This window comes from Oculina patagonica, chromosome 1, assembly GCF_052425735.1.
Source record: "Oculina patagonica isolate OP01 chromosome 1, crgOcupat, whole genome shotgun sequence".
In the NCBI taxonomy this organism is placed as follows: Eukaryota; Metazoa; Cnidaria; class Anthozoa; order Scleractinia; family Oculinidae; genus Oculina; species Oculina patagonica.
Window position 1 is genome coordinate 13,535,468 of NC_135758.1, and position 71,623 is coordinate 13,607,090.

General features: G+C 36.3%; 3 protein-coding genes and 1 pseudogene across 4 annotated transcripts; 3 read left to right on the top strand and 1 right to left on the bottom strand.

Moving 5' to 3' along the window:
• Window positions 1-1,559: 1,559 nt before the first annotated feature.
• Window positions 1,560-21,221, bottom strand: LOC144657597 (sorting nexin-27-like). Its single transcript, XM_078517953.1, has 15 exons — window positions 20,970-21,221; window positions 18,758-18,986; window positions 18,199-18,273; window positions 17,706-17,823; window positions 16,738-16,811; window positions 16,533-16,652; window positions 15,738-15,816; window positions 12,989-13,098; window positions 12,382-12,432; window positions 11,566-11,655; window positions 9,892-10,041; window positions 9,185-9,313; window positions 8,611-8,670; window positions 3,571-3,654; window positions 1,560-3,025 (listed from the first exon to the last, which is right to left on the bottom strand). The coding sequence occupies exons 1-15, from the start codon at window positions 21,206-21,208 to the stop codon at window positions 2,903-2,905; spliced, it is 1,731 nt and encodes a 576-aa protein (XP_078374079.1). The 5' UTR covers window positions 21,209-21,221; the 3' UTR covers window positions 1,560-2,902.
• A 2,836-nt stretch (window positions 21,222-24,057) lies between these two features.
• LOC144657607 (CREB-regulated transcription coactivator 1-like) lies at window positions 24,058-34,609 on the top strand. The gene is made up of 9 exons (XM_078517965.1): window positions 24,058-24,633; window positions 24,741-24,848; window positions 24,968-25,101; window positions 25,429-25,500; window positions 28,208-28,266; window positions 29,769-29,800; window positions 31,084-31,130; window positions 31,459-32,403; window positions 33,434-34,609. The coding sequence occupies exons 1-9, from the start codon at window positions 24,478-24,480 to the stop codon at window positions 33,450-33,452; spliced, it is 1,572 nt and encodes a 523-aa protein (XP_078374091.1). The 5' UTR covers window positions 24,058-24,477; the 3' UTR covers window positions 33,453-34,609.
• A 6,115-nt stretch (window positions 34,610-40,724) lies between these two features.
• On the top strand, window positions 40,725-44,465 carry LOC144648761 (uncharacterized). Its single transcript, XM_078508228.1, has 4 exons — window positions 40,725-41,206; window positions 42,742-43,106; window positions 43,471-43,668; window positions 44,049-44,465. Exons 1-4 carry the CDS (start codon window positions 41,077-41,079, stop codon window positions 44,376-44,378), a joined length of 1,023 nt encoding a protein of 340 aa, XP_078364354.1. The 5' UTR covers window positions 40,725-41,076; the 3' UTR covers window positions 44,379-44,465.
• Window positions 44,466-45,984: 1,519 nt separating this feature from the next.
• Window positions 45,985-52,135, top strand: LOC144657750 (uncharacterized; annotated as a pseudogene). Its single transcript, XR_013571613.1, has 4 exons — window positions 45,985-46,251; window positions 48,969-49,322; window positions 50,745-50,942; window positions 51,584-52,135. The product of XR_013571613.1 is annotated as an uncharacterized LOC144657750 (transcript).
• The last annotated feature ends 19,488 nt before the right edge of the window (window positions 52,136-71,623 follow it).

Below are 71,623 nucleotides of genomic sequence, written 5' to 3' on the forward strand. Positions count from 1 at the left end.
TCAAGATAAGAAAAATAGAGTTTGAGTTCCAAAGCTCCATTACATGGAAAGAAAGATAACCGGTATTTTTCCCAGTGTTATATGAAGTAAAATTAACTCTTGGGCTCTAAGCCCTAAATTAGTAAAAAATCGTCGGGGCTCGGCCGCTCCTGACCTATAACGAGTAATTTATCCGAGCCTGGACGTTTTCTCGCCAAAGTACATATTTCACAACTTACCGTTTCCTAGTCTGTTAAAAGGATAACGTTTTCGGGAAATCTTCGTTGAAGTGCCAATTCTTATCACGAAAATCACAAGCACTTAACTTGGAACTGTTGTGACGTCACACTTTTGTCGTTTTTATGTGCGTATTATGTTACTTAGCAACTGTTGACATTTAGGCTGGTTTTCACGAGGTTTCAGACCCAATGTAAATATGGTCGCCGTTATTTTTTTGCCCTCAGAACTGGAACATTTGTCAAGAGAACTGCGTTATTTTCTTTTAAAAACTGCGTCAAAGTTACTCAGTGTATGAAGTTTTTAAGGCTTTACTCCTTTCTAACGGGATGTTACAGGCACATTTATGATACCAAAAACACAAAAAGGAGGCTACATTTACCTGTCTTACAAACACCTACCTGTCTTACCTCATAAAATGAAATCAGTCACTTTAACCATTTAACTAAACCTTGTCAGAGTAGCATATTATGCATGAATTCTCAAGTGTTGCTATCAGCCAATAGCAGCCATGTTTGTATAAGGTCCGTCTACAAGCACAGAGACAAGCCTACGCATAAGCGCATAAGAAGAACGATACGTCTCGCGGTGTCTTTTAATATCGTCATATTTTCAGTCTACAGGTAGTTAAGCGGCAGTTTGGACAAGCCTCCTTTGTGGACGACGAGTGAGAAACCTTGTTGATTAGCAACACAGTACAAAGAAATCTTTCTTATGCTCAACGAAAAGGTCAAAAGAAATCTCACTGATATAGACTGAAAATGCAAGTGTCAGTCACCCACAAACAAAGTGTGCACCACACATTCTGTTAATGTTTTCTCTGTTTTTAGATATATTATGTGCCAGATTTTAATGCTTTTAGCTGTAAATTTCTATTTTCTTATTTTATATGTTCACACACTAACAATATTGCTAAACTTGAATTAAAAATAAAGTTTTTGACGTGACTTGAACAAGGCATGTCCAAACCAAACCAAATCTCGTTCTCAGAGCGTTCCTTCCTAAATGGCTCTAGGAACAAGCACAGCTTTGCAGCGGAAACTCGATCTCTCGAAATCTCTTTTTTTTTTTATCTCCTGATAACTCAAACTATGAGCCATTTACCAAAAGGAACTGAGACTGTGACTTGAAATGATCAACTCTTTTCTGCGGAGCACTTAGGAAGGATTTTTTCATTATTAATCGCTTGCTGAATGTAAAACGAGAAAACAATATGACGCACTTAATGACTTACATGAAAATAAATTTACACAAACAACAGGATCTTTCAAACGCAGGTAAGAAACCGTTTATAGGTATCACCTCCAACTAATAAATGTACAATCAACGACCGTGATCCAGGGTCCAAGCCAAAGAGTTTTATTGGTCTTTTATATGGTATATGTACAAAAATTATTTCCGCCCAATTCGAATGTGAAACCAGTAAACAGTCCCGTGGAAGTATTCTGACAGTCGCATGACTGCCTCGTCCCCAGATGTCGTCCTCCTTGGTCGAAGTCGTGCACGGTTCGCTTGGCGTTGTGGGCCTGACCATAAACCCCCACGCTCCCTGTTTTCCCGCCTTAACGCCTTTACCGTCCGGCCGATCGGCGCCTGGAGACGAGGCAGGTCACATGACAGTAGCAGCCCGCGTACCGCTATCCTACAACAGTCGTATAACAGTCGTACGGCAGTCGTATGATATTCGTAAAGTAGTCGTACCACAGTCGTACGGCAGTCGTATGTAAATCGTACGGCAGTCGTACCCTGCATGAGGAAGTACCGCAGAGGTTGTACCCTCACCGCACCGCCAGAGTGGAACCTGGTTGTTAAAAACTCTTTCGAAATGAATGTCGAACAGGGTGTTTCTACGTATTTTTACTGTACAGATCTATTATAATCTAATTCCAAGTTTCAACGATTAGAGGCCAAATTAAGGATTTTCACCATTCAGCCTCTTACTAAAATATAACTTAAGATACTCAAAAAATTCCCGCATCTGGCAAATACGCCTAAACTCTCGCTTCCCTCAGCGCAATTCCTTTTCTACTGGCTTCTGTGGGGCGCCATCGGCATTACTATATATGTAAGTCAAATATAATATACACATATACCTTGCAGCTTAATTCCTTGTGCTGCATTTTTAACTGGTAGCATTAAGAGTATTCCTTTTTTGTACCTATTCAAATTATTTTTTTGTTTTTCTAAATACTGAACACTATCGGGATTGCTCGACGCATCAATTTGTCTCTTGAAAAGTTACACATGCAGCGGGGACGTATCAGGTTTACTACACATCCCATATCATTTATTTTTTACTTAAACGATTAAATTAATAATATAGCTATTTTTATTTACACACATCGCAAGATGGCCATTGCATGTGCACGATATCTTTCCAATCAGAAACGTGTACAGCATTTAAATCGTATACTATTAGACAGTGAAAAAGAAACTAACCAATCAGAAAAAGCAATCGGTTCTGCAGGATTTGTCTGAGGATAAATGGTTACCGTTTCTTTGAGAGAATCAAAATCTTACGCGCTAAAGGAATATCTACCTCCAGTTGTTACAGATGACCTAAAAACAGGTTTTAATATAACGTCCAATGCAAACTACAGTTGAAACGCTGTGATGGTTCCAAGGAGAGAATAGCAATCTGCACAGGACACGAACTTGACACGAATCCAGTGCAGTAGCTCACATTTCACAGATCCTCGTCATCAATGGCCGGATGAGGCTTCCTGGAAGATGTCTTAGGCAATGAAAATTTATTATTCTTGGCAGACGACTTTGTGTGACTCTTCTGGGAGGTGGATGAGTTGACGGTCTGTAAAAAGACAACACATACACGAAAATTACTCGAACGAGCAAAATTTCAATGTCTGACAAAAAAGCAAGCTAGATAACGTAGCAAAGCCCGAGCAAATAAAAATGACAGTTCAAAGCACATAGCAAATTCGAAAATAAATGCCTAAAAATTGTCACTTTTTAGGGCGACTACAAAAACGATGCCTTCCTTGAAATATCCCGAGAAATTTGAACTCGTAAAGGATAAAAGTTAACCCGGATAACGAAAACTTCATGGTAATATTCACCAGAATAAGTTTTAAGCGAAGGTAATATATATTTTGGCTGGCCCTGGATTTTGAAATTTCAACTCACTTGGTGCATATTCTACTGCCTGGAAACATGTATTTTAAACTTAACAACGCTGAATTTTTTCTGTAAACTGATAATCATTTGTACTTTTTCTAAATTCTTTTTAACAACTGCACCGTTAAACAACTGAGCTTCAAGGAGCAGGAGGGCAGAGGGAGGGGCGTTAATATTACAACAATACTTTGAATATTGAAAGTTATATCATTTCTATACCGTCTCCTGTGACTCCGTGTCCTCATTCGATTCTTCTGCTCTGTTTCCTTCCATTCCACCAGGATATAATGGTAAAACACCGTCCTGTAACAAAGCAACTGAGAATTAGCCCTTGCATTCACAGCAGTAAATAACAACTGCTTTTTAGCTCTCTTTTTAATTGTCTTGGGCGTTGCAATTTCGGATATAATGACGTTGTTCTTACTTAAACGGTACACATCCTCAAGACGTTAAGAGCGAATTTTTCCCGTGACCGAGTGAGAGGTGGTACAAAATTTTAAACAAGCCTACCCTCAATTTTTTCTCAGAGATACCTTATGGTGAGTCGATCAACGTGCTATGATTTTTTCTTTAAGAGCTATCTTTGTTTGGCAGAAAAAAAATAAAAAGTGTCACGCCTGCCGACTGCCATGAAATGGTCGAATTTCATACCACGATTAAGAGCATAAGAATGATGCTGCTCACAAGCGCAAAATAAAGCAGACTTCTCTCGATTTTGTGTATTTGTTAAGGAGGCATTTACAAATGATTTGAGTCTAAGAACAGTATTGCAAAGATCGATTTGAATATTTAGAGCCTGTTTAAAAATTACAAAAATTTGATAGCTTAAAAATCTCATTTTGGAGCATTTTTTCAAAGAACTCTTTTCCTATGCTGTATAACTCAGAATCACTTAAGACTTGGGTTTTAATAAGCGGAAATGATGTTCTTTTTAATGGTATAAAAATCAGCCTTGGGCTTTTAATTGCTACGAAGAACTTCCCCTTTTAATTTGGACGAAATCACAACACCGACTTGTCAACAACCGCAAATAATCGAATAAGGCTCGAATTACGCTTTCCCTTCTCAAAGCCAAAATTCCGACAAAATCTTATTAGTAAACACCCTATTTGATCCAAAACTCAATATTTAGCTTACCTGGCGTAACAATTCGTTGAAGATTGCTTTGTATCCTACTTTTGTTTCAAATACGTTACCAGCACTCGAACGGTGTTTACCAAATCACAGTATTCAGAGAATTTCAAATCAGCAATAATTATAACTTTGCCAGAAGGTCCTTGAAAAAAAACCACCGCATTCCGGTCTTCACAGTTCCAACCACATTTAGTGAAAACGGCCAATTCATAGAAGAAACTTGCTTCACAGTTTAAAAACCGCGTTTTGGCCGTTGTTTTTGCAGAAGATCAACTAGAGCGAAAATGGCGGCTTGACATCTGTCACGCAATGATATGTCACTTGAGGGGAGGTTACCCATTGAATTAAATTTGATGGGCTATGTACTTTGAGAAATACCGTAAACTTTCGGTTATAATCCTTGGATTTATACAACTTCGTAAGTGGTTTTGGTGGGGCTTAATATAAACGTAATGGCACATAAACGGGGTAATAAAAAGTCTAAAAACCCTTTCAAAAAAGTCACGGCATATGTAGATGAAAGTACGTTTTCACGTTAAAAAAAAACACACTAAAGATACTATAGAAAAAAATTTATTAAACCTGAAACGGGGAAGGTCACTGAGTAACTGTTGCCGTTGTTGTTGCATTTTTAACGGAGTACTGCAGCTGTATTTTTGGTTGTTTTGTTTTTTCGAAGTAACTTTTATTTTTTTATTTTTTGGTTTTATTTTGGGGAGGGGTTTTAACGTCAAGGTCTGGCACGGATTAAAGAAAGGGGTCACATATTTTTTGTTTTAACAAAGTGGAAATAGCATTTTTAAATATCAGAGATTCTATTTAAAAATCAGAAAGGAAAAATAAACTAGATTAGGTGCAGCTCTAACAATATAATGAGCGTCGCGCCATAGTTTCCAAAGCAAACAAGAACTGATAATTTATTTTGTTGATTCGTGCTTTTAATAAGTAGAGAATTTTACAGAGTATAGAATGGAGAAAGATTGGTTGGGGGATACTGCCTCCAAGATATGCGAAGTCGAGCTGCGGAAAGAAGTTCTGTTATACTCCCTCTGCGTTCATATCATTTTAGCGCGGCATCAATCTTCAATGTACCTTTGAATATTTCGGACATTACTATCTGCCCAGCTCATCGGTTTTCTCTGGGCAATGGATGGAGAAGAGGTTCGCAACGGTGCCGCGTTCCCGCAGAATTATTGAGGCATGCCAAAAAAGGGAAATCACGCAAGTCTGACCGCGGAATCAACACCCGGGGGGACTGTATGAAACGGACGGGGATGATCGTCAGAAATTTTGAAAAGAACCCCTAAAAGAGAACAATCTGAGTGTGGCTCTAGCTTTTCTTGACCCCTAGACGCCTCCAAAAAACTAAAAATAGAATTGCTATTTGTATATTTCTGCGTGTATAACCCTGAACGAGACCATTTTGGCTGAAAATATTGCTATTTTTTCGCGGAAGACCCTAAGTGAGACCAAATATCAAAAATTTATACCCCCGTCACTTTCATAGGCGAGTCCCCCCCGGAAATCAACAAAGCGCTTTTGAGAACGATCTTTCGACGTACGGGCATATTTGTCCCTGCTGGGTCTGGTAAGTCTGCGATTTTTGTTAATTTTCTATAGAAAGTACAGTCGAACCTCGATTATCCAGATTTCCGATTGTCCGGAATTCCAGTTTTTCATGAATATTATATTTAAGACCAAACTCTTTCAAAATTTAAATGCCACTTTCTTCCTCCACAAACTATGTAATTATAATCGGAATCGTAAATTACCCAATAAGTGAAGCTTCGAAGGATAGAAACTGTGACGCCTCGAGTGCGCTATGTTCATGAATGAGCGTTATCGTCATCGAATTCGAGCTAGAAGGGGTTTATTGTAAGTCAGTTCTCAGTCCGTTTAATATTGTGGTTATATAAAATGCGATATTATTAAGTTTAAAAAGGAGAAACCTAACACAGTGTGATTTGTTCTTTTTCTCTGTTTTAGTCTGATAAATTCTGGTAACGGTGGTGACGGATATATATAAAATCGAGCTTAGCGCCGTCTGATAACAAATGTCGATTATGTAACGTTTTCCTGACGTAATAATATGCTGAAACAGCACCGCATTCGAGTGAATGCTAGCCTGCGCGGCAGGCGTAAAAAGGGGAGGGAAAAAGACGGGGAAGAGGGAACGCCTGCCTTAAGAACCCCCTACGTTTTTTTCCCTCTTTCTCTCCCTCTTCCCAGCTCCCCCTCCCCCCCACCCCCCTTTCCGACGCCTGCTATGCAGGCCTATGTGAATGCAGTCGAACATTATTGCGATCCCGTTAAAAGTGTGCGGGACGTTCCTAGTTATCTCGTACTGATAAGTTGATCAGCCCCCCAAAGTAAAATGAATAAAAGTAAAAACGTTTATGACAGACTCCTCTGTGTATTGGAAGCAGGAAGGGTGAACTCCCATATTATGGTTAAGTTACGGATTTTGGTCACACATATAGGGTGTTCAGGACGTGGCAGGCTGCCTGTCAGTTTAACCAAAAAGGTTCCGTTTTGAGCTGCACTCAAAAAAAAACATACTCTCGTGATTTGTTGGCAGTCTTCAGATCATTGATAAGACATAGAAATGGTATCCGGCTCCGGGGTCAAATTAAAAAGCTTTTACCACGCCCAGATGGGGTTCCGTATAATAGTATAATAATTTTAACAGGAATAAAAAGCCTGTACAAATTACCGTACCGTTGGTGCTAGATGCAGTGCTTTTTTAAGTCTGTACATCTTGATTATTTTGTATTGAATAAATAAAAGGGAAAATGGAGTTCAAAAAGCGGCTTTTTTATGACCGAGTGAGAGGTTGCACATGTGGACGAACAAGAGAGCATGAGAAAACTTTTAAAACGTGAATTCGAGTTATCGGGAGTCGACTGTATCTAAATGGCAGTTGAAAAATGCAGACTTTGAAGGGATCCCCCTGTAAAGTACCCACCCACCCCCCGGGAGTTCGTGACTCATTGCGTGACAAATACGAGGGTTCACGAGCAATGACATGTAACCGTTCTTTGAATTTCACAACATCTCATTTGAGGCTTAAAACGTCGTTAAGTGAATCTGTTCATCGTGTTATCAAGTCCCTTGCACGAATGGCTGTATGGAACCTGAAATGTGGTTAAAATTGTCAAGAAATACCATGTTTACGAGGGCCTTTGCTAATATCGACTGATTGTATCATAAGCAACATAGCCGCTTGCCCGTGCAATTTGCCGGTAAAAGAATGTCAAGAATGAAGAAAAACAATGTTTTACCACTGCTTTTGCAAGGTAAGAGTAAAATATTAATAAATAAACTCGTGTGTAGCTAAATGATAAGATTGTGTTCGAATTTTGGCTATATTAAGAGAAAGTGTACTGCGTAATTCGATTATTTGCTTTGTTTACATAAGTCACTGTCGAGCGATTTCTTCGAAGTAGGACGGTCTATTTCTTGGATAAAATCAAAAGCCCAGAGCAAATTTTTATATAATTAAAAAGTACATCATTTCTACTTATCTAAGCCAAAGTTTCAGGCGAATCCGAGTTATACCGCATAGCAAAAGTACTTCGTGAAAAACGTCTCCAAAATGAAATCTGTAAACAATGAGAAAATGGCGATTTTTAAACGCCTGCCTGGATTTCACAGTTCAGTTGATTATCCTTATTTTAGACTCATAACATTCGTCAATGCCTCCTGTACAAATATACAAACTTGAGAAAGGTCATCTTCAATTTACGCTTTTGATGAGCTAAGTTCTTGTGACCATGTTCGTCGCTCTTGTTTCGGCCATTTTATGTCGCCGGGCACTCCTTACAGTGTCTGAATATTTTCTCGAAAATTAAAATAGATTTAAACGAAAAAAATACACCACGTTTATCGACTTACCATAAGGTATCTCTGAGCCAAAAATGAAGGTAGATGACTTTGGAAGTTTGTACCGCATATTTTTGTTTTCACGCGGTCTACAAAAAAATTCGCTCTTAACAAGTCGATCGATTATAAAAGGAACTGCGGTCAGTTGTAGCTAAAGGTTCTTTGAAATTAATGAGTAATGGGGCAAAACATGGATAACTTGAGGGTGGGGTGGGGTGTAAAGCTAATTCATGCTAATGTTACCTTTTTATTCCACTCGATCTCGGTCATGACTCTGTCCACACACGCGTTCATGAACACAAACTATAAAGAAAGACTGATTAGAGAGAGTGTCTTATCCAATGCACTCAGGCCAAACTGGCCTGTACTCCTGGAGCTTATCTCGGTTTCTGAAGCATAAAGCGACTAAGGTGCTAATCTCCCACCCTCCCCTCCGCTGGCAGATTGGGATAGTTCATCACAAGTTATCCTCCCAGCATATTTCGTGTTTCCCTAACAATTGGCCAGTACCCATTTATACAACTGGATGGAGAGAAACACTGCAAGAGTGAAGTGTCTTGCCCAGAAACACAACACAGTGACTGTTTCCAGGCTTCAAACCCGGAAGACGCCAAATACCCTAACAAGAAATAGTAGAATAAAACTTAAAGAAAGTAAGGACAATCGATACAGAGAATTACTATTCTGAGTTGGTGCCAAAATCGTCATAAACTGTAACAAAGAACTGCTGTCGCTTAGAATGTAATATCTACCAAAAGAGCCCCCCTCCTCCACTTTGGAAAGACAAATACACACAAGTTATAAAGTATGCACTTACATATTCTGAATATACTTTGACCCATCTAGGTTTCTTGTCTCCTCTGCGGTACTCAAAACAAAACGCCATTGCCTCGCTATCAGCCTCCCACTGGGTGACTTCCTCCCAGTTGAACGTGTGTTCCTGCTCCTGTTAAACAAAGACAGACAATGACTAACTCACGGACTATAAACAAGTAGACCCAGCAGCTAAAGGTGCTGTAAGTTACACTAGGCAATGTTTCAGGCAACTTGTCTCGCAATTTTGTTGCGCCGCACTAGAAATTCGCTGAAGCGTTTGTAAAATGTTGCGAAAAGTAAAACTTGATTCTCTTTGTGTTACGCTTGCTGCAACGAAAATGTTGCAATTGGTTCGTGCATTAACGAACTTAGAAAATCTGATTTATGATGTACAACTGACATTGATTGACTGATTGATTGATTGATTGTTTGATTGATTGATTGATTGATTGATTGAGTGAGTGAGTAAGTAAATGAATGAGTGAGTGAATGATTGATTGATTGATTGATTGATTGATTGATTGATTGACTTCGATTCATTCATTCATTCATCTTAATGGAACACTTTTGAACAATGAAACCAGTTGTTGCGTTTCCAAAACAAATAAGAAACAATAGATCAAACAACATTTTTGACATGAGAGCTAGTTCATTGAACCGCCGCTCTTGCTGCTTAATGATGTCACATATGTGAGAGAGTACACTAACCTCTTTATCGCCCTGAGTAGAACATGCTTGTAATCGGAAATTACTTAAACTGACTGAAGCAATAACATGACCAGTTTTTCTTGCATCACACCCACAATGAGGAAAGACAACAGTTCCGTATCCTTCCAGTGTTCTAGCAACATCAAGGTACTGTAAAGAATAAAGCAGGGTTAACTTTTGTTGTGCGATTTCAATTTTCTTTCATCAGAGCAATTTATGGTTATTTCAGTTTCACTGTGTTCCTCTTCTTCTTTTTCGTTCGTAGATAGATAAACTTTATTAATGTGTCAAGGCCACATAGCCTGGGAAAATCCCATACTAATTTGGGGACACAATTAATAGGTATTAAAAAATATGTAAAAAGGGAATTTAAAAATACTTAGAGCTATATAAAATATTTATGATAATCAGATATTAAAAATTATTTATAAAAAGAATTTAAAATACTTAAAGCTATATAAAGATAATTATGATGAGCAGATATAAAAAAATATGTAAAAAGAGAACTAAAAATACTTAAAACTGTATAAAATAATTATGAGGAGCAGAGGGAACAGCCCTTGCAGCCATCATCTATGAGCAGACTAATATCGTATTTGCGTATCTGTTTCCTAAAAATATTTAAAGTTTCAGCTGATCTTATGTCTGGGGATAATTTTCCCCACAATTTTGGTCCAAGACATTGCAAAGAATGTTTACCATATGTAACCGTATTGAAACTTGGTGTGGAAAAGTCTGACTGTCTTAAAAAGTATGAAGAATTATGATTATTAAAAATATTACAAATATTAAGTAGGACATAGTCTGTGCCTCACTCTGTACATTAGGATGCAAATATCCTGCAAACGCCTGTTCATAAGTGTTGGTAACTCAGCTCTTTTGATACAATTGATACAAATGGACGATGTATGTGTGCCTAGTTTTGTCCAGGCGCCATAATTTAGGCGGAAACAGGCTGTACTTTTAACAAGAATAATTCTCTAGCAGCATGTGGAAACTTTTCTTCTTTGAATGACTTAGGTATGTGTAGCTCTTTTAAGTGTCTTGTACCTCTGGCCCCAGTCGTTCAAAGGGTGGATAGCGCTATCCACTGCATAGTGTAGTATGTTTTGTACCTCTGGCCCCAGTCGTTCAAAGGGTGGATAGCGCTATCCACTGCATAGTGTAGTATGTTTTGTACCTCTGGCCCCAGTCGTTCAAAGGGTGGATAGCGCTATCCACCGCATAGTGTAGTATGTTTTGTTAAGACCTATCCATGTCCTGGATAGCGATTTATCGGGTGGATAGCGTTATCCAGCCTTTGGATAACTGGGCCCGGTAGTCTATCATCTATTTGAGAGACTGATATACACCGAGAGTCATAGGTCCAACTCAGACATATTCTTCCAAATAAAAAATGTTTTCCTCATCATTAAACTTCTTTCGAAACGTCATGCACAACCAAGCAGAAAACACACGAGGTATGCAGTGAGAATACCTGTCCAATTGTATCAAGAACTAATTTTTCATTACATTATACCAATACATTCTGAAGCAGACCTGAGTGTTGGGAAAAAAGAAAATCATAAACTTGGAGACATTTTGATGTATTATCAACTTCTCACAAATGACAATAAGCAAAGTGTGTGGTTAACAGTAAGGAGAATTAAGATATTGAGTTTGGGGTTCACTTACCTCTTTCTTTTTATTTCCTGCTTGGAGATCTTTAAGTTTTTGCAAGTTTTTTCCTGGTAACAGCTTCCGTGTTCTTAAGTCAGTTATGGCCTGTGTTTTAAAATATCAACACAACTGTTTAGCAATGTTGTTTGGGAAACTACAGAGCTGTGTTTACACAGTAGACCAAGGTAAATACGAATAAAAGATAGACCAAGATAGATAGGAAGGAACAAAGCTTTGCCTCTGCAACAAGTGAACACACAGCAGACTGGCAGTAGTGCAGAAGCCTTGGGGCACCATATTGGGTACTTTGGTTTCAGAGTGTGTGTTTACTGATGTATACGAAATATGCACTTAACAAATAAGCCATGGTCTAAACCGGATTTAAAGAAAAATGTGTTGTATCACTCGAATGTTATCCGTATTAAAGTGGTTTTCAATAACCCTTTCCATGGTTAACTTTTGTCGTTTGCATTACAATAAAACTGAAATTGCATGGACGCAAGCCAATTTCTGGCAGTAACTGCAAAATTGCCCCAAATTGCCTCACATCTATGATGTTGGATTATACTGTAATGCAAATAAGAAAAGTTAACAATGAAAAGGACTATTGAGTGTTGTAAAGCCAAACCAAAGTAATCACTCTGGTCAATCACAAAGGACACAGACAATACAGGGAACCAGAACTCGAAACAAATACATGTAGGTGGCATGAAGCACAGAAAAACATGTGAATTTGTGTGAGTGAGTCACTGTGGTTTTGGTTTTACTTCAGAAAATTAGAGATTGAATAAACTCCCACATAACACAAGATCACTGTTAATGTAGAAATACCTGGCTATAAAGGAGGTTTACTGCATTATCATCATTGATCATCTGCGCTTCCTGTCAAACCACACAAAAACTCAATTTAGAACCCCCACTTCTAATGAAGATACATCACAGAAATGTTTCTAGTTCATTGTTTGTAATCTGCCTCAGTTTCTACCAGTTTTTTACAACCATTCTTTTTTGCTTTGCTTTCTTTTGTGCTTCTACACAAATCGTCGTAAATAGAAAGTTATTTGCACAATTTGCACACAGATTTACTAAATGTACCAGTAGCTGGCTGAAAATAAAAATACCAGATAATAGCTGAAGATCAACAATAGAGCATAGCATGTATACATCTAGGTATCTACAAAGCATGGCCGAGGTGTTGAAATCGGAAATACCACAAACAAATCCAGCTAGTGGCAGGGTGTTGGATTTGAACCAGGGGGTTTCAGTGTTTAAATCCAGCATCCTAAACCACTTGCATTGGTTGAGCCAATTGTCTTCTGAGACAATTGTCACCTACATGTTCAAATGTATGCCCTAGCTACCAGGATACACCATTTGGCTGTCCTGGCTACAAATTAAATAAACATAAATCTGCAGAATAACAGCATCAAGTACAAACCCTTGCTAGAGTAAAAATCCATTTTCTTAATGCAAGTGAAGTTGTTGACAGTGCAGAATAAGTTCTAATGTACACATTGTGAGGGAACTCATTATCTTCCAGTTTTCGTTCTGTAATGGAAAACAAAAATATGACTCACTTATGACAAGCCACATACCGCTGTATAGCTTTAGTTAAGAAAACAATGAGAAACAGTACAAGCTCTGGAGTAAATAATAAAGATGGTAAATTTTAAGCTCGGTAATAAATAATAAAGATAAGATGTTCTACATGACACGAGCATGGGACAAAGAAAAATTCTGAGTCCCCGACGGGAATCGAACCCATGGCCTCCCAGAATACCGGTTGGGCGCTCTAACCAACTGAGCTACGAGAGACTCGTTGTGAGCTGGGCCACAAGCTCTGTAAAATGAGCAAAGTGTTATGCACAGTATGGGATTTGTAAAGTTGATGATGTAACCGCAAAATCTTAAGTTCCAAAGCACAGATCAACATCTTACATCTTCTTACAGTGTGGATACAATGTCAAGTAGACAAGTGAGGAGAATACAGAACATTATCAGCCAAGGATGATGCCTTGATGTATCGGCAAATTCTCAAAGCTGAAATAAGTCTGGTTGACACCCATGAAAAGAACAGTCAATTTCCCTGACTTGTGTACACTGATCAAATGAAAAGTAGCCAATGTACACTGTATATAACTTTTAGTATGTTTTACTGTACACCTTAAAAGAACAAAAAAAATTCTGCTGAAAATACAAATTTTCCTCGATGAACTTTCATGTGAAGAAAATTCTTTGGAGATCCAGTATATAATGGTGGAGAAATTCAGTGCAGGAGATTTTAATCAATGTGAGGTTGAGTGAGGTAAAGACCACTCATGTCATAACTCAAATGAAATTTGTCTGCTCTTCATCAGTCTTGGAGGGAAGTAGATTAGCATCAGTTATTGCCATATTGCTGGTGAATTCCATAATCTCAAGATTGTCTCAATTGGTTTTTGATCACTCCAGTTTTTCTTACTCTCAATTTACAAAATTATCATGATATCTTTTCACTGGAATAGAAAAGAGAATGCTGAGCGCCTTTGATATTGACTTTCTGGAAAATATCAGTCCACAGAGCTAACACCAAATTTGGCAGGATAGATTAGTGCAGATATTCACATCTATTGTATGATTACATTACTAATAGTAAATAATAAAGATGGTAAATTTTAAGCTCGGTAATAAATAATAAAGATAAGATGTTCTACATGACACAAGCATGGGACAAAGAAAAATTCTGAGTCCCCGACGGGAATCGAACCCATGGCCTCCCAGATACCGGTTGGGCGCTCTAACCAACTGAGCTACGAGAGACTCGTTGTGAGCTGGGCCATTTTACTAGGTTGATATGTGACACGCGTCCTGCATACTGCTAGGATCAGCAATGTCGAATCCATCAAGTTTTGTAGTAAATAATAAAGATGGTAAATTTTAAGCTCGGTAATAAATAATAAAGATAAGATGTTCTACATGACACGAGCATGGGACAAAGAAAAATTCTGAGTCCCCGACGGAAATTGAACCCATGGCCTCCCAGATACCGGTTGGGCGCTCTAACCAACTGAGCTACGAGAGACTCGTTGTGAGCTGGGCCATTTTACTAGGTTGATATGTGACACGCGTCCTGCATACTGCTAGGATCAGCAATGTCGAATTCATCAAGTTTTGTAGTAAATAATAAAGATGGTAAATTTTAAGCTTGGTAATAAATAATAAAGATAAGATGTTCTACATGACACGAGCATGGGACAAAGAAAAATTCTGAGTCCCCGACGGGAATCAAACCCATGGCCTCCCAGATACCAGTTGGGCGCTCTAACCAACTGAGCTACGAGAGACTCGTTGTGAGCTGGGCCATTTTACTAGGTTGATATGTGACACGCGTCCTGCATACTGCTAGGATACTGCATACTGCCAGCTCACAACGAGTCTCTCGTAGCTCAGTTGGTTAGAGCGCCCAACCGGTATCTGGGAGGCCATGGGTTCGATTCCCGTCAGGGACTCAGAATTTTTCTTTGTCCCATGCTCGTGTCATGTAGAACATCTTATCTTTATTATTTATTACCGAGCTTAAAATTTACCATCTTAGTTTATTATTTACTACAAAACTTGATGTCATGTAGAACATCTTATCTTTATTATTTATTACCGAGCTTAAAATTTACCATCTTTATTATTTACTACAAAACTTGATGAATTCGACATTGCTGATCCTAGCAGTATGCAGGACGCGTGTCACATATCAACCTAGTAAAATGGCCCAGCTCACAACGAGTCTCTCGTAGCTCAGTTGGTTAGAGCGCCCAACCGGTATCTGGGAGGCCATGGGTTCGATTCCCGTCGGGGACTCAGAATTTTTCTTTGTCCCATGCTCGTGTCATGTAGAACATCTTATCTTTATTATTTATTACCGAGCTTAAAATTTACCATCTTTATTATTTACTACAAAACTTGATGAATTCGACATTGCTGATCCTAGCAGTATGCAGGACGCGTGTCACATATCAACCTAGTAAAATGGCCCAGCTCACAACGAGTCTCTCGTAGCTCAGTTGGTTAGAGCGCCCAACCGGTATCTGGGAGGCCATGGGTTCGATTCCCGTCGGGGACTCAGAATTTTTCTTTGTCCCATGCTCGTGTCATGTAGAACATCTTATCTTTACATTACTTATAGTTGTTAGTTTTAACTACATTTGACTTACCAAAACCATTATCCATAATCTCAAAAAGGGCAAAATTTGGAACACTTCCTTTGTCCAGGTTGAGCTTTTCTGCTAAAGCCTTGAAGTGATATACACACCAAATGAGATCAACAAGAATTGTGCCAGAAATACGAAAATAAAAAGAAGCCATAATGGAACACAGTCAGTGATGGAGACATGTGAATGCAGGCAGGTAATTTGACATGCAAACAAAGCAACAATATTTTCATAACCCAAAACAAAAAGTATGAAAGAGACACACATGTATGCATGCAAAGCTAATTAGGTCTGGCATTAAACACCTGACTCTCCAATATATATCACGACTGCAAAACAGGGTGACCTTTTATGGCTTTTGAAGCACACCCTTATCCTGTTATTCAACTGTTTATAACCATTTTGAGGTTTCATTTAACTTTAAAACTAGGTTCTATGTTTCATTGGAACAGAATCACCAACCCTCCAAGTTAAGACCATTTTAGTGGCCATGGTGACTAAAATTTTGGAGTTTGCGACTACACCGGAACTGAAGTCGCCAGCCTGGCGACTAAAATTGAGAAGAAGGATTGAAAGCGAGAGCTTAATTTAGCGAGTTAAATTTTTTACTGGCAACCAGACTTGACCAGTTGGTGGCCAAATGGCCACTAAAGAAAAATATAAACTTGGAGAGTTGATCACATGACTTCGTGCAACCAAGCCCCTTTCAAAGCTTGCTACCTTATATACCCGCCAGTAAATTCAATTAATTTTATTGCACATTCAAACAACTTGTGTGTCAATTTCTGCTATGTTTACCTGATACACGTTTTCTGTTTTGTTACATTTCAAAACAGTCACGGTTGTGATGGAATTATCTGGTAAAAATATTCTTAACTCGACTTTCATTGAACCATCATCTTCATCTTCTTTCTCTGGCTAAAAACGAAAGTTGGAAGGTAAAAAAAATTGTCAGTTGGGAATGAACAAATTCAAAGTTGTTTAGGTCAAACAAATGAAGTACCGTGACATGGTTTTCTGAGGATTTCAGGAACTCTTCCATGACTTCTGACTCTCCTATTACTCTGATTGAATTTACTGCAATAAATTATATTATAGACATGTTAGTTTGCAACCTACATTGGTCATCAATGGCTTTTTCCATTAGGCTTAGCTTGCAAGAAAGAAAAATCATCATTTTCTCATTAACCAGTAAGGTGACCTATCGGTTTTTTTCTCGTATTTTGAGTGTAGTGATCAAATTCTTTTTATAAAATGAATACAGATCAATTTCCATGTTTGAAAACAAATTATCAACTTGAAGTTGGAAGTACTTTAAAGGAATCATTAAGGAATTATGCAGTATATGCAAGGTCTTCCTGCTCCTAAACAAATATGGTGACCCCCTTTTTAATTTCAAAATTCAAGTTCCCTTAAGGAAATCAACCAGTAGGCAAACATTGGCTGAATATCTATGTTCAGTTCTATTTCAGGGGAATGACCTTAAATTTTAAACCTGCTTAGGCCATCCCAATAAAATGTTTCGTTTCCCATCGCCCGACCGACCCACTTTTTTTCGAAAAGTAAAAAAAAAAAATCAAGATACACTAGTCAAGGAAGCAAGTACTTTAATTTACAAGCACACGATCTGGTTTTATTAACAACAATTTGTATGATGTGATGTTTTTGTCTTTGATAAACATCGATACTACGCTAATTAAAGACTGTTTAGACATTTGATAAGGAATAACGAACAAAAAGACCACGTTTTTGAATTGACTTTGTAATCAGAAGTCTTTTCATTCTTTTTCTTTGACTTTTTTGCCCGACCGACCGACCCAACATCACAAGAGACGGGGCGTTGGGAAACGAAACATTTTATTGGGATGGCCTTATTTTACAACAAACTGTGAAATAAAGTACAGGCAAAGTGTTTGTGAGAGATACACGCTGCATGATTACCAAAGCATAACAAAATCAAATCTGACATGCCTTGTTCGAGGTAAGACTCTAGACCTTTTCTCCTAGCCTCTAGTTGTTGATCAGACAAATGGAAAGGCCATTTTCCAGGAAACTTTGGGAACTGGAAGTCTCTAAACTCCTTTTTAAGCTGAAACCAAAGATGATAAATCTCAACATTTTTTTACATGTCAAATAAGAAAATTTAATGCAATGCGATGTAGTGTTCAGTACATGTATGTAAGGATGTAAAAAAAACACAGGAATGTGAACTCAAGATTCTTTTGGATCCTTAAAATAGAGATCCTGCCCAGGAACCTATTGGATCCTGTAGGATCTTATATTAATGGAACCCTCAGAACCCCCCCCCCTATTCTAGGTCTGGATGACCCCCCCCCCCTCTTTTCTGAAGGTCTGGATCTACCACTGCCCTACAAGATCTAATAGGATATTGAACAGGATCTTACAGGCTCTATACTTAGGAACATATCAGGATCCCATGTAGAATTTTTACCAGAGGACTCACCTGGTTATGCAGATTGGAAAATTCTCTGTATCTCCTGGAACAAATATGCTTGTCTCCAAAATATATATTATACACCTACAAAGGAATGTTTCCCCAATATATCAAATGTATTTATTTTAATGGTTTACGATATAATTGAAGCTATGGGTACACTATGAGATAAAATGACCACATAGATAATGCAGGGTCAGTTTGCTGCAGTAGACAGTTCATCGGTTCTACATGTAGATGATCCTGCAGTCAAAAACTCAGGAGACACAAAAATCCCAATTCAAACTCCATATTCCAACTGGTCAGACTTTTGTGACAATGATATTTGAAGTGTATGTTAACAAATAAACTTGCCAGTCTGAATATTACACTCTTTCCTCCTGAAAAGAAATCTATTGTTTAACCTGTTTGACAGAGAAAAGAGACTCACTCGAACACATCACAGAGGTACAGCATTCATGTGCTGATAGTTACCAGACTGTTTCTACTGAGGACAACTTTCAGATGTGAATCTTACACATGAAGACAAAGGCAAAATTTTATAATAACAACAATGCACATTTCTTACCACATATTGTTCGCTGCCAGTACCGACTTGTCTTGTCTCAGGTATGGATATTGGGACAGCTCGCTTGTCAGAGTAATCATAATACTCCCCTCCTGATGAACTCTCACTGTCTAGTTTTTCGGCCTCTTGTTGACTGACGGATATGACAACTAATGTTAATTTCTCTCCACCTTTCTTTATCAGGCTCACTACGTGTTTATGAGTGGCACCTTCCACGTTTTCACCATTCCTGGAAAGAAAAAACAGAATTTTGCTTTAAATAAAAGCTTTGGAATAAGACCTATGAGATACATGTATAATAAATGAAAACAAAAATAAAATGGGGACAACTCTATACAGTATACCACTAAAAAAATGCAAATGTAATTCATCTTCCCATGAAAGATATATAGACATGTACTTTATTCATATAACTTTGCAACCGGAAAGTTGAATTATGCCATATTTACAAAAATAGGTCAATAAAAGCGACAAATACTCAAAATATCAAATTCGCAAAATGCAAAAATTCTAAAAAGGGTACAATACCCATTAAAATTCAAACTTGAGTGTATTAGATACAATTAAATACAGTAACACAGAAGAGCTCCAGGGAACTCACCAGGATGTGTACATGCAATGAAAATTGAATTGGAATTTGGTTTTGTGGAGGAAGGAAAACTGGAGAACCCACAGAAAAACCCTCGGAGCAAGGATGAGAAGCAACAACAAACTCAACCCACATACGATGCTGGGCCCGGGAATCGATCCCGGGCCACAATGATAGGAGGCGAGCACTCTCACCACTGGGCCACCCCTGACTCGTCCCCAGTCATCTCTTATGCGTGTTCAGTAGTTGACTCAAGACGGCTCAAAAGACGACTGGGGACAAGTCAGGGGCCACCCCTGCTTCCCTTATTGCATAATTAATTTTTTTTTCAGTAGAGTTTGTTTGTTTCTGGAATTTTGTCATAGTTTTGATTATTAGTAACAGGACTTTGTGTTGTCCAATTCTGTCTGTAATAGACCCTTCCATAGTTTCTGCCGCCATCTTGGTTGAGGGGCAAACACAGGAAACTTTACAGTAAATGTATTGGAAAAATGAAGAATCTAATGTCGAATAATTAACGAAAATTCTAATTCCGAAATATTTTTGAATTACAAACTCAAGATACCAGGTTAACGAGTTTATTGATCAAATTTGGGGAATGTAGTCTTGCAAGGAAAGCCGCAAATGTTTTTTTTCATTTTTACATACATTTGTCTGAAATCTGAGGCGCCATTTGCATCGAAAAATGTAAGCATATGTATGAAAAACAATGCGATTTCTCACCTCCCAGCATAGCTGTGTCCTTCAAATTTCATCAATAAAAGCATTTGCTAGGTATCTTTACCTTGTAATTCATAGGAATTGCAGAATGTTCATTTTCTTTATGTTATTGGGCATCAAACTCCTTGCTTTTCCCATACATTTACTGTAAATTTTGCCGTGTTTGCCCCCCAACCAAGATGGCGGCAGAAACCATAGAATGGTCTATCATACTCGTAATTAAACAAAATGGACTCCCGCCTCGTGGTCGTCTGATTTTGTTTATCACTTGTATGATCACAGACCGAATTGGACTCCACTCAGTCCTATAACCATAATTGACCATGTACTAAACATGCAGCATTTTCATGCATGGTTAGAATTATCTTGGTAATGTTATAATATTATAATCAATCCTGGTATTTGTAATTGGAGCCATCATATTCTGCATGAAGGTGTGAATTCACTTTTGAGTGGTTTATCACTCTACTTTGATATCGATTTATTTATACAATTAGTTCCAGTTGACCTCGATTACGACTAACAATTCGGTTTATTCCGCACTGGATCAAACTTGTAATTGTCGCAATTATAAACTTGCAAATGCAAGATACAAAGGAAAATATTTAAAATAAAGGAAAACTGGATCTAGAAAAGGAAGCCACAACATACACAAGCTGGATTTTTGTCATCAGTATTGTAAGAGATAAATTTAAACCACAACTGGTAACATCTGGTAACATTTGCAGCAGACGGGTATTAAATGACAATCAATTCTTATAAATACGGTAAGCTTAAGCAATAAAGTTTACATTAACACCGTGCAGTATCGAGCAAATTGCAGCATCGCTGATTCAAATGACCTTTGTTACCTCAAAACAGAAACTCCTACGACAAAATTATAAACAAAGAACGCTTCCTTACACTTCAAGGATTCGGTCACCGATCCGAACGCCTCCTCTATGAGCTGGACCGCTCTCCAACACAGCGCTCACATGCTGTAACGGTGCATACAATTCTCCGTTTATAGACCTCAGTTGTCCCCCTTCGGATACCTGCCCGCGTACGTTAAATCCAAATCCATTTTCACCCCGGTGTAACTCAATTAGCCGGGGTCCATAAGGATCCGCTCGTCGAGGCTCGGCTTCTTCTTCGTCCGCCATGTTTGATTTGGTGATCACGTGACAGTAATAGAAAGGAAACCAACATCAACAACTTCCGGCATGAAAGTTTGCTTCCGCCTAAGTCCAAACGATCATCTTGTGTGGTATCATGTTAGGAGAAAAATTGTCAGGAGACAGGAGCCATGATCGAATACAGCATCCTGGTGGTATGTTTTAGTTATCTATTGCAACAGTGTGTACTAGATTATTTGGTGGATTCTTTTCAAAGGCGTATACACGCTGTAGTGCGCTGTGCTAAGATGGGATCTCTGAAACACATCCCTGCTGGCGATGGGTGCGAGAAGTCGCTCCGTCAGTATGCCTGGCAGCATAGCCAAATGCAGCCTGTTCCAGGCTCTCGGTAGTTGGGGAGAGCGAAAACCGCGGGCGAGCGAGGAAAAAACGAGGGGGAGGCTAAGCAACCTCTGCTGTCGGGAACCAGTGTCAAAGCAAGGTGCCTGAGTCACCGAGACAAGGGATTTTGTTCTTAAGGATAGTTGAAAGGGCTAAGGCAGAAGTATGCCAGGAAGCCTATAGACCTGTGGTGTTCAAGTCGTTATGTCTGGGAGATGTTAGCAGAGCTACACAGCCCCTGGTTTTTCCACCAAAGATTGCTAGACCCCTCTTTGCTCCTCCAGCTCCGGCCCTGTAGGAGACTTGTTGACTATTCGAAATATCGGCCAAATCCAATTAAATTGTCCAATACAAAGTGTCGTCGTACTAGCCGTGCATTTTAAATAACTGTTGCCGTGGGCCGAAAGTCTCAAAACCCGGGTCTCAAAACCGTTTTGTTGGTTAAGCTAACCGTGCCATTTTAGAATTGCCAATTTTATTACCGTTTATCAGAGACTAATGAACAATGAGTTCAACAAACTGTTTAGCACGCGACTGAGAACTCCTCGTTACTTCTAGCAAACCAAACTTAAGGTGGCTCGATCGGATTTTTGAGTGACGATACCTTTCAACTTTGAGCAACTTGTACGCCACCGTAAACAATCTGACTGAAAATCAATCAATATAGCTGTACTAAAGAAAGATGAAAGTTTCGAATGAGACAAGTTTCGTCGAAATCGGAGTAACCATAGCAACAAAATAACGTCATCACCCATTTTACACGAGACCGATTTTCTTGTAATAGAGGGATAATTTTGAAAAAAGGCTTCTAGATCTTGGACTTGACATAGTTTTCTCAAGGTCTGCGAAATTTGAAGAATTTCTATGAGAGCGTTTTCGAGAAAATTTTGGATGAAGTTTTCAGGTGCTAAAATACAACAAAAACAAAGCAGTCTTAAAACATTATTGAGAAAACGTTCACAAGGCCCGATCAAGTAACATTTTGGCCTTAAGTGAATCTTGTACTATCCAATTACCTTGGGAGAAAATCTCAGAGAAATCGTTTCATTTGATTTCTTGAAACATCGGCTTGAATATGAACTGGTATGAAGTGTTATTTCGCTCTTTTATCGAAAAAGGGCCTTCGCTTACTAAAATGATCGCAAAATAAAAAGCGCTCGATAGAAATGTTTTAAACTTGGCAGTCAAAAAGAAGAATAAGTTTGTAATGAAATGTCTGATTTTCAAAATAATTGACGAGAAGCTGTGGCAAGGAACGAGATATCTCAAGGACCGTGTGATCCGTCGGTATTCATTGCTTTCGGGCCTAGTGGCCCATCAGCCTGGAGCTTATCTCGGTTTCCGCAGCATTAAGCGACTAGAAGTATTAACATTTCTACTCCTCCCTGGATGGGATGCTAGTCCACCGCATGGTTACCCCCAGCAGTAAATTTGCCGGTACCCATTTATACACATGGATGGAGAGAGACACTTCAAGAATTAAGTATCTTGCCCAATAACACAACACAGTGACCCTAGTCATGGCTCAAAACCGGACTGCTCGATCCTGAGTCCAGAGCGGCTAACCCTAAAGCCACTGCGCCTTCCTGCAGCATCTGTTGGGGTCGCAAATGTTCCTATAAAAAGAACGTGTCTCGTAGAATTTTAGTCAAATTTCACGTGGAAAGCAATGTCGCACCAGTCACAGCTCTCCGATCCCCACTTGCACACAAGGCTGAATGCAGCACCGTGAACTGCGTGGGTATATAGCACGCACTGCATTTCAAGGTACGGATTTCTATATGACAGCAAAAATAAGATATAAAATGTTTTAGTACTACCGTGCATCGACGTGCAAGTGCGACTTAGATCAAATTGCGAGTATACTCCCCCCTCCCAAAAAGGTCGTTCACACCCTAACAAAAGTCCAACGGCTCAGAACATTGCCCAAGATAAGTTTCTTTTATCTCTGCCAAAGAAAAAACATTAAGAGAGTTCCAGACAGCTTTTCTGTGTATTCTTTTTATGTCCACCTTTCGGTCTCCCACGATCCCGTCTCTTTGTCAAAAAAATGCTTAAAAAAATGAGAAAATGAAAAAATGGGAACCTTAGGTTACGCTTTTTGTCAACCGCGAAGGAAGTCCTTGCCAAAATCTTTCACCCCAAAACAGTCTCCACAAATTTCTTACGCTATAAAAGTCCTCAAACCCCAACAATGCCTTCGCTTCTCCCCGTCATCACTATAAATATCAATCCGAAGTGTTCTTTTGTTGGGTAGTCTATTTTGGGTGCAACGTTTTTCCCTTTTGTAAAAAAAAATACCTCTGTTACATTCAATCGAAACTCGATATTTCTTTTATTTTAAACTCATATATCCAAGGGCAAGCAGGCTAAGGGCTGTAACTGAGAAACAAAACTGTTTCAGTTATTAGGTGTTTTTTTTTGGGGTTTTTTTTTTTTTTTTTTGTTTTTTTTTTTTTTTTTTTTTTTTTTTTTTTACCTTAATTCACCGGCGTGTGACTTCATGCACAAAATGAGTCTATCGTTTAGGCCGCACTGCGCGATGGGATTAATTTCCGACGACAATCCGAGTGAGCCACGAAGTGCCCCGAAATGTGTAATCTAATGAGAGGCATCATTGAAAGGCTCTTCTTGAATGGTTCGCCAAACGGCACGAAATGAGATGCAAACGGAACTCGTTACTAAGAAAAATGCGTACTAAATTCATTGCTTTTTTATACGTTGTCGGCCATATCCTCAGAATTATTCCCGCCGTGTAAAAATTTAGCAGATACTTATGAACATAAACAAGCGTTTGGTAGTATATTCGCACTAATTTTTCGTGCTAACAATTTGCATTTTCCGCAATAAGAAACGTCGCAGCGCTCTTCTTTTCTGTTCGCTGATTGGTCGATACACAGACCCCCTGTGACCAAATGGAACGCTCAATTCTGACAACACACGCTCCGTCTTACTCTTCCAATATGGCGAACCCAAGAAAATTTGCCGAGAAAATAGCGCTGCATAATCAGAAACAGGAGGAAGAAACGCGTGCTTTCGAACAAATAATGAAAGAGGTGTCCATGCTGGAGGTATATTTTATTTTCTTGACTAGGAAATATTTTTTTTGCTCTGGTTTGCGAGTCGCTGTTGACATGTCAGTCCACAGCTGAATGTAGATTTCTCCTCTGTTTGCAAGACTACCAGAAAGCCCCAACATCAGCAATTACAGTCACATTACCGAGGTGGATCGCTGCCGAATGTCAACTTCAGCCTAGCACACGCACAGAACCGCCTAGATTTACAGGTCATTTATTGTTTTGCACTTTCTGATTGTGTTTTTCTGGTGTGGGATTATCTGTACATTTCTTTGCATTTGTTTTGAAGGTTCGAGTCTAATAGAGTGATACTGCTTTCGATCTACAGAATGCTTTAAATAATCTGGATGATCTCAAAATGGTGCACAGTGTTGGTGATCGTATGCCTATGAGAGACAGACGGTTTCCTGGGAGCAGAACGGTTCCATTTAACACGAACAATCGTTTTCGGGGAATATCCTTCTGACAAGAGTTTACCATAAGCTTAGTAAAAGGACTTTGGGTACAGCAGATGTCACGATATGATTTATAAATATTGCAAATTATAACTTTGCCAGTACTTACCTATTTTAGTTGTAGCTTGTTTGATTATCTTTGAACCCTGATTTGTTTGAAATTAAATAAGTGTTTCGTGTAACTATTAAATAAATGTCTAGTTCTTGGCGATGCAGAAAGGGAAACGTTGTATAGTGTTCGATGTCATGAAGAGGGCTATTTAAAGAACACGACACAATTTATAAATTGATTTCTTAGAGTTTTATCCAGCCTTAATCTTGATCACATAGACACATCACCTTACCATGTTTCTGGCTGCCATTTATCACCACCACAACACATGGATCAAGGATGGCGTGAACGAAGGTATTAATTTTTTTTTCTTGCGTATGATGATAGCTAAAGATAGTGCGAGCAGTCTCGTGTTTTAATTCAATTACTTACGATTTCGCGTTCTGTACTCGTCTTTTGGAAACAGTGATATTATATTTACCCTGTTCGTTGCGACAGATGTATTTTCATTTAGAACATAACGATTCATTCGGTTCAAACTTTGTTTGTGTAGCGAAAGGCTCGTTGGTTGAAAGGTAAAGGTGACCCTTGGTTAATTTCCCGCGCAAATTTATCTTCGGCAAAAACATGAAAATTTATAAGCAGTTTTCCTTTGCAATGACAAGTGTTTTCATGTCTTTATTACAGTAAACACCATTGCGATTTTCGATCCTCGATAAGATCTCATCGATCTGGGTTTTGATGTTCACCTGTTGGTTTTGTTTGTGTTACTGAAAGTGTGTACAACCTTATCACAATCGAGAACTACTGTCACTTTCGCAATGATCACAGGTTCCATGAAATTACAAAATCGTGTTGACTCTAGCAGCTCATATACTAGTTTTCCGACTTGTGGATAATGTTAATTAAGTGATTGTTAGGGAACTACCGTATATGTTCAAATAGAAATTAATTTTATTGTTTGCATGTAGGGGGAACACATTCTAACTAATACATTTAACGTAAGAATAACGAACAAAAAGTTGACTCTGTCCATGATAAAGTTTTCCCTTGATGTGGAGGAACAGAGTATTCAAATTTTTTGAGGTTACGGCAGTACTTGTGAAGTACGTTATGACTGACTGCAATATGGGATCTTAACACCTGGCCTGGCTTAGTGATCAAACATTTTTATCCAATGTTGTTATCAGAACGTTTTGGATGAATATGTTTGAATCAGGGACAGCTGAACGATCAGAAATTTTCATCCAAGACAAAATTGCAAAAAAAATAATTCATCGTTTAAGCCTAGTTCAGATTAGTGATATAACAACAAAATGGCAAGGTCACACAAATGCAAAAAATCAATTTATTTCGACCTTCCATGTCACCAGTGTGAACAACACAATTTGTTATACCCCCAACTGAAATGAAGTTTTCTATTGGACAGCAACATATTACATGATGCATGTAAAAACTGTATAACATCCTAGGGCGAACAAAACTCACTAACTCCCTAGGGCGACAGCAGCTTGAACCTTGGACTTCAGGATATTCTGTTCGAAAGCCACTGTGTGAACGTAAAGCACTTTAAGGTTGTGGACAAAACCTTAGCTTTCATTCATTGTTTTGTTCATACTTGGAAACCAACAGTTAAAATGCAAAAAATAGATGTACACTTAAAAGTTAACTAGACTTGAAGAAGCATTTTTCTCAGGTCAAATTATAAAACTCAATGCATCGCACAGTATTAACAATTTCAGTGAATAATTAAAATTCTGTTGTCTTGAGCCGGAGGAAGATTAAGTGGCAAATAATAAAGACAACATCGGGTTTATTTTCAGTTGGGGGTATAACGAAACACTAGATGACTGTCTCCATGAGCAAATTCTGTCTCCCCTTGACCCTCAGTGTTCCTCTCAGAGAACACTGGAGGGTCTTTGGGAAAAACTCACTGTTTCCCTTGATGCCAGTCATTAAGTGCTTAGTAACAACATAGCAGGAACAGATTGATGTAAGCATAATCACATATTTTTGTGCGCGTGTTGTTGTCCTATTACTGTGTGAACCAGGCTTTAGATGGAAGTTGACTACAAGAACAAGTAAAGTTTGACTTTTCAAAAATATCTTTAAGTTCCAAAAGCAGCAATACAATTAAACAGTTGTTAGCAGGAACCCTCCCAAAATAACAATTTTCGGAAAATAGCAGCCTTAAATGCAAAATTGCTGTCTTGATCTTTGTTTCTCGTGACCTTCTCCTAAAGGCAGTATGTCACTAATGAATGTAAATTTTTTTCAACGAGTTTTGTCTGTTCTATTGCTATATAGAACAAATATTAATTCCTTCCACAAATCTTTATTAAACACATATTTATTTGGTACACGGTATTGGCCCACACATGGTATGTGTTCTAGTTACCAAAAAGTAGCACCCCCCCCCCACCCACCCACCCCACACACACACACACACACACACACACACACACACACACACACACACACACACACACACACACACACACACACACAAAGGAGCCACCCTCCACAAGTATTAAAAGGAAATGGCAGCTTCACAGCTAAATCTGAAAGTAATAAGTGTCAATACTTTTGAATTTTATTGCAGCATGTACTCAACATCATTGCATGTCGCATTATTACATACCCCTCCTAGGAACCTTTTTTTTCTAGAGTCAATTTTGACATATGTGCTATATAATTTTGTACCACCATCATCATCATCATCATCATTATCTTTGTCTTCGTTGTCATCCTTAACCCAACCAACCAAAAACATTTAATCTTGCTAAAAACAGTACTACCAGTGGTTATCAATCACTTCAACTAAACATGGTGGCTTAGCAAGCCCATAGGTGTTACCATCGACATAGGAACCTAAACTACAAAGAGACAACAAAGCATTCTTACTAAAAATTGTGTTTACGGTTTTTGTTGTGCATTGCGATCTGTTGTTGTCATCTTGGTTGCCATGGTTACAATATACACCGAGGAGCCACAGACTGAGCACCATGTAGTGGTTTGACCTTACAACCTTGACCTTATTTTAACTTTTTTCTCAATGTAGAATTGCATCTGATTCTGAACTTCATGCAAGTGTGATGCGTGCAGATGTGAAACCAAAAGGTAAGACACATACAATCTTTCTGGTTAACAATGCCTCACTGATAAATATGAACAAGGAAACTTACAAGATGAACGTGATGACCGATAAATGTTGACAGTATCGTTTTAGGCTAATAAAAAAACTGCCCCTGGCTATTATACATACCAGTAATATGTATAATAGCCAGCATTTCCTTGAATAAATAATATATTATATTATTTATTCAAGGAAATGCTGTAGTTTCGCATCATGTGTACTGTCATCAATGTAAAAAAGCACTTAACCACCCATTGCATATGGTCAGTCACCTCTGTCTGGGACAATTAGATTTTCCTGACTTGTAGGTATGGAGAGGAAAATTAGGGAAGAAATAAGATTGCAAACGAAGTAATTCTTTGTGTTTGTTTTTTGATCAGGTTTTTTCGGGTTTGAGCATTGTTAAATTTATGTTTGTCACAAATTTTAGAATAGTCCGTTTAAGGTAGTCCATTGGTAGTCCATTTAATTAGTCCATGGACTGGAGGTCAGGGAATTGTACATATCCTTATTTAGTATAAATCTACTAGCGTTCTATCACGAATGCTGTTCTCTGATTGGCTACGCTACTCACCTTCTATTCTGTTGTAGAAGGTGAGTAGCGAAACAGCGTGCGGTTGTCAACAGAATGGTCGCCGCTTTTTCGCTTTTAAATTGACCGTAAAGAAGGACTTGGATTATTTACTATTCCGGGCGATGTTGGAGAAGATAAAGACTGTACCGAAATATGTAATGAAGATTTTACACGGTAAGAAAAGCAATTAATATTCATTTACGCTCTTAAAAGCGGGCGAATCGTTCAACTTTTCATAAATTTCTTATCGTTCAAGTTTCCTACATATAAAACAACTTGACTTCCAAAGGGCCTTTGTAAGTCAGTCTATCTTTAAATTGTCATTTCACAATGAAAATCCGGCTTTTAGTTCAATTTCGAGCAAACGACGGTTTAAATAAATCGTGAATGAAATGCAAAGGCGCACACAGAAGCTAAACAGTGCAATGTGGTTTCTTCCTAGCGAACAACTCGCTTAACTTTTTTTTGATCTTTTACGTTTTCGAATTTTAAAAAAAACTTGACTTCCAATTAAGGGCCCTTGTACGCCAGTACATTTTTCAATCGTCATTTTACAATAAAAAACTTGGCTTTTCCTTCAGTTTCGGGCATATAACGGTTTCAATAAATCGTGAATGAAATGCAAACGCGCACACAGAAGCCAATGCAATGTGGTGAAGTTGTCAATTATCCGCGTGTTGTGTGACTTATTAACATCATTATTTAATAAAAACGAGAACCTGTCTTGTTGTTAAGTTTTGAACGTCTAGTAGATTTATACTAAAACAATTAGATTATTCGCTCTCGATTTCTATGTGTGATAGTTGATTCGGGCTTCGCCCTCATCAACTATCACACGATAGAAATCTCGAGCTCATAATCTAATTGTTAAATATTACACTGCTGTTTTTTTTCTCTTTTTTTTTCTTGTAGAAAAAACATTGCCATCGTATGAAGTGAGGAAGGTGAGGCAAATGATTGTATGTAAAAATAATGTGATAGCATGTTCATGGAATTGCTGACAATGTTATAGTAATGGTTGTCATGGTTATAAGTAACAATATCAGTTTATAGCTAAAAGTTAAGAAAAATGCTAGCTTCATATACTGTAGCCTAATCTTATAAAGAACAAAAATCCAAAATCTTGTTTCCTACTCCTTCGGAGAGTTTTTATCTGTGAAAAATACAGTATTTACCATTGAAAGGTGTTGAACAGCTATCAATTCTACTGGATCCAATAGCTTATTCAGATAACAAAAGCAATGGTCAAAACAATTTACATTTTAGTTTAAGTAATTAACTTTTTGCCATTATACACAGTTGAAATACAGCTAAGTTTGTGTTTGGAATTGCAATGTTTCTACATTACAAAAATCAGTTCATGAAGTATTATGTTTTGTCCCGTCTAATTTGTGAGGAAAACTAAATATGTGTGTTAAAAGAAACAATTCTTAAATTTATTGCCTTCATTACCAATTTCAATTCTCCATGAGCGAAACAAATGTAACTCTAGCCATAACAAATAATAAATAAGATCTACCAAAGAAACTTAATTTAGCCACTCCAGGAAATCAATACTGGTTGGAGATTTTAGGAAGTTATTGCCAAAAAGGCTTTGCAGGGGCACAATCTATTTGCTAAACTTTCAATTAAAGTTTAGCAGTGAATAATTATGATCATATGGATGATAAGAATAAACACAAATAAGAATAACAGCCCTGTACTACATTATGTATGCAACTCTTCTGTTAAAAGAAAACCAAAGCGTAATAATAGTGTAGCTTTGGGAGCAGCATGTATGTATGATCGATGTATGATGTTAAAACATAGCCACACTTTATAGACAACATGTAAACATGGTCTTTTTAAACTCCAGTTCATTGTTCAGTTAATTATTTAGCTCCATCTTGCTTCATTCTATAAGCTTTTACTAAGGCATGTTCCAGGATCAATTTAGTTTATGATAAAAAATACTAGTATTAATTAAATTTTCCATTGTTATTTAAGTAACTACCTTGGCATGTGGTGCTATTTGTTGCCATTTGGTACAACGTTGTAAGGGACATGGACCCAGTACATCAGTGGGGAAAGCTAATGCCAAAATTTCCATGTCTGCATCAAATTTTGCAGAAAAATTGAGATCTATAGACAATTGACTGATGTCGAGTAAGCCTGCCTGGTTGGTTCTTTTTGTACTGTGAGTTGCTGCATAAAAACCTTTCCACTCACTGTTTTGTTTCTTGCATAGGTTCCGCGTAGTCCATCAAGACCAAAGTCATGTGAAGTACCTGGAATGTAAGACTTGAACCAATTTTTTTTTCTCAGTTTAGATAACATATATACCATACTATATATATGCCAGGAATTGACATGACTTCTAAGTTAATGCACCTCTATTAAGACTACTGTCAGGGATGCAGTTATCTAACCACCAATGGTAAGTGGGCTGGACTCTGAACTGAGTCATCTTGGGCATGACACTTGACTCTTAGAGTGTGTCTCTCTGTCCTGGTAAACACATGGGTATATACCTGCCAACTCTCACACCTCATGTCTCACATGACATGTGTGTTATGTTTAATTAAATGTACTGTAAGTTTCACTTTGTATTGTTGATTGACAGGATGTACCCGTCAGCAGAACATCTGTCACAGACAGGACCAAACTTGCCAATAGCTGCTGCCAATACTGGTGGTTCTCTTCCAGATCTCACAAACCTGCATATTCCATCTCCACTACAAACACCCATCGACACCGATGAACAAGTCAATCAAGTGTTGTCAGCTAACCAGCCATTTCCAAACTCGCAAAGAAGACAGAGTCCTGTGCGACTGCCACAAGGCAATCAGCAGCAGATGAGAAAGCCGCAATACACAAACCAAGTACCATTAATGGATCCAAATCTTGCACCACTTGAAAACAGATTACAACAATTCCAGTTGTATCCGAATGCTGCAAATAATGATTTTGGCTCACATGGAACATCGCCTACTACAACAAGCGCATCACCTACACTGTCTCCCACGTCATCGTCACCTGTGACGTCCCTTTTTGGTAGCTTGCCAACCAGTCCAATGTCATCATTTAATCCTGAGCTCTACTTTAAACAGCAACAACAACAGCAGCAATCACAACAGCCGAGTACACTAGCATTACAACAACAACTTGAACAATTTTCAATGCATCGCAATATGGGAGTAGGGGGAATGTTGAATTCTTCAATGCAACTTCCCTTCCAGACTTTGCTGGCACAAACACCAACAAATGTCCCAGGCCAGGGAATGCCTAGCTTAGCACATTTTTATGGTCCAGGTCATTCAAGGGTACCAGATTTAATTGTGACTGGAATAGATGATGATGGGGGAAGATCAGACTTTGCTAGAGATCTTAGTTCAGCCATGGCCCATATTGGAGGCGATGATACTGGTGAAATGTACTCATCTGATGATCCATTTCAAAAGGTTGTGCTTGATCCCTTAGATGTGGAAGGCTTTCAGATGCTGTCTGGTCAGGATTCAGAGCTCACTGATGCTGCCACTGAGGATCAGTTTCGCCTTGACCGGCTCGGGTAAGTGTTCTCAATCCCCTTCCCTCTAAACAGCTTTCAGTGGACTAGAAAACCTTGTGCTCACCACCTGTGAACATTGTTGTGATTGCTTTCCTCCAGTGCAATTTTTCATTTTCTTTTTTTTTTTGTGTAACTGTTTATACCTTATGTTTAAATTTTCCTTTTGATTTCATCATTTCCTTGCAATCATAAATTGATGGTGCACCACACAAATTCGAGTAGCATCTGTTTTGTAGAAGTACAGTTGAATCCCGATATTTCGAAACTGTCAAGGGAAACAAAAAAAAGTTCGAAATAGTGGGAGTTTGAAATGACCGAAAGGAAAAATCCACGGGAAATGGGTTTTAGCTTGAATTAACGGAGTGATAACAGAGTCTTAATCAGCAGGGTCTAACTGTAGCTTAACAACCAATCAGAGACTTCTCCTCTCTGGTTAATGTAATGTTATGAGTGTGAAACCTTTTTACTTGAAGAATACTTAAAATCCTTTGTGTAATATAAGTGTAATGAAAAATACTTGTTTCTCCGATAACTGAATTCACTTTCATCATAATTATAAACCTAATCGTATCTATAACAAAATTCTCATTTTGATTGGTTCTGCGCGTGCCTATTTGTCGCGTAATTGGCGTGCGATCACGTGGGTGTCCAATTACAGGTATCCAATTTGAGCAACTTCAAATTGGATAACTGTAATTGGACACCTATGACATTCGCGTGTCAATCATGCGCATTGGAATGGTTTCTTTCTTGCTGTTTTCCTGCTTTTTGCACAACCAATTGAGTTTACCTTTGACTTTTTCACACAAAAAAGGTTCTCCTGGACTTCTTAACCTCGAATTTTGTTATTGACACGTTTAATTAGTAATTGGACCTCGTGTCGTACAATTCAGAAAGTAATTGTGCTCGTAATTTCAAATCGGCCTTGCGCGCGATTTCGAAATGACTCGCCCGATTACTCCCTGAATTGTACTCCACTCAGTCCAATTACTATTACTTATTATAAACTTGTGTTATTTTTGTCTTTCAGATCTGCACGATTACATTGATTAATGAAAATAAAATACTTCTTAAAGAAAGATGCTGTATATCCTTCATGAATCATTGGAGAACTTTCAGAAAGAATGCATTACGTTTCTCTGTGGAATTGCTATGTAAATGCAATATTATTGTGGTGACCTGTTTTTATCCTGCGGGTAACTTATTTTTGAATGCATATTAATTAATTAATTAAATGTTACGATACATAATGTAAAATTAGGTTTTAGTATTTTATTAAGGGTTACAAGTAAAAAAGTAATGAGAATGTTCATCCTAAGGCAACCCTTTTGTATCCATAATTATTACCGTGTGTATTATAGGGTATGGTTTCATGTGTATAAATAGAATATCTCTCTCCTTGGTAGACAATAATTGCCACTTATTGGCAGTCGTGCATTGTATTATTATGTAATAATGTAAATGTGTTAACCTGTGGTGAACAAGGAACATTTTTTACTGCGTAGCTTCAGTTTCACCAGAGGCATGTAATAACAAAGGACAAAAAAAAACAAGTAATATTGATTATTGGTTCCATTCATGTTAACATTTTCACGTAGTTGACTATATCTCCAGACAAATTTTCAACTAAGACAGTTTATGCAGCTGGTTCCACTGTGTACACAATAACACTTCATGTAGATACCAGAGAGTCCAAGGCAAGCCAACTGAATTAATTATGTTATACAATTTGCCCCCAAGTACAGATGTTGTCAGTAGGGTCTTACAAATGTGCAAGGCAGTGAGTCACGCGAGGCAAGGCAGCGAGACATTTGAAGTGAGGCAGCAAGGCATGCAATGCAGAAATCCCTACTCCAAATAAAAAGGCTAACCGCAAGCTACCTAAGCTAACTGTAGGCTAACCAGCTCAGATTGCTATTTAGGCTAACTGGGGTGCCACTAAGGCTAACCAAAATGTTATTTAGGCTAACTGGAATGGAACACACACCTTGCTGCCTCGCACTCTGTGATGACCCGATGCTGTACAGTCCATATTAAGAATATATTACCTATACGGAAAGTTGTGACCCTATTAGGGTATACAGGGTTAGACATCTTGACTAGCATATAGTAGTATGAGGCTGTAAGAGGCCTATAAAAAGGTTCCTGGTGTGAATTTTCAGAGGGCTCAGTTGTCTGGTAGCTAAATATACAAAAACATGAAACATTGTTGTGTTATTTTGATGAGTATGTCTGTGTGGTAAGTTTGTGCATGTAGATTTTTCTATCCCTGCTTTGATCATACATCAGTGTGATACAAATGTGTGCGAGTAGATATACAAACTTACTAGTATGAAGGATCATTGTCCATTCAGGCTAAAAGATGTCTATACCTGCAAAATTTGTTTTATCATTGCGGAAATGTACTTTGCATGCAACTGGTCAAAATGTTCTGTCTTAGAAAGCATTCAAAATGCCATTTGTTTTTACTCTAATTAAAAATTTCCTGTAATGTCTTAAGGTGGCTCGATCGGATTTTTGAGTGACGATACCTTTCAACTTTGAGCAACTTGTACGCCACCGTAAACAATCCGACTAAAAATCGATCAGTATAGCTGTACTAAAGAAAGATGAAAGTTTCGAATGAGATAAGTTTCATCGAAATCGGAGTAACCATAGCAACATAATGACGTCACCACCCATTTTACACGAGACCGATTTTCTTGTAATAGAGGGATAATTTTGAAAAAAGGCTTCTAGATCTTGGGCTTGACATAGTTTTCTCAAGGTCTGCGAAATTTGAAGAATTTCTATGAGAGCGTTTTCGAGAAAATTTTGGATGAAGTTTTCAGGTGCTAAAATACAACAAAAACAAAGCAGTCTTAAAACATTATTGAGAAAACGTTCACAAGGCCCGATCAAGTAACATTTTGGCCTTAAGTGAATCTTGTACTATCCAATTACCTTGGGAGAAAATCTCAGAGAAATCGTTTCATTTGATTTCTTGAAACATCGGCTTGAATATGAACTGGTATGAAGTGTTATTTCACTCTTTTATCGAAAAAGGGCCTTCGCTTACTAAAATGATCGCAAAATAAAAAGCGCTCGATAGAATTTTTTTAAACTTGGCAGTCAAAAAGAAGAATAAGTTTGTAATGAAATGTCTGATTTTCAAAATAATTGAAACATTTTAAGGCAGTTAATTCAAAGCCTTAATTCAGGTAAACATTGCGCTGTTTTTCACCCTACATCGGATCGCTGCCTCATTATCTGTCTCCATTGTCTCAAGCCGCGTGCATTTGTAAATTCCAGTAGATCATGAATCACTAATTTTTTATTACTGGGGATTTTTATGACAATTCTGCCTTGGCCTTGAAACTGTTAGGAGACTGAAGATAATACAAGTGCTTTCCTAGCCTATTCCTCATTGTTATTGTATTTTGGCTTGTTAAATTAGCTTGTTTCTGTGCAGTTTTCGGAAAACAAGCAGCTGTTATACATATTCAAGATGTGCTGAAATTTACAAATGCACGGGGCACGACACAATAGAGACTTATAATGAGGCAGCGATCCGATGTAGGGTGAAAAACAGCGCAATGTTTACCTGAATTAAGGCTTTAAATTAACTGCCTAAAAATGCTTCAGTTATTTTGAAAATCAGACATTTCATTACAAACATATTTTTCTTTTGGACTGCCAAGTTTAAAAAAATTCTATCGAGCGCTTTTTATTTTGCGATCATTTTAGTAAGCGAAGGCCCTTTTTCGATAAAAGAGCGAAATAACACTTCATACCAGTTCATATTCAAGCCGATGTTTCAAGAAATCAAATGAAACGATTTCTCTGAGATTTTCTCCCAAGGTAATTGGATAGTACAAGATTCACTTAAGGCCAAAATGTTACTTGATCGGGCCTTGTGAACGTTTTCTCAATAATGTTTTAAGACTGCTTTGTTTTTGTTGTATTTTAGCACCTGAAAACTTCATCCAAAATTTTCTCGAAAACGCTCTCATAGAAATTCTTCAAATTTCACAGACCTTGAGAAAACTATGTCAAGCCCAAGATCTAGAAGCCTTTTTTCAAAATTATCCCTCTATTACAAGAAAATCGGTCTCGTGTAAAATGGGAGGTGACGTCATTATGTTGCTATGGTTACTCCGATTTCGATGAAACTTATCTCATTCGAAACTTTCATCTTTCTTTAGTACAGCTATACTGATCGATTTTTAGTCGAATTGTTTACGGTGGCGTACAAGTTGCTCAAAGTTGAAAGGTATCGTCACTCAAAAATCCGATCGAGCCACCTTAATGCATGTTCACTCATTGTATATACATTATCAAAATGGTCACCCTAGTTGACGACAAACAACAATAAATCTATCCAGGACTGTGAAATTCTTCAATCAAGTTACACCCAGTGTGTCGATCAGCACATTTCCAGCCCTTTGAGTTACCGGGTAAATACTGAGAAAGTAGGAGTAGTTTATGGTCTTTAATCCATTTATTTAGGATAATACGCAAAGTTTCCAAAACAGAACTTTCAATAAATTAGCATCATCTCCATGAGCATAGTTAGTAGAGGACTATATATGCCATGAGGGATTAAACCATTGTTGTTTAGCTAGGTTATTCTTGTTCCTTTCTTTACCATGTAAAATCCAATGATGCAACGCTTGCTTCATGACTTGGTTCAACATGACATGACTTGACTTGAAATGGCATGTTATGGTAAAACATAACAACATGATGCAACAAGCATGTAATGACTTGACATGAAATGATAATGACATGACATGGCATGGCATGACATTGGATAACATGACATTACGTGTGACATACTTGTGATGACATGACTTGACATTGCATCATAAAATGGCATAACATGGCTAGGCTTTTATAGATTGTGCTCCTAAAAGTGGCATATTATGCTACTAGCAGTGCTCAAAATTTTGCCAAATTATGCAAAAATTATGCCAGAATTCCCAAATTATGCTTCTGATTCCGAAATTATGCTCACAAAAGGAGTAGACTATAAGAGGTGCGCAAACGACACCATTATGATTTTTTTAAATAAACTGTTTTTAATTTTTTTTTTATGGCAGTTTATCACGGCCGTCAGCTGTCAAATAGCTGCTGCATCTCTAAACCGTTTGTAAAATGCCTCCAACGACTTAACAATCACAATTGTATAGCTAAAACACGTATTGCAAGAACAAACTACCTAAATTTCATTTATTTCTGTAGAAAGTACACCATATTTACTACATTTTATGAATTTATGCTCCAAAAAGTGCTAAAAATTGCTAATTATGCCGTGGCAGTGCTCGTTTCACAAATTATGCTTTTTAGCTCCAATTATGCCAAAAATTATGCTAGCACAATCTATAAAAGCCTAAACATGGCATGACATTGGTCCGATAGCATAATGACATGAAGTGGTGTGACATGTAATGACATGAATTGACAGGGTGTGACAATGACATGACAGAACATGAGAACATGGCATTACATTGCATAACTGACCTGACATGGTGTGGCATGCAAGTAATGACATGGCTTAATTGATAGGGCATGTCATGACATGACAGAGCATGACTTGGCATGGCATGACATTTCATAACAATGACTTCAGTGACATGGTGTGACATGTAATGACAACTTGACATGGTATGACATAATGACATGACATAAGCTATGGCTTGGTGTGATATGACTTGAAATAACATGACAAAAGCTAATGCTCAAAATATTAGCAGTTTTTAATCAAAACTGTTACGACCTGCATTGTCTATTTGGTATCCTAACTCATACATATTGTTTGTTAGATGTTATTTGGGGTGTGTTTGATAATAATTTGGTTTGTTTGTTGTTGGTAAATATTTTTTTTTTTTTTCCCCTTTATTTGTTTTTTTTTTTCTTTTGCCCGGCATATTCAGTTTATTTTTGAGTACCAGTACATTTGCCATGACATGGTTAGGGGCTCAAGTCTTTCCTGAGTTGAACAAGTTTTTTTATTCTTTTATTCTTTACTCATTTCTGGAAAGGTATTTTTTAGTAGGTTGTTGTTCAAGGGGTGCACGTGATGCCACATGACATCCTCAAGAAGGTGAATATCCCAGGGGGGTACTCAGGATTTCAAGTGACAGGGATGATCGAATGGGGGCAAAGACCTAAAAAAATCCCTAGAGCTTCCAACGAAACCCCCAAGAATACTAAGACCAAAAGTTGACCCCAAAAAATGCAGTTTAATACCACATGAATGTGTCAATGTAAAGTAACGCCATCATTAACTATTAAACAACAGCAAAACAGGTCAGTGCAGAACTACGCAGCCCAGGCACCACACCAATCTTTAGATTGTTCTTTTAAACCCTCCAAAAAATCCCTACTTAAATCAAGCCACCCAAAAATATATGTATATCACTCCCTAAACCTAGATTTGGTCTCCGTCTTCAGTTGCAATGCAATTATAAGTTTTATTTTTTTGCTCTATGGGCATGCGAAGTTATGCCGAAAAGGCCGTCGACATGATGTATAAATAGTGTACATGTATTCTAAAATAGTGGCTAAATATTTGGAAATTTATTAGTTTCTTATATTAAAAACCACATGAAAGTTTCAAAGTGTAACTGGCATGAAACTATTTGTTGTCTGGCAAGTTACTGTTTCAAACTTCAAAATGTGAATAAAAGTCGTGCAGGGGCAACGGGTCAGGAGAAATTGTCAAAGGAATGGTCACCGAAGGAAGACGGAATTAGTTAAGGGACCATTCATTATTTATTTCAGGGGGTGGGCTGGCAAGATCCATCAAAAAGCAAAACAAAAGTTGTTGACTCCCCTCAAGAGAGTATAAGGGACAGAGAGGGAGGCTTCCAGTCCAGCCCTTGGGATATGTCTTGTCCACGAATTTATTTTTAGACGAGCGGAAGTCTGTGTTCAAGCGGAAGTCTGTTTTTTGCTCCCCTCAAACGAAAAGAAGAAAAGTCATGAACATTCAACATGTAATGTGATAACTACGTAGCCCCCCTTTGAATGTTCTGGATTTATCGTGACCCACCCCTTATTCTTGCCAGCTCACCCCCTGGCATAAATAATCAAGAGAGGTTGATAATGAATGGTCCCTAAAGCTGATCCAGATGGCTACCAAATAATCCATGATGAAGAAGATAAACTGCTCCCAATCGAGTTCAAGTGAAGAAAGAATACTGATGTGAATATTTAATACATTCAGAGCATTGACCCTTGGAAAACAATACCCAGAGTTCTCTCTTACATTCACGTTCCCAGAACCTCAATGTTTTATTGGCCACGTGGTCATGGTAGCAACATTTTATAACGAATAGTGACCACCTTATAACGTGGTAGCCTTCTCAAGCAACCGATGTTTGTACCTGCGGAAATCTCAATAGTTGTGCAAATCGCTTCGTCCCGACGTGCACATGCGCCGTTGCATTTGTCGGTGAAGGGCGGGAATTTGCGACTGTAATAGGCCCGTAACTCCACGCGCCCCGCGCCCCAACCTAGGAGGAACACCTGGTGACGAGGCAGGGTGAGAACAGTGGTCGAATGCATTTCGACTAGACACGCCCTGCAGGGAAACGCAGCTGTCATTGCTCAGTTGGTGGATGTCTTTCTGACATCAGCTGGCTAAGTTATGATCATGACGATGAGAGTGACCCCTTACTTTCAACCTATGACCGCATGGCAACTAGCTTCTGTTTGATGTGCCAGAGTAAGCCAGGGGTAATTAGGATTCTCTCATCGCGCGCTTAATTCTCCCGGACAAAACGCCTCTGAGATTCGACCCATAAAACTCCATACTGATGATTAATAATAGACTGATAGTGGCAGGCATGGTCGCCTTTTCGAGCTAACGTCCGCCTTTTCAAGCTGAGTTAAGTTTATTTTATTAAGTTTTGCCAAACAATATGAAAATTAATTAATGTTTGCAAAGAAATTTCTTCCAATGGATCTAAATGACAAAACCATAGCTTCATTGCAACCAAATGTGTCTCCCAGGCGACAAGCAAACGAGTTAACTTTGAAAACTGTTTAGCCCAACAATATTTAAAATTTCATATCGCTATCTGTGTAATCTTCGTCACTTTTGGCCATCCGTAGCTTCATATTTTCTCTTGGTAGCTTCTTGTGTATTTGCTGTGTTATTGAAATGTTCCTTCACTGTTTTAAGAGGTTATTTTTATTTTTCACCGAATTTTATGGTCATTTCCCATGCCTAAATTTGGTTAAAATCCGTGACACAGTCCCTTTAAACGATCTCTCTAGAGCTAGGTCTGTCGAACGGGGCAACAATTGAGCGAACAAAGCACTCAGGTTACAGCAACCTCGATCCAAGGCGGCTCTATCTCCCTTTCCTGGAAAAGGAGAGAGAATCTTGGATCGAGGTTGAGGTTTTAACAGTTAGACTCCTTGTGACGGAGGGTGAGACGAGGGAGCCCTAACCTGCGATCAGGCGTTCTCCCCGGAGTGATAAGTAGGGAGGGAGGGCATGATCTCAGGTTAAGGGAGCCCGAGAGTAATGGTCTTGGTCCCATTGCCCTCTCTTTCGGGAAACAAGAAACCTGGAAGCGAGGTTGTCAACGTGTTGGGTACGATAAGGGAGTCTACATTAGAACAAAGAAGAGTTCGGGAACATTAGAGCTGAACCGCGCGGAATAAGACGTCTGCGATTGAATGGCACAAGCAATGAATGGAAAGTTCTTTTTTGTTGTTACGGCACTGTTAGTTGTTGCCGTTGTGTATACGATATGCATACTTTCCATGAATGATAACAAGTTGCAAGGTTTACGCACCGGCGAGAAAGGTAGGGAGAGGGGGTAAAAACACTTATGTCTAATCAATTTTTTGCAAAATTTACAATACCAAAATCGGAAAACTCGCTTACGTTAAGCGGATCATTGTAAAATCAAAAGTCATTATAAGATTGATGTATTTTTCAGTCACAACAAAATTCAAATTCACATTTGCCATTTTGATTCTTTTTTATTGCTGCGAACTATTAAAATCTAAATTGACAGTCGCCACTATTTGACCAGGTGTTGTACAGTTTGCGTCCAACTGATTTTTATTCAAGATAGAAAATTAACATCGTGCATTTTTTCATGTCGCTAGATAAGAAATCCGAAGAAAAATACGACAAAGTAGAGTGCTTTGAACATGAACAGTCTTCAAGTTTTGCGTTGAAATTGAAATCAAATGAAAAAAACCTCCAAAACTACCGCGCCCGTACAATTTTTAAGAATTTATGTCGCTACTAAGTTACACGATTTGGGTAACTTTGTATAAAAAACAAAAAACAGATTTTCTTTTAAGATGCAATTCAAGAAGCTAGGCAGAACGTTACAGCGTAGGGGAAAAAACACTTTTAACACCCAGTGAGGAAAAATCGATAATGAATTAAATGTATGATTACAAATGCTAAAAGCTGTTATATAAATACAAACTAACGTTCTAAGTAATTTTTAAGTGGGCTAAAGGATCGACATTTACTTATATTTTTTAGAGAATATTGTTACTCCTTTCTTTCCTAATTCGTCACGTTCACTTGTGATTAATTGCGTTCAAAGTTTGATAATAACAGAAGAAACAGTGAATAGGGCTGAATAAAGGACGGGAGAGTTTTGTAAATCTTTTTAATGGTGAATTATAAAAACCAGCCATTATAGTATTGTAAATATTTGTTTGACAAAGCAGCGCTAAATTGTATTATATTTACTATTTTCTGCAAATAGCGCGTATGGCGCTTTGATGTTGCCTATTTGCATTTAGATAACGTATAAACGATAAAATCGCTCTAAAAAGAGAAAAAAAATAGTGCAGAATTAGAGAAAAATGAAGATTCGATACAGCTCTAAAATTAAATTAATAATTTATAGCATAAAGACACCAAGTAGCCTGCTTGATGGCGTGTGCCTTTTTTATATCTTTTTTATTTTTCTTTAAAAACGAAGCCCTCTCCCCCAGGTCACACAGCTTATTGGCTTACCAAAGCATATCCGAGCCGGGAGGTGTCTGGGCAGAGCTCTCCTCCCCATTCTCCTTCTTGCGAACCGGGACATGACTTCCTGCGAAAAAAGCAAAAGCCTGGTCACGCAGGCTAAAAATTTACCTTTGACTTGTCCAGATGCACAACTCAATAACCCCGGCCTAGCCAGAACTAGAACCCAGTCCGCGCTTTACACTATGACGGGGCATTTTTGCTTTCAAGAAGCCCCATAGAGGTTTGTAGAATACTGTTCAAGCAAGAAAAACATAGCTTGAGTAAAAGTATTGCGTTCTATTATGTGGTTGCTTTAGTCGGCGAGAATAAAAATCCTGCAATTTTTATTTTGTTCTAAGACTCTCGTGGAACATGGAATTCACTTATTAGCGATAAGAGAGGATCTTTGTCCTCTCTTGCTGGCGATCAAGGGTTATCAAGCCATGATGTTTACGACGGTGTCCAAACATTTCTGATGTTCATTGGTTATCCTCGCAGCGGCCACACCCTCGTCCGATCCTTGTTAGACGCCCATCCTAACATGATCGTTGCAAATGAGTTGGATGTAATAAGCAAATGGCAAGAGTGGGACACTGCTGACAAGAACAAGTATTTCCTGTTTGACCAGCTGTACCTGAACTCGGTTAAGACGGCGACAGTTCAACATCGCTATAGCTACTTGGTACCAGGCCAATGGCAGGGAAAATACAATAAGAACATTTTGGTAATTATATCATTATCGTTACCAAAGTTTGTTATAAAATTGTGACTTGGACTCTAATGCATCTTTCAGTAGTTTTTCCCATGTTTTTGGCATCTTTTTTTTTCATCTCTGCATTAAAGACATAGTTACTTACACCCTAATTCTAAACGCCTTCGTTGACATACCGCATCGAGGCGAGACAAATTTTGTCTCGTTGTTGTTTGGAAAAACGTTTGGAAAGTTTCGTCCGGCTCTCGAGATGTTTTTAATGCGAGTGTGATTTGATTGTGCGATGTTCACGTTATTCGGTAGCCGAAAAATTATCATCTCAATATCCTGTCTAGCCAGTTCTCGTCTTAATAACATCAAACGTTTGTTTTAACAGGTTATTGGCGACAAGAAGGGTGGAAAGACAACTAATCAACTCAAGAAAATAGACAACGTGAAAGCGTTGAAGGAAATAAAACAAGTTGTTGAGATTCCCATGAAGTTTCTTCATGTCGTCCGGAATCCTTATGACAACATTGCTACAATGCTTGTCAAAGCGCTACAAAAACGAGATGACACTGATAGCGGAAAGAAGGTAACGACATCCTTCTCATGTAGTCCTTAAAGCCCACCTCGGCTAATTGAGGAAAATTTAAAGTTAAAACCAACGGGACATGAAGGAGTAAAATGGGAACTGAGCTTTGGGCAAGTTTTCACTTGGAAAATGGGATTTGGTTCACTGGGAATGGTAAACAAAAAAACAATGAAACTGGGGCTGGAATTTGGGAAAATTTGGGAAAACAATAGGCTCGGAAATGGGATTTGGGTAAAATTTGTGGAAATGGGATCGATCCACCCCTACCCTCCCTTCAGGACCATTGAAAATGAAATGAAACTGATATGTGAGAATTAGAATAATTGTTCATTAGCAGCTGGGGCGTACTGTAATATATGCGTTCAATGTTTTTTTTTCAGATTAATGACCCTTCCAATCTGGATAAACAGATTGCCAAGTATTTTATTCTAGCAGAAAGAAACAATCAGCTCAAGAACAGCCTTCCCGGCGAAGTTTACGAGATCCACAGCTCAGAACTAATCAAACAACCAAGAGAAACCCTGCATGGAATTTGTCAGTTTTTACATCTTACTTGTGATCGCCAGTATATTGAAGATTGTTCCAAGATAATATTCCCTGAGGCTAGAAAAACTCGTTACACCGTGGTATGGACAGATAAACAAAAAGAACTAGTCAGAGAAAAACTACAAAAAGTTTCATTTTTGAAAAACTACAGCTTTGAAGATTGATCCGTCTAGTGTCTTGATCTGAATAGTTGTTGCTCCATTTTGAAATAATTGCCGGGCGCAAGTGGCAAACTGGCCCAGGTTTTTCGCAGAGTACCTTATTACATAAAATTTTGGATTTTTTTTGGTTTGGTAAAAGTTAATATGGAATTGGATGTAAAAAAAATTTTTTTTTTTTTTTTTTTTTTTTTTTTTTTTTTTTTTTTTTTTTTAAAAATTAAAAAAAAAATAAAAAGTAGATAACGCTATCCACCGGATAAATCGCTTTCCACTGGATAATTTTCAACGAAAAAAGTAAATCACTATCCGCTGGATAGTGATTTATCCTGTGGATAGCGTTATTCAGCCTTTGAACAGCGGGGCCCGGTATGGGAAACTACGTAAGTTGGACTACATCATATATGTATAAATGAAAAAAAAAAAAAAAAAATAATAAAAATTGTGGTATATATGGTTTGGAAGTTTTCGGGTGGAATTTTAGACGTCTAAGGGTTTATTCATTTATACTAGTAGAACTCATGAAATTTGTTTTTTTATTAAGTAGTTTCAGCTGCTAAGAGTTTCAAAAAACGAATTTATATTAAGCTTCTAGTCCTATTTATTCGTGCGAGAATAGATTATGGATAGGTGGACCTATCAGAATGAAAAAATATGACAAATAAAAGATATTGTTATTTGTCCTCTACTAATCACAATGAGGTATATATTTCTACTAAAAAAATTAAAGTGATCCGAAATTTAGCAAGGAGAATAAAATTAAATTAAATGGAAGCTCTCGGACCGCTTTTGAAATACAGGTTGACAGTGGGCCCTTTCCATTCGACCAAAAATTCAGGGATTTTGGAACAAGAGCGAATGGTACAGAAATTTCCTGGGAAAGTTTCCGGAAAGTGTTGACTTTCCGAAATGCGAACCATTCAATCGAAACCCGGGAATCATTGTGATTTTTTGTCTAAATATTCTGACACAATAAACATACTCGGATTATCTTTCATTTTTTATGTCCTGAAACTATTAGCAGGTACTGGCTTTTGCTTACGCCACGTCAGGACAGCAAAAGGGAATGAGTGTGTTCTTTCTTCTTATGTGCTATATTTTTAACGCGTGCTTGTGCTTATGCTTGTGCGCAGTTAACACCAACATTTATATTGGACAGCTTTCAAGCCACGTGACCCAAAACATTTTCTTTTATCGCCAACGGTGACAGCCCTTATGCATGTTTGAGCCGGGCTTACACGAACAATTTTTATGTAGATGCAGTTCAAAGGTTAACGCGCCATCAATGACCTTGGACAGCAGAGATACGCACAGAGATACGTGCGCACAGTGCCCGGTCGTGCCCAGTGGAGATTGGGGACCACATATGCTGACACAATATTTGCCACATTTTATGTGACGAGTCGTCTACACGAGCAATTTTTTCGTATGTGACAACTTTTATTTGTCACAAAAAAGCTGACACGCCAGCTTCCCAACAAATATATTTGTCACATAAAATTGGCCATTTTTCACATATACACGAGCAAATGAAAATTATCACATAAAAATTGCTCGTGTAAACGAGCCTTCACGTAAATATACCAGCAAATTTCACCACCAATAAGAATATTTAAATTTTTAGCATGTGACGTTATCATTTATTAGGCCTGTTATCTCGGCCGATCCAAATGTCACAAGCGTCGGCTGGAGGGAATCGTAAAGAAGTCACAAGCAATGACACGAAGAACGCTGTTTTATCTTATTGCTAGAACTATTATCGCTGCAGTTTTAGTTTTCACGATAGTGTATATGGTATACAGGGATTATAAGGAGACACAAGGCAAACGACCAACAGTATTCAGGAATTATTTGAAGGAGTTACAAGATAAAGTAAAAGGTGAGAAAGCTCATGGGCGGGATTGCAGAAAATTTATTTACCAATGCCCACAAAATCCAAAGCCATCTAACAATTTCGAACACAAAATGAGGAAGGCAAGGCCGAGAAATGATATCGTTGCAAAAACTAAGATTTGGTTTATAACAAGAAAACTGATATTAATACAATATTTCGGCTCTATTACAGAGTCATAGTCATGTAATGATAATTTTGCACAAAAGCAACTTACATATCTTAGGTAATTAGGCGTGCTAATATTACGTAATATAATATAGAAATATAGGTAATCAGAGAAACAGGTCTAATTCTCTAGAGGCTTTGAGTCCTTCGTTAATGCAGGGCTTGGGATTCTTGATACAAAAAGCTTCCAGGAACGCTAATTGTGACCAGTTGCAATTTTTATCAATTATTTCATAGTTGTTATAAACTGCATTAAGAATACATGTATATTCTTTAAAACTAATTGCTAACACAGGGTGCTGGATGGTCATTGAAACAATTAGGTAGTCCATGTAAGCTGACCAATTCAATAAAGCCGTTGCAATTAGCAAGATGGTGATACATAGGTTATTTTGGCCTTCTGGCGTGCTCATTGAGCCTGAAAGCTAAGTAGCGATCGGTTTGACCTATATACCGCTAAATGTAATTCGAGAAAGGTTGTCGGAAAAGGCACTAAAGTGCACGAGACAAGACCGAAAGGTGATCTGGGTATTCACTTGAATTTTGCATATTGGCCTACAGGAGATGTACAAGTTTGTATTAAACTGTTTCAGACGTGAAGATTTTGTTTTTCCTCTCGGGGGGGGGGGGGGGGGCTTTTTCTGTAGCTTTACTTTTGCTGTTGCATGTCGTCAAGTTTTTAAAATTCTTCTAAAATTTCGCGTGGCTAAAAGTACCTTGTTTCCACGTGTCTGAAGAGAAAGAAAACGTGAAAATTCGCGTTTGTCATGTCACTATCTTATTAGTATTCAGCACGTGCAGTAGTTCTCTTCTACCCATACTACCTTTCGGTCTTGTCGTTTGCACTTTTGTGCTTTTCTCGGACAACCTTCCTTGAATAAGCCGTATTGTTGAGAACAACCAGGATAAGAGGGTTTTTAAATTACGCTTGATTTCTGCCATGTAGGAACCGGGTCCTTGTTGGAACAGAAATGTGAAAGTTTGGTGGTATAATAACGTACTATAAACAACTTTTTAGCAAGTTATCTATCAGGTTTCTTAACACATTTGTTGACTAACACTTCACCTGTTTTGCCAGCGTAAGGTAATTTTAACCCAGATTGTTTTAGCATCATTGTCTTCTATAAATTTGTGTGATTGTTTGAGATTGTTGATGTTTTTCCTATAGAAGGTTGAGAATAGAACGACGAACTCTCTTAGGAAAATCGTTCCGTGACAAAAACTTATCAATTCGTCTAACTTGGTTCTGAAAAATTTTAGAATTGCTGCACATTTTGTAAGCTCTAGAATATAGTACTTTAATCCATGCAGTTTTGAAACGCCAAGGGTTGAAACTAGAAAAGGACGTGTATTGTTTTGTATGAGTATCTTTGTAATAAAGAGCTGTAAAATTCTTGTTAATCAGAAGGTCTAGGAAATGTGTCTTTTAATCAGAAAACCAGTCTAGAGGGAAGTTCAAATTCTTATGAAAGGAATTAAGCTGGCTCATTACTTTATAACGTCGGAACGTTTAATAGGTACTAGCTGATAGTTTCAATGGCCATCAAACGCCCTGTGTTAGTTTTAAAGCCCATATTCGTAATGCAGTTTATAACGTTTATGAAATAATTGATTACAATGACAATTGGTCACAATTAGCGTTCCTGGAAGCTTTTTGTATCAAGAATCTCAAGCCCTGCATTAACGAAGGACTCAAAGCCTCTAGAGAATTAGACCTGTTTCTCTGATTACCTATATTTCTATATTATATTACGTAATATTAACACGCCTAATTACCAAAGATATGTAAGTTGCTTTCTTGCAAAATTATCATCACATGACTATGACTGTAATAGAGCCGAAATGTATTAATATCAGTTTTCGTTTTCTTGTAATAAACCAAAACTTGGTTTTTTTTTTATTTTTTTTTTATTGCAAGACACAAAAAAAGAAGAAGTTACATTACATTGCATTACATTACACTACTTACACAAAAAACGCTATTTACAATACAACATGTTACATTACTCTAATTACGATACTCTGGTTTTTGCAATGATATCATTTGTCGGGCTTGCCTTCTTCATTTTGTAATGCCCACAAACTTATTTGCATTTCATTGAATAACTACAGAGTCCATTGTGTCATACCTGGTTGCACAAAGCATTGCAGTATTAATTTTCCGTCTGCAGTGCAAGCTACACTCGTGCACTATCAAGACACGCCTCAAATGGCGACAATAGCTGATCCTTTTAGCCAGGTTTTCACTAGCGACGCAAGCATAAGCACAAGCACTAGCGCAAGGATAACAGCTCTTTCTTCTCCTTGAAAAAGGCTTCGACTCAAGTAAAAGCACAAGCGCATAAGATTTGGATGCTTGTTCTTGTGTTTGCGGAAAGCACAAGCACAATGATCAAAATTTGTCCTTTTCGCGTGATCGCGCTTGTGCTTGCGTCGCTAGTGAAAACCAGGCTTTAAATAAGCAGCCTCATTCTTACATATAAACATGAATGGACCTGAATGGGCTTTTTATCTTGTGTTTTGTATTCTTTTCTAAGGCTCACATCGACGACGACGTATTGAAACCGACCATCAAGAGAAATTGGACCATAACGTTTGTGACGCTGTCCAAACAGTTCTCTTATTTATTGGTTACCCTCGCAGTGGCCACACCCTTATCAGTTCCTTGTTAGACGCTCATCCTAACGCGATCGTTGCTAACGAGTTTGATGTCATTGGTAAATGGCAAGAGTGGGACACCGCCAACAAAAACAAGTATTACCTGTTTAACCAGCTGTACCTGAACTCCAGAGAGGAAGCTGAAACTGGCTATAGGTCGGTCAACAGTCCCACATCGATACAACTATTCGGTTCCAGGCCAATGGCAGGGAAGATTTGCTAACAGAATTTTGGTGAGTTTCTTAATGACTGTATAGTACTTACTTGGCTTGAAGTTCCTTGTCATCTTTGGAATTCGTGGGTGCTTAGCCTGCGAATACAGCCGCCTCTCATCGCTCCAAGCCGGTTTGGCCGGAGCGATGAGTGTGTTGGCTTTATTCGCAGACTAGTGCTTCGCCAATTTTAAAGTTAATGCCGGGGGCGTTTAATCAAAAAACTACGGTAACTAGGTCTGTTGTTGTTGTTGTTGTTGTTTTTTCAAGTTATCACTTAACGCTAATTCTCATCAGTGTCATGCTTAGGGACCAGTCATTATTTAGGGGGTGGGGAGGGCTGGGGCAAATAGGGGGAGGGTCAATGATTTTCATGCAGGGAAAAGGGGGGGGGGCACATAAATTTATGTACACATATTAGGAAGGTTTAAGGAAGTGAGTGGGTAAGAGGGGGGAGGTTCAGCAAAAATCGTGCTTCATAAAAGGGGAGGGTCAGAAGAATATTTGGACATAGCCTCCATCCATTTGCACCGGCCCTGCCCCTTCTAAATAATAACCGGTCTCTTAGAAACCAAAACTCTATCAACGCAGCTGTTATTGTACCAAATGAGCACTTGAAGCTTTCCAAGATAACCTAACGTTCAACACTCACTGACTCACTCGCTCACAGTTGCTTTCTCACTCTAGTGTACTTGATCTTTTGGCCACACTGCCTCCTATTTGAAAATAGCGATTTGCTCACTAACAAATGTTTTTTAGTCGGGGTGTTTAAAAGGTGAAGTTTATATTGCTTGTAAAAGGTTTGCCTGTAAAAAAAGTGTATATTGCTTACAAACTCGCCATTAGATTGCGAGTTTGCCTAATAGTCGGCAACTAGGTTATGTTAATGAAAAATAGACCACTCGTAACATTTATGCCAAACAACATCCGGGGGCCCGTGCCGCCATTTTAAAATTTTCGCGGAAAGAACCCGGAGACGAGGTTTACTAGTCATTTAATATTTCTTACTTTGCATGGTTGTTTCTTTTCAACTTCTGCTTAATTCTTGACTTTATCTATGTAATGAATTTAAAATTTAAATTTTCGTGTTAAAACATTTTTTTACTCAATGCCTGTGCTCACTCGTAATAGATATTTTAATTTTTTAAATTTTAGATTGTTAATTATTTACGTAATAGATATTTTAAATTTTTAAATTTCAGATTGTCATTTTAGTTAAGGGCCCTAAATAGGGATGACCTCATGGTCCTTCTTTTCAGATACCATTTGTGAGTTTGAATAAAGTATAATTATTATTATTATTATTATTATTATTTTTTTTGTTTCATTATTATTATTATTATTATTATTATTATTATTATTGTTATTATTGTTTTTATCACTGGAAATTAATATTCATATCTTCACGCCACAGTGTAATATCCTACATGTATCATTCAACAGGTTATCGGGGCGAAGAAGGGAGACAGGACAACCAGACATCTCGTGATACCACAGAACATGGATGCGTTGAAAGAAATACAACAAGTCCTCAACATTCCTGTTAAATTTCTTCACGTCGTTCGTAATCCTTATGACAATATCGCCACCATGTTGCTCAGAGCTTTGGGAAAAAGAACAAGTGCCGCATTGGGAGGGAAGGTAACCAGATATCTTTTCCTTAATCCGGGTTTACACGGCAATTTTTATGTGACAAATATATTTGATCTTGTTAATGACACAACAATTATTTGTCAGCAGTCCAAAGTTTAGTGCGCCAGTAATGACCTTGGACAGCAGAAATGCGCACAGAGATACGCGTGCACAGTGCTCAGTGGGAGTCTGGGAGATTGGGGACCACATTTGCTGACGCAATATTTGCCACATTTTATGTGACGAGTCACTACACGAGTAATTTTCATATGTGACAACTTTTATTTGTCACATTAAACCTAACTCGCCAGCTTGACAACAAATATATTTGTCACATAAAATTGACCAATTTTTCTCATTTACACGCGCGAGCTGAATCAAAATTGCTGGTGAAAACCCAACTTTATTCAATTAACTCGGCTACAGCTTCCACACTATGAGCAGTCCTTCTTTTTTCTTAATTCATCAAGTATAAAGCTAAAGAAAAAAATAGAATTGAAAAAATGGCAATGTGAAATATTTTCTATCCCTGTTTTCGAAGAACTAAGAGTTTCTTTTGGATTTGCTTCACTAATTCGAACGTAGCTGTTTCTTTTTGTTGTTGTAATCTTTTTTTCGTTTTTTCAAAATAGTTTAACTTTTCATTTCAGATTAATGACACGCACAATTTGGATAAATCTATCGTCAATTTTTTCTCTTTGGCGAAGCACAACAGTAATCTCAAGGGCAGCCTTCCATACGAAGTTCACGAGATCCACAGCTCAGAGCTAATCAAGCGACCAAAAGAAACCCTGCTGGGAATTTGTCAGTTCTTACATCTTACTTGTGATCGCCAGTATATTGAAGATTGTTCCAAAAGAATATTCCCTGAGGCTACGAAAACTCGTTACAGCGTGATGTGGACAGATAAACAGAAGGAGATGGTCAGAGAAAAACTGCAGACATTTCAGACTTTGAAAGACTATCGTTTCGAAGATTGAATAGGACTGGCATTAGACAAACATATGGCTTTTGTTCTCAAGCAGGAAAGGATATTCCAGAATGAGTGTTTCGAGAGAGAAAATTGTGATAAGAGTTTGTTTGGATGTTAAGAAACGACTTCAAGACTTTGATAAAAGGATGTATTGTAAGAAAGCACTGTAGCTAAACGTTTGATCATGTTTTGATCTGCACTTTACTTGCAAACTTATTCATTGCCTAGCGGTCACATGACAAAAATTAACTCGAATAAAAAATTTATCACAAAATACATGTGTATTTTATTGTTAGCCCTTGATCACTGCTAATATGCTGAAATTACTCCAAAAAACACGTTTTTTAACCGTTTTTTAACCGGTTAAAGGACAATCTCGAGCCTAGAGTGACCCCCGGCTCCGCGATCCGTCAGCGGTTGGTCAGCGGTAGGGTCGCCGGGACTCACTCTGGGAAACTGAATTTTAATTCAGTGTCCTACTGGTTCTCACAGAACAATAGAAATCAACACGGAAGTCTGAAAATCTTCCCCGGAAGTAAACCAAACCGGAAACCCTGGAAAAACATTTTTTTGTTTTCCATGGTCAAATGTTCAGATGTATCACCTTAATTTTGTAAAACACCTAAGAACTCGTGATATGGCGCTACATATAATAAATGAAGTATTTTCTAATTCTACCATTTTTGAACTCAAAAGATACCATGAATAAAAAAGGACTTCCTTTAAAAGTCAATTCTGAACGGAGTTTTAAAACAACAATGACGGCGTCACCAAGGACGAGGTCGATTGAAAACTCAATTTATAGTTGACTTACAAATCTCGCTAGAACTAATGTTTTCATTTAAATCTCCGTTACGGTTGAAAAACTCAATGAATATTGCAGACAGTGCTTGATTCAAAATAATAACTAATAACGCAGAATTTGAACATTACGCGTTGTTGTTTTGCTGAAAAAAAGGGAATTGTACAATTGTGTGCACGTGAATTGCGTGAATTGTGTGCACGAGCTGAGTCGCCGAAATGCTAATTATACCTTTAGAATAGCGTTGACCGGTGTGGCCTTAAACGTCTTTATTAATATTACCGCCATTCGACGAGGAAAAAAATATTTGCTCGAAAACATGCAATCTGTCATGAAAAGATGCGCTGTTAGCGAGAAGCCTCTGAAATATACGAAAGTTGCCAAACAAAATTTTTTATCAACATAACAATAGCTTGTCCGTGCGTTGTGCATAATGTAAATTTCTTCGCCGTCGTCTGCAAAACAACAACTGACACACGCACGCAGTCTTCACAGGCGGAATCCAGGAAGGCAAACAAGATCTTTGATTTAAAACAAATATAGCAGTATGCTCAAGAAAAAGACTAACGGAAATCAAAACACCAGACGCTCTTTTGTTAACTGCAGAACGTTTTTGTTACTTTTGTTGCTTCGATAAACACCAGTTCTGTCGATACTGTGCACGTGTTAGAAATAGTTCAATTTTCTCGATTTACTTCCGTTCTGGGAAATTTACTTCCGCTTAGACCTGAGAGCATGCGCAATAAAAACCGGAAGACGAAGGTTCTACCTGAAATCGACCTGAAATTGATCTGATCAATTCCAGTTTCCCAGAGTCCGTCCCGTACCGCTGACCGACATAGACGGACTCTGGGCTCGAGATTGGTTAAAGGAAGGAAGGCGAGGTGGCCTCCGGATCGAGCGGTCCGAGTTCGAGCCCTGGCCGGGGTCACTTGTGTTGTGTTCTTGGGCAAGACACTTAACTCTCATAGTGCCTCTCTCCACACAGGTGTATAAATGGGTACCGGCGACATAATGCTGGGGGGGGGAACCCTGCAATGGACTAGCATCCCATTCAGGGGGGGAGTAGAAATATTCCTAAGCTCCGGCAGTGTGGGCCGCTTGGCTCGTGGCTTCTCCTTTTTTAATTTCTCTAAACTTTGCTAAAAATGCACTTTCTGACACTGCAGTAAATTTTTGATGAAATTTCCATGTAAAAATGTACAATATTTTACTTGGGCGCATGCGCATAAGCCGAAATTTGGACTTCTTTTATTTTTTATTATTTTGTTTTGCTGAACCGTTCCGATTTTTTTTTCCTTGCTCCTTTTCTTTGGGTAGTCCTGTGGAAAGATCTATCCAACCTCTATAAGTTGCACATCACCAAAATCTGCTGACGTGTAAAGTGGTGACGTCATAAGTGGTTGAATGGCCATTCCTCCAAATCCCGGAAAAATCCTGGTTTAGCATATTAAGGGTTAAAAAACCTTCTTTCCCTTCTTTCTCTTCGTTTTTCTCTGCCTTCTTATTCTCGCAAGTAGTAATGTACTACACTCTGAGGCAAATTTGCCTTAGAGATGTAGTACATCACTACTACCAGTGGTGGATCTAAAATATGGGGGCAAAAATGGATTCAAATATTGGAATCAAATATTGGAAACAGTGGTCGGTCCAAAATATGGGGGACAAAAATGGATTCAAATATTGGAATCAAAACCAAAATAGAATCAAGTTTGAAAACCAAAATGAAAAAACCAAGCCTTAAAAACCAACCCTTGCTAAACCCTTTAATCAAAATAAAAAAATCTCTTATACTCTTTTTAAAATTTTGAAATCAAGGTGCGTTTAAAACAAACCTCGTTGACATAATGAAAATCAAAACCTAGGATCATAACCTAGGATACAACTATACCCCGCGCTAGACCGTCATGGTACAATTATATCATTGGAAGATAACAGCGTTGATCCTAATACCTATGATCTATTGTCAGTATCCATGTTATGGATAATGCTATTGTTGATATGTTTTTGTGTCAAAAGATGTCTCCATTTACCTGCCAATCTGTAGTCATATCCATCACATATATCACATACCCATGATTTATACCGCATGTAACGAGTCTTGCTTCTCCTAATAGCATCCTGTCTATCTTTTTCACAAAAATATCTTTGAAATCTAACCATTTATACAAATACTTTATATATTTTTATTTTTTATGTGATTTTATATAGTGCGTTTAAATTTGTTGTAAATCCTTGAATGGAATCCAACTATTGAAATCATTACTATAACCCTTCCATTTGACTAAAGCTTGTTTCTTCTTATAATCCCTCCGAATGACTTTATCAATTCTGAATACATCCTGTTTTGCTTTTAATAATTCAGGTTCATAAAAGCTACCTTGTATTTCCTCATCTCTGAGGTCTTTCAATTTGTATGTAATGGGATTAGTATGTTGGATCTTAGTAATTACGAACATTTCTTCACTCCAATTCGGTGTATAACCCTTATCGAAAACAATTCGTTTATACTTAGATATTCGGACCTTGTCACCAACCTTAAATTTTGGTTTAGCTGATAATGGCTCCATATCACCGTATAGGTTAAAGTAAACAGTTCCTTCATTCTTTTTCTTTGAAGCTTCTATGGGTGTCATTTTGATAGAGCTATTTTTGTATTATTATATTCTTTTACTATTTTTGGTAGCATTTCAAGATACTGTGTATTACCTTGAATAGTAAACTGTTTGTACATTTTATTTTTCAAAGTTCTATTAAATCTCTCAATAACAACAGCTTTACCTTCATTAAAAGTGGAATATATGTTAATATCATTTTGCTTTAGCCATTCCTTGAATGTTTTGTTATAAAATTCAGATCCCTTATCGACCCAGAGATATTCAGGTTTACGCTTGTCATTAATGACAATATTGTTGAAAGCGTTAGTTATTGATGCACCTTTCTTATCTTTCAATTGTATAGCCCAAGCGAATTTACTGAATACGTCAATTATAGTCAATAGATATTTATAACCTTTATTCCATTTTGAAAGTTTATCCATAAAAACTAAATCAGCAGACCATATGTCGTCAATTCCATTTGATATTACTCTTCTAGTTTTAAATTTTCGTTGATTGGTTTATGTAACTCATCGGCTAATTGTTGAGACCAATCATTTTTACTCAACGCCGTTTTCCGTTTTTTGGCTTTTTAACACCGAGCCCTATTTTAGCCTTGGTTGCAATTACATTACGAGCGACAGTATGACCCCATTGACGTTGAGAATAAGGGGTAGAGTCGAGCTCTTGGATCATTTTTTGGTCAGCTTTATGCTTGCAACTTAGTTGTTTAGATTTTGCTTTATTTCCACAAACGCTGTATGCAATATCATGCCTCATCGCTATTTCATCCGTTCTGCCTGTCGGTTTTTGAAATATTTGAAGTATTTCACCTGTATTTGGATCATATTTCACTTGTTTTTCGAGAGGATTATAAGGACCCAAAAAGGCATAGCCAGGGGGTACCCAGCCGGCTTTTGGTTTTGGCAATTTCCCAATCAATTTATGTATATCAAGAGCACCTCCTTTAATAAATCTGCTTTTTTTCTTCCTGCATATTTGACAAACTGATTTTTCCATAAGCCGACCATTTTTAGCTTTTACCTTTTTAGAGTTTAATGATTTGGTTTGTTTTTTACACGATAGACAATACGATTGGCACATTATATATATTGATTAGATATTTAATCGCAATAATGATTTATCCATTTTCCATTTTTATACTCACTGAAATTGCATTTGGGGTCGAGATTTTCATTTTTATATGCACCAGCGGGCTTCCAAAAATTAGATGTCTGAATCCCGCTTTTTTTATTAAATATACCTTTAGCAAAGTCACCGCGCCAATATTTTTTAAATAGATCTTTATCAGCTCCCGTAACTGACATGATACCCGATGCTAAGTCTTGAGCCTGTTGAAAAAATGGAATTTTATCACCAATCTTTTTGTTAATGGTTTGTCCAACTCCTCGTCCTTTTTTCTCACTCACAAAACGAGTTTTAGTAATACCTCAAGAAACGCATTTCGATTTGAGTATTAAACGATTGTTTTTTGTTCTCATATATTTTTCAGAATTAGGAACTGAATTAGTTTTTATTTTTTCACGTACACAATACGATTTAGTCATTGTTATATATTACGTTACATATTTTTGAAATAATTTGAATGAATTTTTCATTATTCATTGTGTCATATATGTCAAACACTTCTAATAAATTATAATACGAATACCCCTTATTCATTTCGTTAAGAAAGTATAAAGAGAAGTATCCGCATGTGGTTGTATTTATATTCTGTATCTGATTTTTTGATGTATCAATGTTAAATTCTTCTTTTTTGCGTGATCGACTATTTCTTGAAATGGAGGCATACCAAAACTATCAAAATAATTGATTACCTTATCTTTTACATAAGTTGCAACCCAATGGCTACCGCTCATATAAGATGGTTCAAGATTGTAAATAAATAATGCTTGTCTATGGTTATGTGGTACTCTTTCATCCCTTGACAAAACATCACTGATTGGGATGCTTAAATATCTGCACCATTTTATTAGATCAAAATTACTCATCGGTATATTCTTATGGAATGTTGGCTTTCTTACTTTCTTTTTGGTTTCAAGATCTTTTTTTTGGAAGCACTAATCCACCTGTTCTAAGAAATTTATCATATTCACCCCATGATCCTAATACTGGATGAGATCTGTAAGATAATACATCTTTCTTACTTGGTAGTTTAATTTTACCACCGTTTTTTGATCTTTGTTTCCTAATGATTTGTGGTGAATAATAAGGGTATTCTATTTGCATTCCTGTCCCTCCTTGAGGGGGAGTGACTTGAATTCCTTTTCCAATCACCTTTCGCATTTTACTTATTTGTGTTTTAGATAAACTCAATGTAATGCCTTTACCCTCACTTTTTACTTTATTATGCCGTGTTTTTTGTCTTTTTGTAAGGTATAACTCAGTATTACCCTTCTTTTTGATCTGATGCTTATCAATCAATAAACTCACTTCACTTGAATTTTTGATTGCTCTGGCTAGCTTTTTCATTTGGCCTTCTGTTAAAGGAATATATGTTGAAATATATTTTGTGCTCATAGTCTTGCTCTATATATAATAGTGTTAGATTAAATATTACATAAAAATAAGTTCATTCCCAATTTTGTCAATTACAATTTTTTCTTCATAAAGAACTACAGCGTATATCATATAATCGTCAGTAGCTTGTACATTCAATCTGTAATGAAACAATAACTGTTTTGGATCATCAGTAACCGATTCCTTATGATTTCTTAAATCGAAATAGATAACAGGAAATAATTCAGAATAATTTTGTAAATTTAACTGAGTTCCTGTATTGTAGTCGTTGGTTCTGAATGCATATTTTGAATGTCATTATATAATCTTGTTTAAAATCACAATCATACTCTAGTTCTGGAGTAAAATATGAATTCCCAAGTTGCAATCGACAGGTAGATAGTGTACAGCATTATCACCCGCATTTATTTTAAAAGTATCAAAAATAAAGGGATTTTCTAATTCATTATTTGACTTGTTTCTTTGCAGATATACAAAAACATTTTTGCATTTTTAATAGCTGGTGTAATTTGATATATCCCAGAAATAGCAGTTGTTGGTGATGAATGTTTAATAAATTCTCTTAAATATGTCCATTTTGTTGCTGTTAAAAAACTACTATTCACTAATTTTTGTCCTGCTGATGTAAAGTTCAAACGTGGTAACCATAACTGAAAATCTAAAACAACATATCGTGTTTCATCACCCGCAACTCTGTAAATGAATTCTCTGTCATCATTTAGTGTTATATTTAGTTCGATTTGCATAGGTGGTATCATTTTATCTCGTAGTTCTTGAAAAATGGAAAACCTATTCAACGGAATACAAGCATATACGTCTTTTGATTCTGCGCACAATTCAGCTCTTTTAATTGCTCCTACTTTTGGGGCTGTTGTCAAATTGCCCACTAATACAGCTCTATCGTCAAGATACCAATTAAAATTGTAGCTACTGTACGGCTATAGTCATCAGAAAATTCAAGCAATCCTTTTATGAAACAGATTTTATGCAGGTCATTACCATCGTAAGGTTTTTTACCTCCTGAAGTTATCATAATGTGATTTATAATACTGGAACTATCATTTATCGTTGAGGTTAAAACAGGGGTAGCTAAAACATTGGCGATAATATTTGCTCCATCTGCTTTTTTCTGAAGTTTGTATTTGACGATAAAGTATCCGTTATACCAATCGAACCATGAAGAGCGATCGGTCATATTGAATATATACCCTGTTTTTTCCTGATATAAGCCATTTGCCGGCTGAATAATAGGTGTTTGCAGATTGAATCTGAGATAATCAACTTTTTCAACATTTTCTATGCTTCTGAAACTCATTTATATTATTAGATTATATAATTTACTTCAATTGTGCTAATCGTTTCAAAATAAGATCCCCAGCTTTTTCACTTCTATTTAACACGGTTTTTAAACTTTTTTTTTTTATTATTGTATTTATTATATTTTTATCATTTTTTTAAATATTGTATATTTATAAATCATTAGTTATTAAACCTGATCTTTATGGCGATATTGATATAAACCTTTTTAGGGTTATAAAATTTTGACCATTCGTATACTGTTATTTTATATTATTATTTAATTAATTCACCTCTTTGATAACGATATGAAACGCCGTATCGATTTATTAAATAATGGACATTATACAAGTATATAACGAAAATAAGTATTTTTATTAATGAAAAATTTCAATCTTCTCGGTTAAGAGTGAAAGGAAATGACCTACGAATTTTGTGTATAATACTAAAAAAATTATAATCATTTCATCGGGCATTGTGGCGTATTTTGCGGGCTAAAATGGAGAATTCAGCGGGCTAAAATATATTTTAGCCCGCTGCCGTGGACCAATCAGAAACAAGAAAATAACGAAGCCAGCCAATCAGAACTGAAAACCATTCAACCGTTCGCGCCGTTTTCTTGCTGGCTGGCACAAGCTGGCATCACTTCAAGCTTTGTTTAATTTGAGTCGAGACGCTTCCAACTGCAATTGCAAACTGTTTTTAAGCTTTATAACGACAAAATTTTGAAGGACTGAACGGGAAAGGAAATTCTCAGTCTTCTCTGCTAGATGAAGAGGAATTTAGAAACTTAAAGAAGAATCCAGGCGGCGAAGTGTAAGTTTTCTTATTCATCGAGCGAGACTCCGAGTCAGTCGAATTCAGGCATATTCAAACTGCCAGTTCAGTTAACAGCAGAATTAATTTAAACACTTCTAAATGACGACTATTTCTTTCTGCTGATAGAATTTTTTTTCCTTTTCAAACAAAGATTTTTTATATTTTGCGGTTTTCTGCCGATTTTGTAAACTTTTAAACCTGATTTACAATCAGAAATAAACGCCGACTCGCAAGTCGGCAGCGTTCAAGATATCGCTTACTGTTTTTGATTTCTTAACTAAATGCCCTCTGATATGATTATAATAGTAATAGATTGATGTTTGGCGTAAATATGTTTTTGGCCCTTCTCAGAGCTCATTTTAGCCCTCGCCTGCGGCTCGGGCTAAAATGAGCCTGAGTCGGGCCAAAAACATATACGCCCGCGAACATCAACTCTATTGTTATAATAAAACGTCTCTTGATTCATCTGTCAAGGATTTTTAGTCAAATCGCAATAATCATATCATATCAACGCTCCTTGTTAAATCAGGTATTTTTCACTTATATTACTCCCTGAAGTTAAAATTTTTTTTCAAAACCCAGAATAAATTAAATCTATAAGATAATTAATTAATTTTTTTATTTATTTTTAAAAAATAATCAAACGTAATGAAAAGATTCTCACCACTTACCATTTATTTTTAAAAAAGTATCAATCTTATATGAATACATATAGGAAATTAATATTTTTAAAATTTATCACTACCAATTTTTCATTTTATTTTATTGTTACCGAAGAGGCTGAAAGGTTATACCACGAATATTATATTTTTCGTTAGTGCATTATAATTTTTATTTGATCTAGAATAAAGGCTGGTAAGATAAATTTAAAATCAGTGCTTATAAATATTGGCTTTTTTTGCCCTGAAAAATTAAATCTTTATAATAATTAAATAATAAAATATTTTTTTTTTTATAGACGCTTTTTTTTTTCCTCTTAACAGTTCATCAATATTTTAATACCTTTTTTTTATTATACTCGTTTTCCAGCGGATATGCTTCACAAATTATATCCAATTTTTAATAAGTTTTTCAGGGTCTCTGTAATAAATAGCCTTATAATTATGGGTAGACCACTGCCTTCCCACTCATCTTTTCTTATCAGAATAGGCGCTGTCTCCCTCCTAATACCCTCTATTTATAAATAATCTTTTTTATAGCTTTTTTTTTATATTTATTTTACGGGGTGTTTTTTTAATTTTTTTATTTTTCCTTAAATCCGAAGCTGAGAAAGGAACCCGTTTGTACTCCATACGTTTTTTTTTCTTTGTTAATAACAACTGTTTTCAATATTTTAATTTTTTTGTAAAATCTTCATCTATTTCCAACAGGTCATTATATGATTTTCCTTTTTTTACCAGATTTATATATTTTTACCACTTTTTTTTATTTGCTAATAAAGCACTTACCTGACGCCTTTTTTCGGCGAGAGATTCTCTTTGACGATCTAACTTCTTTTGATCAGCACTTGTATCCCATTTTTTTCTCTTCCGTGTTGTTGATGGCTCAAAATCAGACATTTCACCTTCATCTTCTTTTCATCTTCATCAATTGGTGGTGGTGGTTCAAAATTGGGCATTTCATCTTCATCAATTGGTGGTGGTGGTTCAAAATTGGGCATTTCATCTTCATCAATTGGTGGTGGTGGTTCGAAATTGGGCATTTCATCACCCCCATCTTCTGTTCAATTGGATATTCTGGAAGAGGATCACCCTCTCTTACCCCTTTATTTTCCAACTTTTTAGTTGCTTCAATTTTGTGTCGAGACGAATGTTATGTTTAAAATTTTTATAATTTATTTTTAATTATCATTAAAAATTTATATTAATATTATTTATTCTCAACTTCCTTTTTCAGAATTTTTGCAAGTAATAGACTCATTTAATATATATTATGTAATTATTATCGTTTAAATTATAGTTTTAATTTAGAATTTTCAGTTTTCATCAGTTTTATATTTTATCAGTTTTCACAGTCTTAGAAGTCTTTATATTATATAATTAAATAATATAAAGAAGATACAATAAAGAAAATATCAAATAACCCGAGAGAAAACGATTTTATAAGCGAAATTATAGAATGCTCGTAGCGGGTGTAAAGCGGTACAAACCTAATGATGTTATTGAGAAAACCGCTTTTAATAAAATTTTTTTTACTAATCAATAAGATAAAATTAAATTATAAAGTTGAAAATATTTTGTAGGTTATATTGCTCGAAGTTGGTGGTGAAGAGAATAAAAAAAAAATTAAGAGATAAAGAATTTAAAAAATTAAGATAAATATTTATGAGGTGATATAAGATTAGCCCAATATTGAGTAGTACGACCACCCACGATACCTCAGATAAAAATTATAAATAAAAATATTTTAAAAAAACCGTAAAAAAATAAAAGAAATATATTTAAAGTAAACCTAATTTTTTATTGAACATGTATATAATGGAAAGAATCGGAGGAGACGTTCAGAAAATGTAGTGTATATAAATTTAACTAGTAATAATGACCGATATAGAAGATCCAGAATACAACAACTACTGATAAAGCCGACTTAGTACCAAATATTCCCGATCGAAGAGTTATTATAACAGCGCGCTTAAGCCGAAATATGCCGAATATTGAAAAATCACTTCAGCTATGGCTAAGCAAAAGGCGTAAATCGTAAGCATTTGCATTATCTACAGCCCTGCTCTACGATCAAGGTAGTAAAAAATAGCTTCTCGATATGAATGCCCTTATTTAGTCGAAAAAGTAGTTGTATTTGAATTAATAGATAAGTGACGATTACTCGCGAAATAAAGTCTACAATAGGCACTACAAGCAATAGTATAGAAAGAAAAGGTTCAAAAGAGAAAAATAACTAAAAGTCAGTAGAGTTAGGGTGAAGAGTCTCCGATGATGAAAACAAACTATTTATGTATACCAGCACTACTAATGACCAAGCTTTTTGAAAGTTAAAAATTTATTACTATTAAATGTAAGAAACCAGTATACCATAATGTTTTTGATCTCGTCCATGAAGATAGTGGTCGTAGTTTGGATTAAATGGCAATCTTGTTTTAATCCCACAAAATTGTTAGAAGATTTTGATCCAAAAAACGGCTTTATGAGTGGTTTCGAAATTAATTTAAATGAAAATATCACTGAATCCAATGACTGGACTATATATATGGCATTTAAATATGACTATAAGCCCAGTGATAATAAAAGGATTAAAATTGAATTTATCGAGGGTGATAGTTTTAGTTTTCCGTGGGTTAAAGTGGAGCATAATAAGCTATTCATCGATTATGATCTAGATTCATATACAGAGCAAATAAGAGGAACATATTTTGATAAATATTTGAATCTCTGGTATTCTAAATTTGGAAATCAATTTAGAATCGCTGTTTGCAATAATGCTATGAGTATTGATCAAACATTGTCTGGGTTTAATATTAATGCATCCAACATTAAAATCAGTTCAGATTACTATGTACAAAGAATCGCTTTTAGTAAAACTGCATATCCGATAAATGGTAGAGAGTATCATAAAATCCAATTTTTAGATAAAACAAAGGCTGTATTCTTCGAATAAATTATCTAACTCCAACGATTTTATCTAATTAAATTATATGAAAACAGTGAAATTGGTTAGCAATATTATTGATTCTATTGAGAGATTAATTCAAAACATAAGGAAGCTGTATTACACAATAAAGAACAAGCGCAATGCTAAAATGACAAAATGATAAAACAAAAAAATCATATATAACTAATATATATGACTAAACATCGAAAATGCATATTTACATGGAACCATATATCAAGCGAACTGACTGAAGACCAAATTATAGAATTGAAAGCTTATTATCAAACATATCATCGAAAATGTTGGGCTTACAAGCAGACTGTTAAACGTTTCAAAAAATGGAAATTATTAGGGAATTCATTGTCTATCATATTTGCATCAAGCGGATTCGCCTCCTCTATAGCGACTGGTGGTATTGCTTTGATCACAATATCAACAATTTCATTATTGATTCAGGCTTTGATGATACATAAGAATCTCGAACTAAAAATTCATAACTCCATATATGCTTACCAAAGCTATCAACACCTTTTGAACTCTATTAAAGGCGCTATGAGAAGTGGCGATTATAATGCGTCTAGCATCCTAAATACAATGAAAAGCATTGACGACTACATATGCGATACCGGTCCAATAATCGATCGATATCTGCTCAAGTATGATGATAAATTTACCGAATAATCCGTGCGATCTGGGCCGATTTTAATGCTAAAATCTCACCCCAATACCGATCATTAAAAGCTCGCGTTTTTTTTGATTTAGTAACACAGATGAACTTGTATGGTATACCGAGCATTTTAAACAGCTGTCTTATAATATATTTCGTTGAGATCATCCTCTTTCTTCTTTTATTTATAGATGGAAGAATAGTATCGATCTCATGAAACACTTTGTAAATCTTATCGCGCTGATTATGAGACAATTGAACTCCATTTTTAATACATAAATCGTTTAAAACATTCTCAATATGGTATTTACGATGATAGATGCTTTTACGCCATATTTTGTGTCTGTTCTCGTAAAAATCAAAATACTCGCTAACATATTTATAATTCTGAGTCCCGCAATTTTGGCATACTTTCATATATGCATCTTCCAAAATATCAGGTTTATCACAGCAATGATCAACAACTTTATCGCCTGTATATAATAACTCATTGCAAAAAATACAAGAACCCTCACCCATTATTTTTAAATCGCTATGTATCACAAAACATCTCATATATAAATATATTTATATAAAGATGATTCAAGGCAATAGAATTAAGTTATGAAGACTATCGTCGAGTTTGTCTATGTTTGCATGCATTGTTATATCGTCTAAAATGCAATTATGGAAACACTCGTAATTGAATACGCAACGCATATAAAAAAATTCTTACTCATGACCTCAAAAACGAATTTATCGACTTGATATAGCCTAAATTAAAAATACATGCTGACGCGTAATTCATCAAAAAACTCCCTTGTTAAAGACTGGTTGATTAAAAATACCTGCTGACGCGTAAGTCGAAAAAATCACGCCATCGAAAAACCCCCTACTTTACATTGTGGAACCATCTTTTTAGTCATTAATCATTTATAACTTATGGGTAAAACCGTAAACTGAATAAATATGTATTTAATGTTGATCCTTACGAGGTCTCCCCCGTCGTCGTTTCTGGTCTTCAGGTTTACACTCTAAACGTGCATGATTTTTGTCTTCATTTGATATTTCAGATCTGCTATTTAGGTTCGAAGATAGCATTTTAATAATACAAATATTAGCTTCAAGGATGCTCTGAATACACCACATTTTATTTATGAAGACTATATCATTCGAGCTTTCATCAGCTTCTGGCAGTTGTTTGATATTTAATGTAATATCACTCATTCTATATATATTAATAAAGAAAATAATTATCTGTTTATATCTATCACTTAAACGCATTATAAAATGATATAAAGAATTATATATAGTATTATATTAATGGGAAGGAATCTTAAATACGATAATAATGAAGACAGACGTAACGCTATTACTAAATCAAAGACGAAATACATGCTTAATAAGCCTTGGTATTGTGATATTTGTGAATATCACAGTTGCCTTGCAGGAAAATGGAGTCATATGATGACCAAAAAGCATATTAAAAATGCTGTTATTAAAGCTCTTGAAGATGATGATCGGTTTAATATTATACCTGATGAATAACATATAAAGAAAAATTATATAATTATATATTGTATAGCACAGTATATATGAATTGCTGTTATCTGTTGCCTTAGGTGACCAAAAATATATTTATTTCTGGTTATCGTTTAAACGCACCAAAAATCTAAAAAATTATTTTTTACTATAGATACTTAAAGAAATGGCAATTCTATATAGTACATAAAAAATGACACAAAAAAATATCTCAACCAATATTAATATGGACGAATCTGATCTCAACAATCTATCTAAAACCGACCTTATAAAACTCATTTTATCACTAAAAGCCGAACCAAAAGCACACGAGCACAAAAAGGTCGAGCCGAAAGCACACGAGCCCCAGAAGCCGAATCAAACCCCCACCCCCTCGCGTAAAATACCAAAAAAGGAGACATACCAATCTCATTCAAATACTCCTAAACCAATAACAAAAACCCATAATACTCTTAAACAACTATCAAAAAGTTACCTGAGGGATGCAAAGGCACTAGGCTATACATGGATAGATCTTGTAAAAAACTCAACAAGGAAAAAAGTAATCAATAAAATTCAAAAATATAAGAACGATAAGACCTTAAACAGGACACTCAATGAATTTAATTTTGATGACAGTTTATTCGATACAACATCTAATGACCAAAAACTATTCAAAATAACTGAAATCGGAAATACAGTTAATAAAAAATTTAATGCTTTTACCAATGAATTCAAAATAAATGTACGAAAAAATTTCATAAACAATAAAAATGATGTTTTCAGTGTATTTGAAAAAATGGTTGAAATGACAATAAAGAAAAGGCAGTTAAAAGGAAATGATAGATTCAGATTGGTAATTTTAAATGATGAATTAGATCACCCTATCTCAACAAAAATGATAAATGTATCAGATTTCAAGTTAAATCAACTTTCAGGTGTAATCAATACACTGGAGTATAAGGAAATTGATTTAGAAAATTGCAAAATAATTATTCAATCTGTTAAAATACCTTCAGGTAAAGGTCGACTATATTTATCAAAACAAACAATAAATAGGAAACAATGCATTATTACAATAAAAAACACCGACTCAATATGCTTAGCCCGCTCCATTGTAACAGCTTATGCTAATCTACATCCTGAAAATTACACCACAACTCAGTTGAAAGATGGGTTCAATAAAAGCCGGAAACTACAAGAAATTCAAGCAAAAGAACTTCATAATAATGCTAATGTTCTAATTAATGATTATGGAAATTCTTTATATGATGTCAATAAATTTGCAACATATTTAGATATTGAAATCAATATCATAGATTCTGAGCAGTTCAATGAGATTATATATACTGCTAATAATGGTAAAGCAGATAAAATTTATCTATACAAGAGTCGAAATCATTTTGATGTCATAAAATCAATGACAGCTTTTCTAAATGTAGCATATTACTGTCATTCTTGCAAAAAATCTTACACAAGACGTGATAAGCACAAATGCCCCCAAAAATGCCTATGTTGTTTCAAATATTTTCCAGACGGTAATAAATGCAATGGTGAAGACGTTACATGTAATCAGTGTAATCGTGTTTTTCATGGTGATAGTTGTTTCAAAAACCACACACGTAATCGATCGATAAAAGATGGTGATGAGGCCGTATGTAACAGTGTTGCTAAATGCTTAAAATGCAATCAAATCATACTAAAACCATATATAAAAATACATAAATGTGCTTTCAAAATGTGTAATAATTGCAATAAATATTGTGAAAGCAAACATTTATGTTTCATGAAAAAAATCAAATGCAAGGGAGGTAATTGTATAAAAGATAGCAAAAAACCTTGCAGATCAAATAAAAGCATTCCTAAAAAAGATTATTGCCACTCATGTAGAACATATAATGAAAAATATTTATTTTTTGATTTCGAATGTGTACAAAGTACTGGGTTACACGAAGTTAATCTAGCTATCTGTCATGATTTCAACGGTAATGAATCAATCTTCAATGATATTAATAGTTTTTGTAATGGAATTCTAAATGAAAAATTTAAAGGATACACCCTTCTAGCTCATAATAGCAAAGGATACGATAGCCATTTTATTCTTAAATGGTGTATAGATAACACTTTCAAACCTTATTGTATTTACAATGGTGCAAAAATTATGATGATGGAAATTCCACAATTAAGAATCAAAATTATCGACAGTTTAAATTTTATCCAACAACCCTTATCATCGTTTCATAAAACGTTTGGTTTAAACGAGCTGAAAAAAGGATATTTCCCGCATTATTTCAACAAAAAATTAATCAAAACTATATAGGAGAAATACCTTCTAAAAAACATTATGCTTATAATCAAATGAAAACACAAGATAGACAAAAATTTTTACAATGGTATGACGATCGTTTAATGAAAATTATGTTTTTGATTTTAAAAAAGAATTAATTGAATACTGTCGGTCAGATGTTGATATATTAAGAAGATGTATGTTAAAATTCAGACAAGATTTCATAAACCAAGAAAATATTGATCCACTAAAATACATCACAATAGCTGGTGTTTGTATGGCTATTTATAGAGGTCATTATATGCCAAAAAATACCATAGCTGTAGTTGATAATATTATTCAAACAGACAAACATAGTGAAGTCAGTATTGCATGGCTTGATTACATTGGTGAGAAAAATAAAATTAAGATTCAGCATGCTTGGCAGGAGGTGAAAAACTTATCAATAACAAATTAAAAGTAGATGTTTTTGTGAGTCTACAAATACTTTTATGAATTTAAGGGTGTTTCTGGCATGGGTGTCTAGATTTTACAAGCCTGATGTAATCAATAATAAGAATCAATGCGATATGGGTACTTTATATAATAAAACACAAGATAAAAACAAAAAAATAACAACTGCTGGTTACAATCTTATTGAAATGTGGGAATGTAAATTAAAAAAGGATAAAAGTTTTCAGAAATATTATAAAAATGATTGGTATAGAGAAGTGGTTGGGCAACTAAACCCGAGAGATGCTTTCTATGGTGGACGAACAAATGCTGTAAAACTGCTGTACAAATTCAAAGAAGGCGAATGTGGTAAATACGTTGACTTTTGCTCCTTATATCCTACGGTTCAGTTCTACAAAAAATATCCCATTGGTCATCCTAAAAAAATAATATCACCAGAAAAATACGATACAAAATGGTATGATCATAAAATAAAATTTTAGCTCCAAGAGAATTATACCATCTGTCTACCTCAGAGAATCAAATGTAAAAGGTAAAAGCTAATGTTCCCTCTGTGTATATCATGTCAAATCAAACAACAAGAAAGATGCCAAATAGTAAAATGAACGAGCATTTATTGGTACATGGACAACAGATGAGGTCAATAAGGCCATTGAAAAAGGCTATAAAATTATAAAAATATATGAGGTTTATTTTGAGAACTCATCCGTGATCTATTCAAAGTTATATAAAAAAATTATGAATAAATTGATCAACAAAATATAATTTTAAAAATAACAATAGAGATGATTTTTAGAAATAAAGTTAAAAAGAATTAGACATTAATTAGGTGAATACATAAAATTCTTTACGAGCAGCAAATTACTATTTTCCCATATTTTATAAATATTTATCAAGTTGATATAGTATTTAAACATAAATATAAAGAAAAATTAGTATATAAAGATATTTATATAATACAAATATCTATGTAGATTTTACGATAGCAGTTATTTTAAAAATAGATTGATAACAGGTATTTTTTATACAGTATTTTATCGAATAAAATGTAAGACAATAGAAAAGGTGATATTTAGGTGATTTAAAGATGATAGGAGTATTTTTTGTGCGGTGGCCAAAAACTACAGTCATATATGCGATAATAAACAGAAATTTTATTGGTTTCCTAATCATGAAAATCACAAATACTAAATCACACAAATATATAAATGTAAGGGCGATACAAAGAATCACATTAGTAAATAAAATAAGATAACCAGAAGAGTAAACAAATTTTAACAAATATAGGAAAACAGCTGTGAAGCGCCAATAAAAACAATCGGATAGCTGTAAGAAACATATCCTTATGATATTAAAGACACTACTTTATTATTATATTCAGAGTTTTTTTAACGCATAAGATGAGTTTTTAAAAAAGAGATAAGAGTAAACGCATAAAAATAAAAAAAATATATATATAGATAAATGACAACATAAAATAAAATGAAATTTAAAGAAAATATTTTAAAGCAACATTCAAAAATATTGTGAGCAATAAACACACTGAATATTCGTACATTAAAAGAATTATCAAAACCGAGATTATATGAATAAAAAAGGAAGATGGAGAAAAAAAAAAAAAGAGTATAGATAGTGCGTGAAAAAGAGGTGATGAAAAAATGTTCGTTTTAGATTTTTAGTTAGAATCAAGGCTTTTTAAGATATAAGATTTCATTATTAAAGTTTTTTATAAGGTTAAAAATTAAAGCTAGGATTTTGGTGTTAGGGAAGGCGTTGCGGTTAAATGTAATTATGATATGAAGATTGAGGTAAATGGAGATTTGACACAAAAAATATCAACAATACATTATCCATAACATGGATACTGACAATAGATCATAGGTATTAGGATCAACGCTGTTATCTTCCAATGATATAATTGTACCTGACGGTCTAGCGCGGGGTATAGTTGTATCCTAGGTTATGATCCTAGGTTTTGATTTTCATTATGTCAACGAGGTTTGTTTTAAACGCACCTTGATTTCAAAATTTTAAAAAGAGTATAAGAGATTTTTTTATTTTGATTAAAGGGTTTAGCAAGGGTTGGTTTTTAAGGCTTGGTTTTTTCATTTTGGTTTTCAAACTTGATTCTATTTTGGTTTTGATTCCAATATTTGAATCCATTTTTGTCCCCCATATTTTGGACCGACCACTGTTTCCAATATTTGATTCCAATATTTGAATCCATTTTTGCCCCCATATTTTAGATCCACCACTGGTAGTAGTGATGTACATACTACATCTCTAAGGCAAATTTGCCTCAGAGTGTAGTACATTACTACTTCGCTAGCGCTATCTTTTACTCGGTACATCCTTTCTACTGGACTGAAATGTTTTAATATAAACCCGAGAAAGGAGATCTCGATCAAGTACAGGTGTAATGGCCTGCTTCACCACCAATTTTGCACCAAAAACTGATCGTTTTTTTCCATTAGCTCTGTCAAAACGCAGTCAATATTCAAAACGGACAGCCGTGTGAAAAGATCTTTCCAAACTGTATTACTTTCGCATCACGAGAACTCGCTGACGTGCAAACTGGTGACGTCACAAGTGGGTGAATGACCACTCCAAATACCGGAAAAATTCGGGTTTACCATAATAAGGGTATAAAAAAATAAAATTTAGTAATGCGTGTTTAAGGAAAATCATGCCTCGCCGTTCAATGTTCTTCAGAACCACATCGGGCAAGGCTGTCATTGCTCCCAACCTGAGAGGTTCATTAATTCTAAAGAGTGACCAACATACGTAGCACTTATTTTAGCAAATTTTGGCAATATATCGCAGGCGTTTGGTTTAATTGGAGGACAGCGCAAAGCAGAAATGGGGGTAGGAAAAGGGCGAGGGGCAACCTCACCGGCGAGGGGCGAGGGGTCTGGAAAGAGGAGTACCACGTCTCCCCAACTCACCCTCATCTTTTTCCACTCGCCGTCCTTAACTAACCTAAAGCCTAAAACAAACTACAGTTGAACCCCTATTAAGCACATTTGCCGCTTGATAGAGGTTCGTTTGAAATAAGCATAAGGCGTGATACAAACGTCACGTTATTTGAATACAAAAACGCTTGGAACAGAATCACTGAATAAGGGAATCACGTCAGCAGCACGTCATGA

What these genes read in the sequence shown, in the direction of transcription:
- LOC144657597 (XM_078517953.1), bottom strand. Translation starts at nt 21,208, where the DNA reads ATGGCGGACGAAGAAGAAGCCGAGCCTCGACGAGCGGATCCTTATGGA. An exon ending in TTTCCAATCTGCATAACCAG is followed by an intron (nt 17,824 to 18,198) that starts GTGAGTCCTCTG and finishes CTTTGGTTTCAG; the next exon opens with CTTAAAAAGGAGTTTAGAGA. An exon ending in AGATCGAGTGGAATAAAAAG is followed by an intron (nt 3,655 to 8,610) that starts GTAACATTAGCA and finishes GCTTTGTTACAG; the next exon opens with GACGGTGTTTTACCATTATA.
- LOC144657607 (XM_078517965.1), top strand. Translation starts at nt 24,478, where the DNA reads ATGGAACGCTCAATTCTGACAACACACGCTCCGTCTTACTCTTCCAAT. An exon ending in AAGAGGTGTCCATGCTGGAG is followed by an intron (nt 24,634 to 24,740) that starts GTATATTTTATT and finishes TCTGTTTGCAAG; the next exon opens with ACTACCAGAAAGCCCCAACA. An exon ending in CAAGGATGGCGTGAACGAAG is followed by an intron (nt 25,501 to 28,207) that starts GTATTAATTTTT and finishes TTCTCAATGTAG; the next exon opens with AATTGCATCTGATTCTGAAC.
- LOC144648761 (XM_078508228.1), top strand. Translation starts at nt 41,077, where the DNA reads ATGGCACAAGCAATGAATGGAAAGTTCTTTTTTGTTGTTACGGCACTG. An exon ending in AATACAATAAGAACATTTTG is followed by an intron (nt 43,107 to 43,470) that starts GTAATTATATCA and finishes TTGTTTTAACAG; the next exon opens with GTTATTGGCGACAAGAAGGG. An exon ending in ACACTGATAGCGGAAAGAAG is followed by an intron (nt 43,669 to 44,048) that starts GTAACGACATCC and finishes TTTTTTTTTCAG; the next exon opens with ATTAATGACCCTTCCAATCT.